The 53,564-nt window shown below is 46.3% G+C and overlaps 2 protein-coding genes and 1 long non-coding RNA gene across 4 annotated transcripts; all 3 read right to left on the bottom strand.

The window, feature by feature from the left end:
* Nucleotides 1-244: 244 nt before the first annotated feature.
* Nucleotides 245-27,964, bottom strand: trit1 (tRNA isopentenyltransferase 1). 2 transcript variants are annotated; one of them, XM_052070375.1, is made up of 11 exons: nucleotides 27,766-27,964; nucleotides 17,828-17,968; nucleotides 16,444-16,542; nucleotides 16,138-16,283; nucleotides 15,529-15,671; nucleotides 15,339-15,450; nucleotides 7,857-7,969; nucleotides 7,692-7,769; nucleotides 1,552-1,661; nucleotides 554-671; nucleotides 245-422 (listed from the first exon to the last, which is right to left on the bottom strand). In XM_052070375.1, the coding sequence occupies exons 1-11, from the start codon at nucleotides 27,922-27,924 to the stop codon at nucleotides 268-270; spliced, it is 1,374 nt and encodes a 457-aa protein (XP_051926335.1). In that variant the 5' UTR covers nucleotides 27,925-27,964; the 3' UTR covers nucleotides 245-267. The 2 variants fall into 2 exon arrangements, with proteins under 2 accessions (XP_051926335.1, XP_051926336.1); XM_052070376.1 differs by lacking the exon at nucleotides 27,766-27,964 and adding an exon at nucleotides 27,131-27,384.
* Nucleotides 27,965-28,226: 262 nt separating this feature from the next.
* LOC127603763 (protein L-Myc-1b-like) lies at nucleotides 28,227-35,249 on the bottom strand. The gene is made up of 3 exons (XM_052070359.1): nucleotides 35,003-35,249; nucleotides 33,720-34,401; nucleotides 28,227-31,178 (listed from the first exon to the last, which is right to left on the bottom strand). The coding sequence occupies exons 2-3, from the start codon at nucleotides 34,357-34,359 to the stop codon at nucleotides 30,196-30,198; spliced, it is 1,623 nt and encodes a 540-aa protein (XP_051926319.1). The 5' UTR covers nucleotides 34,360-34,401; nucleotides 35,003-35,249; the 3' UTR covers nucleotides 28,227-30,195.
* Nucleotides 35,250-43,471: 8,222 nt separating this feature from the next.
* Nucleotides 43,472-47,452, bottom strand: LOC127603808 (uncharacterized). Its single transcript, XR_007963130.1, has 2 exons — nucleotides 46,970-47,452; nucleotides 43,472-44,600 (listed from the first exon to the last, which is right to left on the bottom strand). It is a non-coding gene; the product is annotated as an uncharacterized LOC127603808 (long non-coding RNA).
* Nucleotides 47,453-53,564: the final 6,112 nt, after the last annotated feature.

The raw sequence follows: 53,564 nt of genomic DNA, 5'->3' as shown, positions 1-53,564 counted from the left end.
CACTTTTCCACAAAATCGTGAAGCAAAAAAAAAAAATAATCCGAGCTCGGACTGAATCCAAACAGTTTTCTTGATGAGCCGTGAAATACAAATGTTCCAACGGCAAGCAGCGTTGCATGGAAATGTTGGCATGAGCGGCACCAAGAAAATGTCGTGCCGTGTATTTCCATCAGAAATACAAAAAACGGGTCCATGCTTGATGGACTTCGTAGAGGACTGTCTATGGATGTTTTTTTGGGGGGGGGGGGGGGTGTCAAAGCCGCTTCCTTAGTGTGCTTCTTCTGAGGATTCCGACGGGTTTGTCCGAGTGTGCTTGTCTAACGCGGGAATCAAAACGCGACGCTGAGCGCCATTGTGACCCGCGGCATCGGACTTGAGCTTCTTCCTGACGTGGAAGTGATGCTTCTTGGACTTGAGGTGAGCTGCAGGGCAGAGAGCTACACGTGACGCCGCCTTAACGGAGCTAATTTGGCCCGGCACGATTAAAAATTCAACGCGGCCTCGAATGTGTGTAATGTAGTGTGTGTGGTTGACTGCGTCATGGGGGTCTTACCGGCCCACTCCAGGTCACCGATGATCACCTTGTCGCACGGGTCGCAGGTATGCCGGCTTCGTTTATTCCTTAGCTCTGCCCGCTGTACTCTGATTGGTTCAGTAGAAGGTTTCTCACCCTGATTAAAAATAAACGGGTCATTTCACAGATGTGGGGGATATGATTTTCAGATATTTAGTGTTACTCCCGCTATATTGCGGTTCATTGTTCTCTGAGTTTAGAGTTGCGTGCCTCCAAGGCACGTAATGTCGCAATAGGCCAGGCAGAACTAAAATCTACTGGAAGAGATGCAGTCTAATTCACTCTTTCACTGACAGCTGTTTTCAAAGCATTGCATCCCATATTCTAGAGTTGTGGCATATTGTTTACTAGCTGGTTCGCCGCCCTCCGGGCGGCTCATCAGCTAGTTCCTGCGGAAGGCTGGTAAGGTGGGCCTTTGGCCCACAAAGGTGTTGTTGCTTGGTTCAACTTTTTGTTCATCTTCATTGCTTATTGCGAAAATAAAGAGATGTTTAGCTCTACTAAATAACTAACAATTTCATTGCAATGCTTGTGGGTAGACAACATTTTTTCGCTAAGATGCCCACGCGATCGTAGTGAGCCACTGCCTGAGCGGCGCAGTGACGGCGCACAGCGGCGCGGTGAAGTAGGTACGTTTTGAAAAGGGACAGACGGAAGGACAGACCGCGTGCAGGACGACGCGCAATATATATATACATATATATAAGAAGAAGATATATATAGCATTTTCTTGGGGCGGGGGGTCTGCATTGTGGATTTTCACCTTTCTCGGTTGAGTATGGAACCTATACCGCACAATAATCCATTATACATTCAAAACAAGTTGACTGAATGGTTGGACAAGGCATGAGTGAAGGAGTTGAGAAAAATAAATCGAATAAAAGATGTGGATGTTAAAAATCAGCAGCAAATCAAAGCGCAAGACAAAAAGACCCCTAATGTGCTGCGTGTTGAGACAAGAAGAAGCGAGGCCACACCTTGCAGAGACTGTCCAGTATCTGCAGTGCAGGGTTCAGCACGGTCTCCTCCCATCTCGCCACATCCGTCACATCCAGGCCATAGACAGCTGGCACGCCTTCTCCGGGTCCTACCCACAAACAGAGACGCGCGTGGGTCAATCGAGCACACATTACGCACCCCCGCAAGGCCAACGGTGGTCAACCAGATTTATACCGCTCACATAAACATTCAGCATACTGATCGATTGTGGGCCGTAAAAATAAAAGCGCCAGTTCCATCCCCCAGAGAACACGTGTTTGATTATCAATTTGATGTGCCAGGAATATCAAACGTCGATTATTTGACACCCATTAGGTAACGAGCGAGGTGTTTCAAGGCAGCAGATACGGATTGGGCATATTATGGATAACATTTTCCGGAAGCAGCGATATTGTCGGAGCCGCGCCCTCGAGCTCCGTCAACCTGCTGACTCACACCGGCTCGATAATGTCTCCTCCTCCCACTCCCCTTCCTCCCTCTCTTCCCAACCCCATCGGGTCTTTCACTCATTCTCCAACAGTTCCACCCCTGTGTGACCATTCTGCGTCGGTCAGCAAGTCCCCCGGCTGGGTTGGGCCCGGCCCCGGAGCTAAAGAGCACCACCAAATCCCTGCACTGCTTGTCTGTCTGCATCCATAGACACTGCCCGTATTGACTTAAGACATGCAGATACACTGGGGGTGTGGGTGGGGTGGGGGAGGGGGGTGGCAGAAATCCTGCAGTGAAGGTGACCTTTAAGTCCTGAAAACAGAGCACCTCCAAGAGGGATATAGTGCGTACGATGCAAAATATAAAGGCGGAAAGAGGAGACATTTGTATTTAATAACAAGCTAATTAGATGACAGCGCGCACACTCCAGTTAAACAAATTAACTTGTAATAGCCAACTTGATTATGGCCTAATCCGTTATACACCCACACAATGAAGTGCATGTTGCAAAACCGGTTTGGTCTGGTATGTGCTGGCAAGACTGTCATTCGGGCGCAACTGTAGTGAAACGTACTGTATTGTGAACATGCATAACAGTACTGGATGGGATAGACATCTAAAGAGAAGCATCGGTAAAGCAAGAAATTCAAGTGTCAGAAAAAAATGGTGCGTATAGTGGGGCATACGTTTTAATAAGTGAAAATCCACACAATGGGGAGATCATATAGTTTTAAAAATGACTAACTTTGCCCCTAGAGTTTTAACCACACCTCAATAATTTCAGCAAATTTTAATGTATTTTTAAAATAACTCTTGAAACACCTGCTCTCGCTCCTACTTTAAGGTTCTCCGCACACCGTGGAACATGGCACAACCGACTGGAATGTTCCTTCAAGGGAAGAAAAAAAAAAGGCAGACAGGATGCGAAAGGAAACAGACACTGCATCAGAATTTGCGACTCCACATACTGTATATTACACTATTGCTTTTAGTGAACCACAAAAACATGGCGTGATTGTCAGGGAAGAGACGGGTTGGCACCAAGATAGAAAGTGGACGAGAATAAAGGCAAGCATGAGGCCATTTTGAGATGTCACACGGCACGGTTCTCGCTTCAGCTTAAAATTGGGAACACCCCCCCCCCCCCCCCCCCTCCAGCATATGAAAGCCCCTGTGCCTTTTTTTGATTAACTGTTAGATATGCAAAGCCAGGATGGTGCGCGCCAGCTTGCTTCAAAACTGTCGCCCACTCATGAAAACTAGTTGCCAAACTTCCCATCTACCAAAAACTTGAGGATTTTTGGACGGCGTGACTCTCGGCTGATATTCGCATCGCAACTAGTGAGTTGACGTGACAGTCAGCTACTTCAACATGTTGCATTTCTTTTATTTGTACAGTTGCTTGGCTGACATCGGCGTCAAAAGGCAAGAGGAGCCTCTTTATATAATGCCCCGCTGCTGCTTATACAGACACACTGAAAGCTCTGACCAGAGCAATTGTTAACCAAAGCTTCAGGTTTCTGTGTTTACTGTGTACAGGATACAAAGAGGAAGCTTTTTTTTTGTTGTTGTTGTTGATGGTACAATAGGCAGGTGGCGGCATCAACTGCCGTAGCTGCAACCAACCTCTCCCTCAGGGGCTGTATTAAATAGCGACGTGGGCAGGGTAGCAAAGCTGGTGAATAAAAGCTTGCCACCTGCTAGATAGGACTCCGGTATAGTTTGGGCTTTGAAAATGTAACTCTGAAAAGGATGGTGATAAGAAATCGACAAACATTAAAAAAAAGAAGAAAGTAACATGGGCGACGCCATGCAGCTGCTTGCCCGTGTCGAGACAGGAGTCCACCTGTTGCTACCGAGCGCACCAGCAGTCATTTGTCGAGTTGTTTGGAGAGAAAGCACCAAAAAAAAGAAAAAAAAAATCCAACAGCCAGCTGCTCCTCGCTGGCCATCATCCACACCGCAGCACAACACATGCCTCTATTCACCACCGCCTTCCTCTTTCCTTCTGTTCCTCTTCCACTTTTTGTCCCTTCTTTCTCGTACAGGCGCAAGACAGACAAGAGGCTCATAAAAAATATTTTTTTATTTTACTTCTTGGAATAATAAAGTGCCAAATGTAAATCTGTTGTAAAATGTGAACAAAAATGGAGAGCATCCTATTTTTTGAGCAGCAGCTCAAGCGTGTGTAAAACAACCGCAACTTGGCCGAAGAAAAGTCCACTTCGTTAAATGCTAACAAATAATGACATTGACATCCAAGTAGCCATGATCAGTAGTTTTGAGCACAAGCGGTGGAGCAACACATGTAGACAGACATCATATTAACCGGTATATATTCTTTATCCTCGACAAAAAATGACTATTACAGTATTTTAGTGAGTCACTTAACTAGTAGTACTGTAGGTAGAAGAACCACTATATCTTGGTCGTCTGTGTCTGCATGACTGATATACTGGCGACGGTGGGCACACCAGAGGGAGCTGCGCAGTAAAGTGGGTTGCAGCACTAAATTAAGATTCTTTACATTCTAAGGAATGTTGTTGCTTTGTTTTTATTTAAAAAAAAAAAGAAAAAAGGTTAACTGCTTCTCCAACTTTTGGCTGTTTGCGTACATGAATATGCAACACCAACTGGATACATTTACTTCCTCATCTGGTTTCCATGGCAACTTTTGAGTGTGAGCTCCACAGAAAATGGCCATGTGTGTACATAAAAGCTTCAAGGGTATACATTTGCCCCACACCTGTTGCAACCATTGGGTCATATTACCCCCCCCCCCCCCCCACACACACACACCTCCCCCAACCAACCTACACCCAATCTCTCCATCCGCACAGCTGTCCATGTGCCACCTGTCTCCCTTTATGCAACGCAGAATTTAAAAAAAACAAAAATAAATTTTTGAAACGCAAAAATGTTAATTAATGTTCACATGACGTCAGACCTCCACCCATGCCTGCCAAAATACACCTGGCTATGGTTACGGCAACATAGCGTGGGCGCGCAATTCCCTCTGGGATTGAAATAAAACAGGCGTCAAGTCACTGAGGCGCTCCTCCGAGTAATAATCCAATAAACTCAGCTCAAATTTCTCATTCATAATTAAGTAGATTATTTACACGCGCACGCATTAGGACAACCAAATAATCAGGACACCACCAAAGCGTGCCATTACACCAAAGGCCCGAACTGGAAAAATAGAGTCAACAGGCATGTTGGTGTGAGTACGCGTGGGCGCACATGCGTGTGCATGGATTTCGGTTTTCTCAACATGTGTTTTGTGGCATCTTGTGTAACCCACTTTGAGGCGTTTGGTCCTCCTAGCCTTTGACCCACTCGTTCATACATGCTCAGATTGGCCCGCCCCCCCCGGCTACTGAGCCGTTTCCCCGAGTCTGTGTGGTCAGGGGCAAATTCCCGGCAGCTTCGTAATGCTTCAAGAGATTAGCCTGCTCAGACGGCATGCGTGGGTGTGCGTGTGCTGGGCTCAAAGGGAAAAGAGGTCAGTAGTCAGTAAGAATTGGACGGTGGAGGTGAGGAAATACGAGGAGGTGACAGATTGACGAGCTCAAAAAAGTGACAGATTAACGTGAAACTGACCATTTAATTGCTTGAATTAAAAAACAGCTGGGTCTTTGGAGTACCTGGCCAGTGGAAGTGTGAAATTACAAAGCCAAGTACGGTAAATAGCGCGTATTTGTGGTTCACGGTTTAGAAATTCACAGTCTCTTTTTGAAACGTATTACAATGTCACTAAATGCGGCCAAAATCCTGTCGAAGGAGAGCAGACCATGTTGAAGTGATGGAGGAGGAGCCACGTTTGAGCCTTGCAGTGAGTCTTTGCCACATAGGCGCGTCCATTCGGCATTGAAGTCGGAAAAACCACGTTCTAAGATGAGCTCAAAATGATATTAGAATGCTTTGGGATCATCGTTTGGGGAAGATTTACAATCAAAACTATTTATACATGCAATTTTTGGGAAGGGCATCAAACAGTAAAGGTGATTCCTGTCAATCTTTCCGAGGTTGTCTTGTTTTGAAATTCAGCCAAATTGGATGATCACTCTTGTTTGAACTTAAGCAAAACCGATAATGTGGAAAAACGTGTCACCTTGGCTGGCTCCCCCATTAGTCGTCGCAGAAATATTTTACTCACGACGTCATATGTTGAGAGGTTCGGGATCACGAATGCAAAACATGCTTTCCCAAAAAAGGCAAAGGCACGAGAGCGGACTCTGCCTCCGTCGCTCCAGTGGTCACATATCACATTTGAACTTAACTCGAAACTTCCACATTGGAAGCAGAGGATGTGCTGCAGAAAGTCGATCTTATCCGTTAGCTGACCGGGTCGCGAGCGGTTCCCGCCAAGATTTGGCCGCCCCGCTGCAAAGAGCCACACGTGCAAGTAGCGAGAGCGTGGACAAGTTCAGATGGATTATGTACGTATGTCACACGCATGCGGTGGAAACCAGATGGTATATGCGGGTGCTATGAGGGAGTGCGAAAAGGGGAGGGCTATTGAGGTTGAGGTCTTGGAGTGGCTTAACCGTTTGGGTCTGACAGGATTAGGAGGCTGGGTTACTTTAGGGTAGGCGGCCAGTGGGACTCAGGAGCGCACAGGTTCCCGCCTTAGACCGCAGGAACATACACATTCTTTATGTATGCACACTTGGGGGGGGGGGGGGGGTAGAAAAAAAAGACAACAACAGTAGAAGGCTGCGAGTGAATAAGGATGGGAAATGAGCACAGACGCCAAACCGCAACTTGATTTTGGCCAAGGCGTGTTCGCTTTTCCAGTCTTTGGTGTCGCTGACTGTGGCGGCTAACCGAGCACGAAAGCCGATTTCTGTGTCTTTGATGTCACAAGGGGGGAAAAAAAAAGGTTCCAAAAGTGAAACCTGCAAGGATGGATTTGAAAACTGGAAAGACAGCCTTTGACAAACCTGCACACGTAACATTACAATGCAATCCAATAAGGTGCAGCGATGCTTCGCTTTTGGCTTCGACGGTGTTTCAGATATGAAGTCGTCAGATTGTTGCTCGACAGCGGCGGATCTTCACCCAGCCTAGCTGCCAAATCACGGACGCTATTACACGAATTTAACACTGGTATATGACAATTCGGCTGGCTCAAGACAGATTTTCTGCAATCGTTTTATACAATCAATTCCAAACACCAGTTTAGCATTTTTAGATTATTTTTTCCTGAATGTTTGTTTTGAGGTTAGAGAATATGGTCACAATTAACCTTATATTTTCTGTAGAGAAAACCTGCCAAGGTTATGATATAATTAATTTTATTTTAATCACTTCATAAATATAACTCATAAGTGAAATAGCCTCCACAAAACTAATTTCATGCTGTGTAAATATGACAATGCGTCCCAGCTACCGCTTAAACAAACATCATCAGCAAAGCAAATAGGACTACATATGTTTATCTTAATCATATCCGGAGTCCAAAAGCAAACAGGATCTAATCCATCGTCAAATACTACGAAAAACTGGTAATAAATAACCACTCACATATAGCCGCAACACTTGCAGTGCTAATATGAATGAATACACACACGCGCGCTACTTTGGATAAATGACAAGAGTACTGCGGGCTGAGAGGCTTAGTGTCTCAATCTCACCTTGCGTCTCTCCGGCACACGTACACACGACGGGGAAGAAGAGAACTCACGTTTCAGGAAGCGGTTGCGGACCCATTTATTTTGCTTGCGAGCGTAGCGCCTCGTAGCAGTCTTCAAAGCTTCTACGCCTAAAAGTGAGATTGAGAGGAAGGCGGTTTGGTACTAAAGATGGAAGAGGAGTCCGGAAGGCATTGCACTCGTCAGAAATCGTAGACCTCTGTTTCGGAGTGTCTCTCTTTCCTGCTGGCTGCTGTTTTCAGGAGCCGTCAGGTAGTCGTGGAACTCTTTGAAACCAATCGACTGGAATATCCCGTGTTGGTAGTTCTGACTGTAAGAAAAGATAGCGCACATTAAAAACCACCGCGCAGTGCCAAGATGGCTGTCAGGGAGTAGGACGCACGGCTGCAGAGCTCCTCGATCACTTCGAGCAACGCCGTACTTTATTAGTATTTTGACGAGTTTTATTTGTATTTAAAGGCGTTAACGAAATGCCTAAAGCACACAAAAAGTCGGTTTCGCGGTTTGAAATAACCCACTCGGACAGGGAGGATCGCGCCGCAAGCGACATCGACGGCCGGCCCGAAGCCGGGGAGCCACGGGCTAACGAGGCTACAGCTAACCTATTAACGATCCTGCAAGAATTAAGGGAATTCCGGCGTGAAAGCGCTAATACACTCACCGAAATCAAGGACAAAATTAAGACGACTAACAACAGAATAGATGACGTCGAAACAAGGATCTCGGAGACAGAAGAAAGAGTGCTGGGGCTGGAAGAGGCTACGAGGGAGCTGCTACAGCTACAAGCTACAATGCAAGATAAGATAACTGATCAAGACGGACGTGCAAGACGGGACAATATAAGAATTTATGGAGTTGAGGAGGGGGCTAAGACCAACTCGGCAACGATGATAGTGTTTATAGAACACCTCTTTAAAGAAAAGCTCGAGCTTTCTCCCTCCACCGATCTGAAGATTGAGCGGGCGCATCGAGCGCTAGGCCGTAAACCCCCCGCTGATTCCCCCCCCCCCCCCGAGGTCAATAATAGTAAAATTCGCCAGTAATACGATTAAGGAGGAGGTCCTGCGTAATGTTTGGCGCAAGAAGGGGTTTCTGTACAAAGAGAAGAGAGTTTTTGTCGACCACGACTATGCTCCAGAGACCCTGAGGAAACGCCGGGAATACGCAGAGGCGAAGAAGGTGCTGCGGGAGAAAGGGATACGATTTCAGACTCCGTTTCCAGCGAGGATGAGAATATTCTACGAGGGGGAAACGTGCCTTTACAACTCAGCACAGGAGGCCACTTCCGACATGCTGAAGAGGGGTTTTCCCGTGGCTGTATACAAACCTCCTACCACCTGGATTGACAAAATTAAGAACAGACTGTGGCATCGGCCTGCGAGCGGTGAGGAACAACAGCTGGAAGCTCCACGTAAGGGTTTCAAGAAAAAACTGGCCGCATACAGGAGAGTGGACAATGAAAATTGTTGAAGCCTGACAAGGTGATGAGATTTTCCACTGTGGAACAACTAAGGGTTAGTTGAATTGAACAGTATTTGGGTTTATGTGAATATGCTGGGGTATGGGTGTAAGCATGCGTGTGTTGGTGTATACGCGAACAGGCGTACGATTGAGCAGTTATGTATGATTGCACAGGGGTGTGCGTGAGTAAGTGTATTAGTAAGTACTGTAGGAACATGTGGAAAGGTATGTAGGGAAATAGGTATGCACGAGTATGTGTGTGGGTGTGCGTACGTATATGTGAAATGCAACTAGGTGGTTATGCTTTAGAGCAGGGGTGTCCAAACTTTTTGCCAAGGGGGCCAGATTTTATGTGGTAAAATGTCGGGGGGCCGACCTTGGCTGACATTCTTTACATTGAACAACAATATTGTTCAACAAATTTTAGTAAGCCAGTCTGTTTCACATTTCCATTTTTATTTTAATTTCACCAATCTTAAGAATTTCTTTTGGTTCATTTGAAACAGGAATTTGAAATATCACATATCAGTCAATATAAACACGGAGTGATGTCTTGTTAACTCGTGAGTGATGCCCTCTAGTGTCTAAATGCTATTACTCATTTAGTGAATGCTATTACTCATTTAGCCACTAGAGGGAAGCAGTACTCTATGAAACATCACTCACCAGTCTACGAGACCTCAGTCAATGCAACACGTGTTCCATTGCGCCCAACCTGCGGGCCAGACGGCACCGATTTTATGTCGGGGGCCGAGGGCCGGATGAAATTCGACCGCGGGCCGGATTTGGCCCGCGGGCCGGACTTTGGACATGGCTGCTTTAGAGTATACGTGAGTGAATGAGTATGTATGCCTGTTCGTGTGTGTATGTAGGTGTGCATGGATGTATACATAGATATGATCGGGGATGCTTGGACTCCTATGCATAAATGTGCTTGGGGGAGCGACGATTAACGGAGCGCCCTCTACAAGGGAACTGTAGTGGAGGCTACCCCTCCGAGCCAGCAGCTGATGATGGGGGAGCTCCCGACGCTATGTTGGAGTCACTCAACCTCCCAACGGTCTCAGGAGATCAAAATGAGGTTCTCATGGCTGAAGTGACTATGGGTGAATTACAGAACGCTATTTCCCGACTAAAGCTGAATAAATGCCCGGGCACAGATGGATTCCCCTCCGAGTGGTACAAGGCTTACAATGACATTTTATCGCCACTACTACTGAGAACATTCAATTGGGTCCTATCAAAAGGAGCCATCCCCCCCTCTTGGAGAGAGGCGATCATTGCTTTGATACCAAAAGAGGGGAAGGACAAAACAGACTGTGCAAATTTCCGTCCAATTAGCATCTTGAACCAAGACTATAAACTTTTTACATCAATTTTAGCAAGACGTTTGGAATCGATACTTCCAGATATTGTACACTTAGATCAGACCGGCTTTATTAGGCAGAGACAGACTATGGATAACGTCAGAAGAACCCTACACATAATTGCTCATATAAAGGCACATGACTTAGAAGCCGTTTTGGTGGGATTGGATGCGGAAAAGGCTTTTGACTCAGTCAACTGGTCATATTTATATAAGGTACTACGGAGATTTAAATTCAATGACGATTTTATAAGAACTATACAGGCTATATACGATATGCCAATAGCAAAACTAAGGATAAATGGAGGATCTACGGATTTTTTCAATCTAGAAAGGGGATGCCGACAAGGCTGCCCTATTTCCCCACTTCTATTCGCCATTTTTATAGAGCCCCTAAGTCAGTTGATAAGGCAGAAAGACGAGATCGAGGGGATAACTGTTGGACGGGATACTCACAAATTAGCCCTATTTGCGGACGATATATTAATATTTCTGGGAAAATCATCTACCTCTTTCCCGGAATTGCTTTCTACGATCAGGGAGTACGGAGCATTTTCGGGATACAAACTTAACATACATAAAACTCAGATCCTGTCATTTAAGTACTCTCCGAGCAATGTGATGAGAGACAAATTCAATTTGAACTGGGACTCAGAGTCGATCAGGTACTTAGGCGTGAATATTCCAAAAGATTTAGATACAATTAGGCTTGAAAACTATTCCCCTCTCCTTGCCCAAATTAAGGCTGACTTGAACAGATGGAACCTGGTTCCATTCCTTGGATTACTGCAAAGAGTGGAAGCGATCAAAATGAACGTGTTGCCCAGACTACTATATCTATTCCAAACTCTGGAAAATAGACTTACCCAAGGATATGTTCCAAGAGTTGGACAAAATAATATCGCGATTTATTTGGCAAGGGAAGAGGCCAAGAATTAGATTCAAGACTCTACAGTTGGCAAAGAGCAAGGGAGGCCTCTCCCTACCGAATATGTCAAACTATTATAGGGCAACCCAAGTAAAGATTTTGGCCAATATCTGTAATCCATCCTATTGTGCGAAGTGGAAAGACATTGAAAGTCAGGTATCTAGCGATATTCCACTACAAGCAATTATCGGGGACCCTGGTTTGATTGATTGTCTTAAGAGTGTTAACCCTTGGATAAGAACCTCAATTAAGGTGTGGCACGGAATATTAAAGCAAGACAAAGAAAATAGCCCATATTTGCTTCTAAGATGGATTGGATATGACTCAGATTTCTTACCAAACAGAATGGATACGGGATTTAAAAAATGGATTGGAAACGGGTTAAAGATATATAGGGACCTCCTTGAGGCGGGCAGGATGCGACAACTCCAAGATCTTAGAAACAAATTCAGATTGAGTAATCAAGATTTCTATCGATTCTTGCAGCTAAGACACTACCTAGAGAGATCTCTACGCACAGGATGGGTCCAACAAAGTGGTTTCGGCTTAATCAAGATATTCCTACTATCTTATGGGTCAGACCCTGGAAGGGGTAATATATCGAAAATTTACAAAGAGTTACAAGTACTAGAAGGTGGGGATACAATATATATAAAGAATAAATGGGCTAAGGAGGCTGGCATTTCAATTCAACTGGAAGCATGGGAAAGAACAATAGCACAGCAATGGAAATGTACATCGTCTCTCTCTTGGAGGGAATTTGGGTGGAAGAATGTCGTCAGGTTTTTGAGAGTTCCGGCCCAAGGGACTTCACAAGGAAGGAATACAGCCTGTTGGAGAGCCTGCGGTAATAGCAAAGCCTCACATTTTCATGTGTTTTGGGAATGCCCGGTCATCTCCAAATACTGGGAAGAGACAAGGCTGACTATGGGTAGGATTATGGGAACAGTGGTCCCTCCGACTTCACCATTAACTTTGCTCAGAAATACACCTACAACATCTTACTGTTAGCGAGCAAAAAGGCAATCACAAGAAGATGGCTGACGACAGATCCCCCAACAGTCAAAGACTGGACTAAGGTGGTTGGGGAAATTTTTGAAATGGAGAAACTGACATTTACTCTTCGAGGCGAACGAGAAAAATTTGAGACATTATGGGATACCTGGATAAAATTTACGGAAACCTAAGGTAGTGCTTAAACAGATAGTTGAGTTACCCTATTGGCCCCATTCCACTCAAGTTTATTTTTGCTTATTATTATTATTTTATTTTATTTCATTACTTTTCTACTCATATGGCACAGTGTTCAGGACATTGTATAGGTGGGAGGGCAGTAATTGTAACCCGTTTTACAGTCAATGTCAATGTATGTATGTATGTACTATTTTGATGCCCGGAACTGGTGTGGTTCTATGTACTTAAACAACACGTGACCATGTTTTTCTTCTTTCTAACTGTTTGAAAAAAAAATCAATAAAAAGTTCAATAACAAAAAAAAAACACCGCGCAAATCAATGAGTACACAGTTGCAAATATTGAGTGTGTAGGCAGAATCCGATTTTCAATTCCAAAAGAAACCAAGCGTAAACCGAATCTGATGAGAAGTGAAACGCATGATGCTCAATTGCTTTTTTGACGCTTATTTGAAATTTCAATCCTTCCATCGGGATGACACTTGGACTGATGTTTTGGTTTTTGACATCAATTTCCCAGAAACCGTCGAATACCAACAGGTGTCGGCCGGCTTATTTTGGAGTCTACATCAAACGATAAACAGGCAAGTGACCGTTTAAATGAGCTTGCACTTCCATCTGCACGTGACGCACAACTTCAACATTATTTGTGACGGAATCACATTTTTAGGTGAGCAAAAACATAGTGACAGCTCGAATTGAAATAAAAATATATAGACGTGTGGAAGAGGGCGGGTTACTCCTTTTAATCGTCTCTTTTGCAGGTTGCACCAAACTTGAAAAAAATATTTTCCTTCCTTACGCGTTTTGTTTGGGTTAGCGTGTGCAGCCTGGAACTTGTTAGCATGCCAACGATACACAGGCAGCGTTTATTGTGAGTGAATGCAAAGCAAGAACCTAATGCATTCATTAGTTTTGTTGCGATTTTTTGTTTTTTGTTTTTATACACTTAATTCGTGCAGTCCAGTGCACATAGGCGGTAATTTCACAGCGGCTGCAAGTAGAGGAGGCGACTTGTGTGAAAGTGTGCGCACGCGATTTTAAATTTCATTCCGCTGAGTGCGTCACCGACCAAGTGAGTCGCGACACACGGGTATACTTGAAGTGCCTAGTTTGCATAAGCAAGTACGTTCTTGCCACACTAGAATGCACCATTAGAGTGTTTTACCCGAGGTTAATTTGCAAAAGATAATTTGCAACCAGGACAAGAGTTTAGTGGTTTCAGAATGGAAGACTGACAGCCAGTCAGCCAGTCTAGAATCTCCCGTGTTCATCCATCTTCAAATATCTGACATCATTTGGGATCCTCGTGTAAGCGCACCCTTGAATATGACAATCCGTGTGTTATTTAAAACAAATTTAAAAAAAAAAGTCAAGAAGGTTGGACATAAAAGACGGCCATCGCGACCTTTCTAGACAGTCATAATTTCACCTTCCTCTCTCTTCTCCGTCTCATTTTTTTGTGCGAGGTCCTTTGGGGGACACGGTGACATTAAAACACAGACACGGCGGCGCGCTGACCGACCACCGGCAAGCAGAAACCAGCTGCTTGTCCTCGCCAGACTACACCCGGAACAATTTGGTCAAATCTTCTCCAATTTGAGCAGAACCGACGGTGTGAGCTCACGCTGGATCTTTTGTGATGAATGTCCGCAGATCCGTATTGAGTGACCTGACCTCTTTCAGAAAGTGCAAAAATAGCAGTATAATCTCATTTCTACACGGAGGAAACAGTCGCTGGAAAAATGCAGTTTGATTGACCTTGTGATACTCAGGAACGGGGAAATGGGCAGAATAAATGGGCGGCCTGTGCAGGCCCGAGACAGAAATCCAAGAATAGCGACAGAGCACAGGAAATGTCAATTCAATGGAGGGTGAAAAGCAACGACGGAGGACAGGGGAGAGAGATTTGACCTTGATGTCTGGCGGTAGAAGCCAGCCGGGGGGATGGAGTCATGAGGGTAAAGGAGTCGCAGACAGTGGGGGTGGGGGGGGGGGGGGGGAGTAAAGTGCTTGGCTGATCATATTGCTGATAGGGCGATGGTACAAGAGAAAGCGGTGGACTGAAAAGATGGGATGAGGCACGGGCAGCTTCCAGGGAAGTGCAACACCCATGCATTAACTCCTCTGAGCCACACAACACATAATGAAGGGAAAGAAAACCAACCAGCAACCACCGGAATGCCCATAACCCCGGACACATTGCGAGCAAGCCCCATTGTATCTTTTGTCCAAAACTGAGCCACATTGGACATTGTGACCTGTCACGACCGGCAAGGAGGGTCTAAATAAAGGCAGAAATGCTTGGCTGAGTTTGCAGCGCTGGTTTCAAGGAGAAGAAGAAATCCTTCCGTCGTGCCGGATCATTAATTTCCAGAGGGAGATGGGAATGTGATCTTGAACTTGATACACCGGCACTGAACCCACTTGCCGACTTGGGAAACCGTTGGTTGCCTGACAAAAACCTAACAATTTGCGTTGTAATATTATGCACCAACACGAAACCGCAAAAAAAGTAAACTTGATGTATTTTTACCACCATAAGACGCACATACGTTCTCATAACGCCTTGTGTTTGCAACGAGTTCCAAAATCTGCGAATGCCGTTGCGCGACTGCGATAAGGGGTCCACTTGACTGATGATGTTGTGCCGACACGTTGCATAAGGCGGACATAACTGTGGACGGCATGCGGACGTTAAACGAGTCTTAGCAGCAATTGATTTCCTCACCTGTCATTTTGCACTTTCTTCTGATTGAAGCGGACATGGAAGTCCCTGAGCTCCTCGATCAACCCGACCGACAACATCTCATCGACGCGAGCGTCCAGACGCTCGTCCAGAGCTAGAGAAAGAATGAGGAGGGATAAAATAAGATCTGCCTCAAGCTGTGGCAGGGATCCATTCATTCAACGCCCCTTACCGTCCATGTCGGCGTGGAGCCAAAAGATGCAAGGGTCCCGGTACCTTAGCGGGCCCCCGAGGCCGTCACCGCCCTCCTGGCCTCGCTGTTCCTCCAGCCAGGAACTGTGAGGAATGCCCGTTTCGTGGTGGATCTGCAGGCTCCTGTCGAGCAATGTCGAGAGATGCAAAAAAAAAAAACTGAGATGATGAACTCATTCGCCAAGACAAGAAATATTTGCGCGATTCTTTGGCCGGCGTGCACTCGGTCAGCAACAGAAAAGAGGATTCCCGTCACGGACAAGAGCGGGGCAACCTGACCTACATTAGTGCACAAAAGACTAGAGTGCACAAACTGCAACTCGTCAAATGAGCGTGTGTGCAAAAACTACGACTCTCACTACCTGTGACGACTGAGCATTAGTCCTGTTATCATGTACGACGTGAGACTTAACTCATTCAGTACCAGCCAATTCTGGACCAAGTCTGAAAAGACGTTGAAAAACGTCTTTGGAAGTGAATGAGTTAATATCACGGTAAATAGTGGTCAAGGGCCGTTTTTTGATGAATATAAAACAAATTTATCCAGCGCATAACAGTATGCTCCTTGGATATTAGCTGTACGGATTACCTGGCAATTTTGCGCTTGTCATTGGGGTGCAGCATGGCGGCCATTTCAGGGTCCACTTCCATCAGTCGCCTGTGCAATTCCGCTCCCCCGAGTTTCTCGAGTTCCAACTTCCTGTCTGTGTCTCCATCATCGCCGTCACCCAAATCCTGCAAGTGAAGAGACACCACGGGAAAATATTTTTAAAAATCTTTGTTACCTTAAGATACGACTTAAAAAAAAGAACAAAGGCAACTTCAAAAATGATGCGGAAGAGATTTGTCAAGCAAAAAGGCCAAAAGGAAAGCATACAAGTTGTATTGTGCTCACCCCAGCGTCTAGTAGGACTCGCCACAGCAGGGACTCAATGTAGTAGTTTGTTCCTCCAACAATGATCGGCAGTTTATTCCGGCGATGCATGTCATCTATGTCGGGTAACGTTAAGAAAACCAAACATTCAAGTCCTGTCCTGTGCCATTTTCTAGTCATCGGGTCCAGCACAAGGCTATTATAGTAGCCGGAAAAAAATATAACAAATAACTAAAATGAAAATTGAAGAAACATTCTCCTTCGCAAAATAAAATGCTTTCTAAATAAATAGAAATGACATTTTATGATCTGAAAACCAACTGAAGCAAACCATAACTACAGCAAAAATGATCTTCCATTTCGTCTTTGCCGATCAATATCAAACATCATTTTAAATGTATTGATTTCGGTATTGCTGTACATTGAACGGAAGGCAGTTCACTTCACAACACTTGATTTTTTTTTTGCATCTCGCGCTTGATAAATACTCCGTATATTTAAAAAAAACTAAAACTAAATCAAAAACTAATAAAATCTGAAGTAAAGTATTTTGAAAAAAAAACTAATAGAAAAAAATTAACTTACTTGAAAACTAAAATGAGTAATTAAGAAAAAAAAGTTAAAACAAACTATGATAACCCTGGTGCAGCACTGATTTTCCACTGCTACAACCTAGTTCCCTTCCTAGTATGGCCAAAAGATTTCTCCATCCACATCAATACAAGCCGTACTCTGCATCTCATCACACACCTTTCCTCTCCCGCCTTCTCAGATGATCTGAGAACACTCAAGAGCCGACACGGGCATCAGCCATCATCAACGCCGACTCTTCTCCACACAAACGAGCAAGGCTGCGAGCCCGAGAGCGATAATGGATCGGAACAGAAGAGAAACGGCTTGTTGAGTGACAGCTTGATCGATGTTGATGATGTGTCAGTACGCCCACCGCTCACACACGTGAGCCTTCCATCCTTTTCACCTCACTCTTCATTCCTTGCCGCATGACGGGCGCATTTGTTTGTACCTCCCCTAATCTGTATTTACACCATTTGCCATTTCCCCGTTCCTCTCAGCGGGTTAGAGTCACTCAGAGGCTATTCTCGGAGCTGCCGCATCCCCCTCGTCACCCCAGTGAGTGGGTGAGTAAGTGAAGAGTGACTGCGTGCACGCGCCCGTGCGCTTTTCTAATAATACCGTGTGTATTACAGCCTCCTCCCTTCACATCTGTGCGGCAAGGGGCTCCTTGCGGATTGCGCACACGACTCGGGACACTTTCCCCGTTTTGGTACAAGCGTCGAGTGTCCATCCAATTAGCGAGAGACGAATCGCTGATTAATCAAAGAGGTGACAGAGTTGGGAGCGGCGATGGCGCAACGGGGGAGGGTAAAGCGGTAGGGAAGGATATTAGAGAAACGGCTTTGTTCCTGAAGTCCACCACCGTGTAGTTGCTAACCAACGGGTCCACAAAGCTGATCATGTGATGCCGACATTGGGCGCGCTCCTTGGCGGTCACCTTGTTTGTGATGATGTCCAGACCCTGGTACACCTAGAGGGGGCACATAAGAGAGAGGGGGGGGGGGGTGTTAAATAAAAAAATTATATATATATATATATATATGTATATATATATTAGTCCAGTGGTTAGCACGTCGGCTTCACAGTGCAGAGGTACCGGGTTCGATTCCAGCTCCGGCCTCCCTGTGTGGAGTTTGCATGTTCTCCCCGGGCCTGCGTGGGTTTTCTCCGGGTGCTCCGGTTTCCTCCCACATTCCAAAAACATGCGTGGCAGGCTGATTGAACACTCTAAATTGTCCCTAGGTGTGAGTGTGAGTGCGAATGGTTGTTCGTCTCTGTGTGCCCTGCGATTGGCTGGCAACTGATTCAGGGTGTCCCCCGCCTACTGCCCGAAGACAGCTGAGATAGGCTCCAGCACCCCCCGCGACCCTAGTGAGGATCAAGCGGCTCGGAAGATGAATGAATGAATGAATCCTATTGTGCAAACACACACACACACGACTCCTTTCATAGTGAAATAAATGAAGACAAATAGTGTAAAATCCCGCTCCCAATTACCAGTTCAACTGTTGATCTGGATCAGAATTCTGTTTGACCAAGTTTTGTGACTTTGCATACACAAATACACAAAAAGCCTATTTCAACGATTTGACAGGGAAAACACGTTTAATTGCTTTCATGAGACACATTAAAAGAATACAAGCGGCTGAGGAAATGCACGCCGTTTCATTGCTCGTCTTCTATTTTTTTTTTTTTTTTAAAAGATAAATACATCATATAAAGCGGCCAGGGTGCAGCAGGGCAAGGTGCGAGCGGCATGGGTGTTGTGTTACGCGAGCCCATGTGAAACCGCTCAACATGTGACACAACACACCACCTCTGTCCACTTGACATCACCCAGTCGGGTGGTTGGTGGGAGGGCCGCCGGGGGAGGTGAGGGGGGAGTCTCCCTACATGTATGCGACACCCGGGTGTCAAAGTCCGTCTGGGCTTTTTCGCAAATCGGTGCGTTTTCTTGCCATATGGACCTTGATTGAACAGCTCTGACATTCTTCTTTCATGCTTCTACCATTTCCTAGAACGCAGTGATGAAATAAAAGAGTTGATACGGATGAAGCTCGGAAGGCACGCTTAACTCTACGCGCTTGAGCTTTTGTTCCAGCTGTGAAGTAACCCAAGCTCTGTTGTGGTAGCGTGCCGCACGGTGAAATCATCGGTACCCCCCCCCCCCCTTACCCCCAACGGAGCATTTACGTCCCCCGCGAACACACAGGAAAAGAAGACGAGTCGCGACGAGCAAATCTGACTGCAGTTGTAGCTCGTGCATAATGCACAAGCGGCTGCGGTTTGGACTTCTGTTTCCTCACCAAGGTGTCGGGGCTGCGACGTAGACATTTTGATGAGTGTTTCTTAAACCACTTAACCCAAGGAATGGCCCGCTGCAACTCCCCAGTCGGGATTTGCACGACACATCCATTTGCCCGATTTTGATTTGTTGCTTATATCGGATTTGCGCGCCCCTGGCCATTGCCAACAACCAATTCCATTTCAGAACTAACTTTTAAAACCCTTTTCCAATGGTTGGTGAGTTGTGATGCTCACAGGTCGCATTCATTCATGGAAAAAGATTTGAAATGATATAGTTTCAATGCCACCCCCCCCACACAAATCATAAAAAAACTGGGTGTGTAGATTCTATATGCAATCTATGTCCGTGCGTGTGCGTGTATTCTTCAGTGAGTGTGCAGCATGATGGGGCAGAGCAATCCGACATGGTCAATTATTCACCGATTCACTGCACGACACCACCGTCGGCCGCAGGAGTGGATGGATGCACGGATGAATGCATGGATGGATGGATGAAGGGATGTCTGATGCGTGATTCACTTTTTCCAAAAGGCTAAGAAAGTTGGCCGGGAGAAGACGAAAAAAAATGGCAACTACAAAAAAAATTAAAAAGCCACAAGAGCGGCTCGAGGAACGGCGTGTTCTTGTGACCGAGAACAAGATGCCTCCCATCCATTTTTACACGTTATCCATCAGCACCCCTCCTATGCCTTTTTTCCCCTTCACTCACCATCTTTTCTGACAGACACACACACGGCAAGATTTCTGCATCTTTTTGCAAGCCAATCTTAAAAATGAGAATTCCCGGCGCGACTTTTAAAGGTGGACATCTCGACACTTGTGGTTTGCGTCTTGGAGCAAGCCATTCTAAAGCAAAGTGAAAATGATTTAACTAATTTACAAAACAGCGCCCCACACACTGAGCTTCTCTCCTCGTGACTTGAACGCTACGCTGTCCAAAGAGCCACAATTTCATTTTCAAGTGAAATAAAGGACGAGTCGAGCCACTGCGATAGCGCAGGATTAGCTTTACCTTTCTCCTTCATACTCTCGGCTGGCGTTTGCCACAAAGGTCGTTCAAACCCATTAGCTCTAGCCCTGGTCGTCACGACGACAAAACCGGAACTCCGCATCGGCCCTGGGGAAGGATTGGGCAAGGTGAGCAGTGGCTCATTTGCTTGAGACGGGACGACCCCCTGCAAACAGGTTGACTTCAGCGAGGCTAAAACAAAAGCTGTAAATTGTTGTTTTTTGTTTTTTTTTCCTTATGAAGACTTAAAACATTTTGAAGTGATTTTGAAGATTGAGGAAGAAGCCATACAAGCTTCTTAAATGTCACTCAAATGGAGGACCGGCTGACCTCCTTCGCCGCTCTACGTACGCGAAAGCCTGGATGAGATGAGACAATTAGCCGAGTGTCTGGAGTCCGGGAGGGTCTGCGGTGGGCCGGCATCGGCCAGCCGTACGCGCCGCACGAAACAGCTGTTGCTTTGGCACATGGAGGAGGAGGAGGAGAGCGTGGCGAGAAGGCGGAGGAGGAAGAGTGAGAGAGCGGCGAGGACAAACATCCATTGAGAAAATGAAAACAGGGTTCAGGATGAAACCGCAAGAGGGTGGTGGTGGAGGAGGAGGAGGAGGAGCCGGGGGGGGGGGGGGGGGGGGGGGGGGCACTACAGTTGGTTGCATAGGGCGAGCTAATGATGATGCCAAAGATATTATCTCCCTTCCTGCGCTTTATAATAAGAGTGCTGGGGGAAGACGCCACTTAAATGTCCGCAGACATCCTTTTGTGCCAGACTTTGCTTTTTTTTTTTCCCCCCCTCATCAAAAATCACCTCCAAAGATTTTATCATTTATTACTTAAAGGCATGTTTAATCGGCTGTACGGTTTAATCTTTTTAAAACGGCACCGAAAAGCACGTGAAATTCAGTTCAGTTCCTCCGGTGGACGTAAGCCACATTTGCGTGAAAGTCAGACAAATTCTGTGTTCTGGTCTTTTCCTTTCATTTCATTTTCAACCACTCTGCAAAATTTGGAAGAAAACGCGAGCGGTGATTGGAAAATTTTCGGTTTATTTTACATGCAATGACCTTTAAGCGGTCCTTTAAACAAAAGCTAGTGGACGCTCTGGTTCTAATGTTTGCATTACACCTCAAGTACATGATTATCGCGCCCCCCCTCCTCCCCCCCTTTCATCTTTTCCCTCAAAGCACCACCCTTCAACAATATAATCCTTCCATCTCCTCTCTCTTACTCTCTGTGGGGAATGGCCCAGTAATGCCAGACTAATAAATCATTCATACCGTCCTGCCTCCTCCTCCATCCGTCCAGCCACACATCCACTTCTTCCTCACTGCGCTACTGTAGCATGAGCCGCCGCGCCCCGGCGCGCTGCCTTTGCCGCTCGATGAAAGCGCACGAGCGTGGCCGACGGAAATGGGGAGTTAATCGGCCCTGTGTTTTCGCTCCGTTCGCACGCGGGCTCCGATAATTCATCAGAAAATGTGATGTCGGCGGAGGCGACGTCTGAATTTCAATTTCACGGCTGCGTCACGAGCCCAGACAGGTCGTGGTCACAGCAGACGTGATGGTGGGAGTGGAAAAGTGAGCGTGAACTGGAGGATGCGTTTCATACGTCCATAAGGAGCCGGGCTACGTGTGAGCGCGGGCTCCACAGTGGAAGGACATTCGACGCAACCGGTTGCTCCTCCATTTGTGTAATTTTCGTTTTTGCTATCGTTACAACTCGCTGTTGAACCAGACACACAAAGAAAAAGCAATCGTTAATATTGAACAAGTTTAATATTTACGACTGTCAGCCCAGACCGTGCCACACCTCCGCTTCGGGGTGTCAGAAATTTTACAGCCTATGTTTACGAACGGCAACAACCGCAGCTGTCAAGAGATTTCTTTGTCACGAGGTGCCACGTTGAACTTATCCGTGATCAGTATGAGCGAGTGTTCGAGAGATAAGACCAAAATGAACACACCTGGCCCCCCATTCGCAATGTGTAACTCACCTTTCCCCTCCCCCTCTCTGCTCACCGAAAAGGGATTTACAAAAAGAGCTCATTATCGGTGACGGTGAATATTAGCCGTTACTGAAAATGTGACTTTTTTAAAACCACAGTAAACCGGCAATGCCGAGATCTGTTGCTACGCAAAGCAGCTGGTGTAAATGTGTGTGTGTGTGTGTGTCCGCGCCTCCGGATCGTAACTAAAAACATGGCCAGCCATTCCGCGTGCTAATTTAAAGCTCTGCAAGCCAACCGATTACATGAGGCGGCTGTGCTGCTGCATGTTTCTCACACATTCAACACACGGTGACAAATGGACCTCTTTTGTCACTAAGCTCACATAGAAAGCAACACGGGCGCTCTTATGACCAAGCATGCGTAAAGTGAATGCTCAGCGCCCACCAGTACATCCCCCGCCCTAAAGGCCCTTGGAAAACACGCATGACCTGTTCGGTTGACCTGTTGGACCCTCGAGAGGACGGCCCCCTGCTCACACATACAGAAATACTGCCCCCTGCCAAGAAGAGACATTTATTTTTGGATGACAATATGTTGTTAGTTAACAAATCACACACATCACCGCATGCTATGAATGACAATTCACTTTTTTTTTTTTTTAATTTTAGGCAGGCTTGAGTTATCCCACCAGCTGCTTTGTGTGCGGTTGACCAGTGTCTGGTGTGGATAATTACGATTGTCCTGGGCATATTCTCTCTCTTGCCCAAAAGTCAGCTGGGATGGTCTTCAACTCACATGTGACCTTAACAAGGACAAGGCGATAAAAAAATGGACAACTGAATAGGCCCACACTAAAAAATGCACGGGAAAAAAATGGTGTGTGTCCACCAAACCCGCGTTGTAGTACCAATATTGACCTGTGAGGGGGCAGTATGGTGCTACCAGGCATGCGGACTGCAGGAAAAACTAAAGAATAAATGCTCGAGGTTAGAAATGGAGAAATATTTTTTAAAAAGCTAAGCGTTAGCATATCTGGTACCGACTACATTGAGGTGGCCAAATCGGTTCACAAACTCTTTGGATATGTTTCGGTAGCATATCATAAAGTCCAAATCTCAGTATCGTCGATACTGATCAGATTTAACATTTACGATGGTCGGGCTACACTGTGTTACGGAGAACACAAGGGAACAAAAGAAAATCACTGTTGACGCACCACAGAATAATCACTCAGGATAATCTTACACAGAGATCCAATGATTGGGCCTTTGCAGTGTTTGATCAAGACGGGGGGAAAATTGCACAAATCAGGCTAGATTCTGGGAATGCGTGAGCCTGCATAACCATATTTTATCTAAGAAGGGCCAGACGTGAGAAACGCCTCTCAATATGATGCAGTGCAGTTGTGAAACACCGATATCTTAAAATAAGCAATCCAACTTTGCATTCCAGACATGATGATCCAGCATTAGATCGGTGTAGACAGTGCCTGTTTTTGCAGCTGTGATGTTTACTTGGGCTGGCTTTACACTGCATGGTGCAACGCAAGTGACCCAATTCTGATGTTTTACCTCTCCTGTGTGTCAGTTGTGTTATGTGTCACTGCAGTGTCAAAAGAATGTATTACATTTGAAAAAAAAAATCCTGCAATCTGATATCTTTTGATCTGAATCAAGCCTCTGCCAATTGTGGACCGATACATGAGTGAAGGGTGAACGTGGAAGTGAACGTGGTTTCAAATTACCGAAACATCACAAACACGCGAAGAAAAGCACATCGGCTGTAAATCTTAACTAGAGTGAAAGCATCGTAGTATCTGTGAGTGTGCAGGGATCCAAGAGGCGGAGCCTGCTATGGCGAGTGACATGGATGTCAGCAAAAGAGTACAGCTGGCTAGCGTCTGCATTTTGAGTGACTGAATTGTGGTGATCAGGAACTGGTGTATAAATGTGTTTATTATACATTTGTCTTCTTGCCATTTGTGTAAAAAAAAGTGCTCTGTCAACTGCGTCAGTACTTGACTGCTTGCGGGGGTTATCACAATTATGTTCCAACAAACGACAGTCGGCTTCTGCCGTATTAAATTCACTAACAAGAAGTTTTTCTCCGGTTTCTGGGAATCCACACCAACTTCAAAGATGATCCTTTAACAAGAGCACAAACAAACAGACTCTTGGAAGAACTTGTGCACGGAGTGAGCTACACAAAAATGGGCCTCATTTAGCGGCACAGTTCATGTACTGCACTAGTAACCCAGTTCCATTCTGAGGGCTGCATGCAGTTTGATGAATGACCGGCTAATTTAGGCCTCCTCCATATCAGCTGATGGGTGTCGATTGCGTTGCCCAATTTCTGACTCGAAAACACCCCCGCTAGAGCTCCCACTTGAGGAATCGCTTGATTTATTGATCATACAGCGAAATATTGAGCACGTAATGAGTGCCATGGATAGCATGTTCATTTAATGAGGGAATAATATCTCCCTGCGTGTTCAATGAAGTGTGAGTAGAGGGGGCATGAAGAGGGGCGTGATTGGAGCACAATAGGAGCGTTAGGGACTGTGGGAACCGATTCTATCCAGGACAATGGGCACTTCCCAGCGGCCATTCACCATCAGCCGCCGGGTCGGCGTAGCGCGGCGCTGAATATGCACCAGCTCAGCACAATGCCGCTTTCTCCCAAACAAGACTAGACTGTTTCCTATCCCAAAGACAACACGGGCTAGCTCGAACCCGCACACAGTCCTCATTCTCACATTAACAGTCTCGGTCTCTCCCGTCACGTCCGCCTGGTGATTTTTTTTCTCCGCCTTCTCTCGGGCCGCTGCGCATCCTAACGGGAGGGTGGCAACAGGGCCGGGGATTGTGGAGCGAGGCGCACCAACTAACTAGGCCACTGCTTTTTCTATCTTGCAAGAGCCGCTGGTCTTCGGAGATATTCCGGGCAGCAGAGATGTAATTGGTGTAACCCAGTTAACTCAATAGCAGGTGACTCTTACTGTCAAGGACAACACAAAAACAGCAAGAGTGCAGGGTTAAAAATAAGTCTAATGATAATTATGGGTGTCGGAGCACGTGCGACGGAGACGCGAGCGGAGCCCGTCATGTTGCTGCATTTGTGCCGGCCCGGTGTTGCCATGGCGATGGGAGCCTGACAACCAAACAGAGAGGACGAGCTAAAGAGAATGGAGAATAGCACTCGGGAACTCGCCGGGGATGTTATCTCCAAAAACACACGCAGAAACAAACAAAGACGCGCACACAGACACACACCACGCGTAGCACCATTTTGATCATCCACACAGGTATTTTGTCACACTCGTTGCCACTTTGCTTTCAAATATACTTTGACTATTTTACTTTACATTTCCGAAAAACAAAGAACAAATGGCATAGTGCTGCCCCCCCACTTTTTTTTTTGGGGCAAAATAAGACATGCGTGTTACAAGAGAAATGTTCACCCGTTTGAAAAACGAACCACAGTCCAACACTTTGGCAGTCATAATGTGTTTTTAAAAAAAAAGTTGAAATCAACAATTTTAGCAATGGCTTTGATGTGGGGAAAAAAATAACCCAATGACTTCACTGCTGGCAAACAAGAACACCAAGTCAGGTTACCATGGTAGCGTTATATATGCAATCAAAAGTCAATTAGCCATAATGCGTCAACTTTAAAATAAATGGAAAATTTGTGTCATCATGAAGTCAAGTCAACTTTATTGTCAAATTAAAATGCATTTGAACAAATTCTAGGCCTCTACTCAGATAAATAATTACCTCTGAAAGCAACTCTACACTCTACAGTTGAGCAACTAAACAGACCCAGGCCACTAAATGAGTAAATAACGAACAGAAACTGACTGATGATTAAATACTATAAAAAACAAGCTTCCCTTTAAACAACCGGGCCCATACCTGCCCTTCTCTGGCTCTTGTCGCCATAAATGTCAATATACAGGTGCACACCAAATGTCAGGAGCTGCTGGTTGGAGATGTAAATTAGAAGTCAAAAAGTTCACAGTTAAGAGGGACATGGGCTTCATTTTCATAGACCATATCCATGATGCTCCGGTTACCACGGTAACATTGCCGTCTCCACTAAAAGAGCAAGCACCACTCTATTTTGCCCTTGCCTAACGGACAGTTAGGACGGCAGAAAAAATCGTTGGCATCGCCCTACCCACTCTTGAGGACTTGCACACTGCAAGAATCAAGACAAGGGCACGGAAAATCCTCCTGGATCCCCCGCACCCTGCCCACCACCTTTTTCAGCCACTCCCCTCAGGCAGACGCTACAGATCTATGCGTACCAAATCCAGTAGACACTTAAACAGCTTCTTCCCTCTAGCCATTAACTCCTTAAACAGTCACTGACATAGTCACTCTTCTTGCACCACAAAATGGTATTACAAAACTACTGGTATACTCTAAAATGGTTCAATGATTTTGTTGTTTACGATGATACTAGTGCAGCGTGTTATACCGGAGACAAATTCCTTGTGTGTTCTACATACTTGGCCAATAAAGATGATTCTGATTCTGATTCTGATAAAACATAAACATAACACACGTCTACTGTGTACCGATACATATGTTGCTGTTGAAAATACAACCTGACCTTAACTCCCACCACTGCCAATATCGGTCCACACCACCCTGCTTTCTCCTAAAAATGTTTCTGCTTTGCAGGGCAAGGTATTACGGTAATTCAATTGTGAAATTGCAAGCTCACGAGTATATAAGATACTATAGCAGCAGCTTCAAACTGCATTTTTTTAAAAGGTGGTGTCAATCAATATTGTTAAATGGAACAGTCCACCACGCCAATGACTTATGCGCAGATGAATGGACCAACAATGACATTTACTCACCTCCGTGAGAAGTGAAGCCATCAGCAGCCATCTTGCGTTGCCATTGATAACCAGGCTGCACTTGAATGAAACGAATTTCCCGCCCTATTTTCTGTCTCTACACCGAAAATGACACTTTATCTGTAAGAATGGAATTATAAATTATTCTCTTATTATGGTATCTTCGAGTGCTACTCAAAGATTTGTCTCCATCATTTTAGGCACCGTCCGTATATTCGTCACGTTTGACGTCACCCAGTAAGTAGCCCACACTTGAGGGGCCTGCCACAAAAAAAAGCGTCTCGATCCCCCCCCCCCCCCACACACACACACACACACATCCGTTAATCTTTGTGGTATAAGTCAATTGAATAGCGTACCTAACGCTTTGGGTGTAGTTATTTTAAAATTAATTTCGAGGCGCATTCAGGACAAGCGTTGACGTTGGATCGTTTTTTTTTTGTTTTGCTGTGAATGACCCAGCAGCATTAAACATTTTACCATCACCAGGAGCGTAAATTCAAACAAAAGTCCGAGATACATTTATATAGTGCAAGTAAAAGTCATTTTCTGAGCCTCGTTATCTTTTTTTTAATAGCTTGACTTCAGCCTCTCACTCCAAATGCCGTCCTCTCCCGCGTTGTCACGCTTCATACCTGCATGGAATCGGCGCTGATTATCTCTCCCTGGAGTCGTTTTCCGATCTCAATGGCCAACTTTGATTTCCCGGTGCCGGTGGCTCCTAGAATGACCACCAAAGACGGCGACAACGCTCTCCTTAAGCCACACTTAATGCTAAGCGTGGACGCCGCCATGATGCCTTTCTCAAACCAGGCTGGCGCCCTTTAACGCGCATGCGTGGCTTGTATCGGCGAGAAGGCGGGGTTCCGTTGCCGCGTAACTGGCAGCCGTTGACATGGTAACGGTTCATTTGAAGTAGTGAGCGTTTCAAATTGGTCTCACAATGGGAAATCTGCGAACAATTATCGAAAGATCAGCCAAGTGTAATTTCATTAAATAGTTTGGTCTTATTTAATAAGTGATCAATTTATTGTGAATAAATTACAAAACCTGTATAAAACATTTACACATGAAATAAGACAAAAAGTTCCGAACATGATGTCAAACAAATTTATTGATTTTCTGACTCTTCATACATATAGGCTTATGAGGTACAGAAAAAAAAGTGCTGAAACAAGGCTCCATAAATCGCCAACGGCAAATGTATTAGAACTGGCAACAGATACAAATCGAACATTTAAATATGCGACGAGGCCTCAGACAAGAAAACGAGGAGCAACTGGTGGTTTGCACTGAACTGATGAGCGGAACACTGTGGAAAAGCTGTGAATCATTGTTTCGGGGGAGTGGGGGCTCCTGAGGTTGTTACATACAGTGGGATAAAGCTATTCCTGAGTGCTGGCGGGAACACAACATGCTACTCGGAGATATTTTAAGTTGCTTCTTTAGTGCGGGGGAGCAGCGAGCATGCAAAAAGCAATAGCATTAGGATCATTAAGAGGCTTCTTTTCCCACCAAGATGGTGCTACAGCTCCGGGGGCTTTTAATCACACAAATACCTGTCCACAGTCAGCACACAACCAACCACCAGGAAGGCCCCTGTCAGCTACGTTAACAAAAAACAGCTCACACTGAACACCGCACTGTAGGAAAATATAGTATCAAACTTTGGTGTTTAGTGACCGTTTTTTTTTTAGCTCAAGACACAAAACGCAAACAAGGAGGCATTGCTGTGTGACAAAGTGATCCATATTCAATGCTCTGTTTTATTATTTCCTTTTACTAACAAACAGCAAACATAGAAACTTTGAGTTATCGTTGGAAAAAAAAACGCCAGTAAGTTTTAAGATGCAAATTGATGGAGATGAAAGAAAACAAAAAAATAGAATGAGTGGAGTACACAGCTCTGGTTTGGTTCGGAAGGGACTGTACAGAAATGGGTTACTATGTACACATAACGGGATGGCATGCAAATTTCAAAAGGCTTCTTCTGGAGGCAACCACGGCTGACAAAAGAAACATTTACAAATAGAATTAGACAGCGAGAAAAAAAAAAAGAAAATCGAGATATACAGTGGGTTTCAATTCCCCAAAATGAATGACGATCCGACTAAGCGAAGCCATTCTCATAGGAATTTCTTTTGGTTGATATACTGAAGCCGACATTCACCTTTTGGCCTGCTTCCCATGGTACAATCATTATATATAGTTGAAATTATTCTCGTTGGGAATGGGGGGAGGGGTTAGATGGCACAAAAAGGTGCAGAAAGAAGTTAACTTATCAAGGGGGTGTCCTTCAGTCTGTCTGGATCAGACATCACATGGAGCCCCCCTCTACAATACTTCAGTGTCAATTAGCATGGGGGGGGGGGGGGATAACACACACCCCAAAAACAGGGATATTGGCTTTTTGAATCAACCGAAAATGTTAATTTGAAATCCCCAAAACCATCCACTGGTAAATTACTTTCTGCACAACGTGTCCCTCTCGAACAAGCCAAAATGGCGACATTACCGACAGGATGAGAATTTCCAAGGATGCCCACTTCTGCCTTTCTTTGAATCCTCCCACCTCCACTATCCCCCTGACAGCCAGTTTGAAGGATCATAACGGCAACTTTTCATCAATTTAGGCGTTTTTGTGCACTGATGAAAATGACTGTTGAGATACTAGTTCCAACTGAACCAGGAAATTCATCAGTGGATGCCGTTCAGCTTCTTTGAGACAGAGACTGGAAAAGTCACAGAAGGGCAGAGGTGGACGTTCTTGGAAACATATAGAACAAAACCCATTTGGGAGAATCGCCAATCGGCCGATTACGCTAAACAGTTGGACATATGGGTTTAAAAGTTCAAATGAATTTCGGCTCATCCTGAAATTTCACTCCAAAGGCTGATATCCCGAACTTTTTGTTAGCAGTGTATGGAGATCACCAAAGACTTGTGTAGTCCTTGCCTTGCTTGTCTATCAAGCTAAATGTGCAAATAACTACCTTCCAAAAAAAAAAGAAAAAAAAAAAGAAAATCCACCCGCACAATTCCAACATTTTCAGTTCCGGGAGCGTTCAGGATCGCCTGAGCTGCGCCAGCCGCTGCAGCAGCTGCGCTTGCTTGGCTTTGAGCTGCTTCCGCTCATGAGCCTGCTGCCGTTCACATGCGTGCAGCTGCCGCAGGTACTCAGTGGCCCGCGTCAAGATGGTCGCCTTAGACGTCTTGGCGCAGTCGGCCAAGCCGGGGATCTCGTCCCGCAGCAACAGAAAGCGCGAGCGCAAGTCGTTGCGGCGCTTGCGCTCCAGGTAGTTGTGGGTCTTGCGTCGGTCCGTGTCCTCGCAGTCCGACGACTGGGGGCTGGAGAGCGGCGGCGGCGGGGAGGAGGAGGAGGAGGAGGACGACGACGACGAGCAGTGGGGCGACGACGGCGACGCGGGGGAAGTGGGGGACAAGGCGCCGAGCTCGGGAGACTCCGAACGGGCCCCGGCCACGATCGCATGAGACCGCTTGCAATCAAACTTGGAGGGGGCGTGGCCTAGCCGGGGTTGGTGGTAATGCTGACTCGGCTGATGGTGCGCCGGAGCGGAGGCTTCATGTCGGATCCTTTTACGGGGCGGCAGCTCCGCGGACGATGGCGACGCGGGGGAAGAGGGGGATAAGGCGCCGAGGTCGGGAGACTCCGAACGGGCCCCGGCCACGATCGCATGAGACCGCCTGCAATCGAACTTGGAGGGGGCGTGGCCTAGTCGGGGTTGGTGGTAATGCTGACTCGGCTGATGGTGCGCCGGGGCCGAGGCTTCGTGTCGGATCCTTTTACGGGGCTGCAGCTCCGCGGACGATGGCGGCAGCGTGTCCGGTGACGGGGCGGCGTAGTTGTGCTGCTGTTGATGGATGGAGATGTGGAACCGCTTCATGCCGGGGTCCAGCGGGTCCACTGGCACCGTTATGGTCGCGGGTTTGCGGCCGTTGACCAGCCGGCGGGGTTTGCGTTGTTGCTTGTGCTCCACGGTCACCACGTCGATCTCTTCTTCGTCCTCGTCTTGGTCGTCCTCATCATCTAGGATGCCAGACAACAAAATTTACGCGGTGAACCCCCACCTGGTTGCGGTTCTCCATCAACAAATTCATGTCCAAAGAAACGACATAAAAACAACCAAGATTTAGTTCCAGTGATTATTGCTTTTTTTTTTTTTTCCTCGTCCATCCCTTCTTCTTGCCCAGAATTGGCCTCAAACAGAATTGTGTAAACTCCATAGACCAACTCCCAGCCCGGGGCCGGCGCTGTTCAGTCCGAGGCCACCCCAATGACACAATTGGCGCCACGGCGTGTTGAATGGAGGAATGCAGCAACAAGTCCCCTTTGTGACATTCCACGCACCATTATGCACGGTCTAATTTCAACATCACATGCTCGCCTACATACCGAGGCTCAGTCTGATGGGTTCAGCGAGTGGAAATAGGGGGGTGGGGGGGGTTCTCCACTTAGAGGAGCATTGCTCGACTTCATTATGTGAAGATGACTTTTTAATTTCTTGTTTGCAAATAGGCCATAATTCATCCAACTCAAATGTGAAATTAACCATGAAAAATCTTTTTTTTTAAATCCTTTTTATGAAAATGTGTCTGTGAGCGAGTATTTCTAAATGTCCTCCCTACTGTTATGCAACAAATTAAAATACACTTTGGCCTTGACTTGATATCTCCGCTGGCCTAAAATCCAGAGCCCCTTTCAAGCTGTCTGCAGTGTCAAAACACTATCACAGGGGTGGCCAACCCGCGGCTCCCGGGCTCTCACACGACAAGCGTCGAAAACGCCTCGGCAGCGGAACGTACTCCATCAACCTATCCTCAATCCCGTTACTTGATTGACATCGAGAGCAACCAATCAGATGACTGCATCACCGCTCATGCGCAAACAACGGCGCTAAGTGCTAAGCTAGTCAGCGAATTACCTCTGATTTTAAGGCAGGGGTGCCCAATACGTCGATCAGAATCGACCGGGAGCCAGTGAACTGGTCCCAAGTCGACCACAAGGGGTGGGAGGAGGAAATGCATGGGGGAAAAAAAAAGATTTGTTTGTTTGTATCTTGAGCTTTCATTCATTTTTCGGCCCGTTTCGACTGTTGCTCATCGTGGTGTGCGTGCATATGTGCGCGAGTGTACTGGTGGGCACCCTCTTTTGTGTGTGTGTGTGTGCGCGATCGGGGCGTTCGTGAGAAGTTGGTCGCACACACAAAAAAGTGTGTGTGTGTGTGTGTGTGTGTGCGCGCACTATGTTGAGGTGAGTTGAAGAGCTAAACGTAGTGCTTTGATGCCATCTATAGGCAGTTAAAACTTCTTGAGGATGCGTCAAATACTGCTTTTTGCTGCAGTATTTGGTGCAGGTCTTGATCCATTTTAGACATTTATTATTTTTATTTATTCAATTATTATTTTCTAATGTAAAAATGGCGTTTCCACCCTCCCTGCTGCATTTAGGACCTATCGAGTTGGCGTCAAGCGCAAGACGGCACCGCAGAGGTGCGCTGCCGTAGTCATAAGTCAGTCAGGAATGGGGGGGAGGGGGGGGGGCAGCAGCTGGTCCGCTGGCGCTGGGCCAGGCGGCAGATGTTCAAATGGGCGTGTCACTCCTTGGAGCATGTGTTGCATGCACCAAGGTAACGCATTGCAGTCATGTGCCGGGCATTCATTTTTCTTTCTAGCGCGAGCAGAGCAGCAAAGCCAAATATTGACTCCAGGCACAGACTCATCATAAACGTTCCATACACATACAAAAATCAAGCTTCCATGTTGAGAGATGCTGTCAAAGGCAACATAAACCTAACAATGTTTAGTGTAAAAGATGTGCTCCACTCATAGTTTGGTTACCTTATTTAGCTCGAGGAGTTAAAAATTAAACATGCATGGAGCACAGTTCCACATCAATACAAAGTACAACTTAGATGAAAAGCTTACATTTGCTGGATGGAGCACCTTTCAAGGGACATTTACAAAAAGTGGCTCTCGTTGGATTTTATGGAGGAGGTGCACCTAATGATGTAAAAACCTTTCTTGTGGTACAAAATCAGTGTTATATAATTTTTTCCCCCCTATTGAAACCACATGAATGTGTCTCAGCTCCATCATATTTTTAGAGTCACGTAAAATAGCACTGTAGTGTCAAATATAAATGCTAAACTGAAAAAAAAAAAAGACGGAAAGAAAAATGGGACCACAAAAAGTCTAAGCCGAACATCACACACACATTGTACAGTACTACTACAATGTGTTGTTGTGTGCCTTTCAGGGGCGGGGCCTAGGAAGGAGTTGCTGCAGACACCCGCCCCTAGGCGGCGGCAGCACATTTCACAACATCAGGCCAGCATCCATTCACATTGGCTTCCTTGCAATGGAAGGACAATGTCAGTTGCTGTCAGTAACGCGCCGTTGACTTTGTAGCTGGTTCGCCAGTTGCCAATAAACTCCAAGAAATGACGATGCATGAGGTGCGGTCTCGTTTTCCTACATTAGACTGAGCTAATTGCATTTTCGTTGACTGCGATTCAAATGTGGAAAAAGGCGCAGTGTATTGGTGCAGGGTGTTGCTCGAAACACGAACCTGATGAGTTGGTGCGGGACTCCGACCCAGAAGAGATTTGCTTCTTGCAACCTCCGAAGGGGAAGGTGAGCACAGCGGCCGGGTCCACGCAATCCGCCACCAAACAACCCAGAGGCAGCGCGTCGGTGTGTACACCCTGCGCCCTCCCCGGTGACGTGCCGTTGACCACCTTGGTGGTGGCGGGGCCCCCCTTGGCCTGGCAGGGGTGGCAGCGCTCTCCCACCATCCTCTCCAGCTGCCAGCCTGTCGAGAAGCCGCTCCACATGCAGTCCTGGATAATGATGGAGCTCAGGTTCCCAACGGAGTCTGTGGCCGGGGTCACTTTGCAGGGGGGGTCCTGCTGCTGCTGTTGCTGTTCGTCCTCCTGACCCAGAAACTGCGACACCCACTCCAGCTTGTCCCCAAGTGTGGGGCACACCAGCCCGAACCTGCCCAACCCCTCCACAGTCCGGATGGGGGACATAGGTGGGGTGGGCACCAGCTCAAATTTCTTCCATATGTCCTCGCTGGGCGCCGTGGCCTTGAAGAAATCCTCCTCCGGGTTGTGATGGTCGTCATAGAAGTAGTGCTGGTAGTAGTCCAGGTGGTCCATGTCCCAGCTGTCATAACGGGGCGCAGTGGAGGAGCTGATGCCAAGCATAGAGGCAGTGACGGAGGGGGGGTCACTCCTTGTTCCCTCGGTCTGCAGAGAGAGAGGAGCACACTTTGATTGAATCCCATTCTTGTGAGTATAGGAAAAGAACTGAACCAAATTCTCACCCAATCAAAAATTGAACAATTGAACCCCATACTTGTACATCATATGCAATATAATCAAGACCTGGACCCCTTTCTCCAACATGCAATGCCGCCTCCGTCTGGCTTTCTCTTAAATTAAGTCATGCCAGAGAGTTAAGAGTTTTAAAAAAACACGCCTACCATGATTAGTCACAAGCCAATCACCGATAAGGCAAAAAGTTTTTTTCCCTAGCTGAGAACTTTCAAGTTTCGCAATGGAGTTTCATTGCATAACAATGTTTTATCGTAGTAGACGGTGGCAAAACAGAGAGTGGATGCTAAGAGGGAGGGGGCGGGTGGGGGCTGGTTGTTCAGCTAATCGGCAGAGATGATTAAATTAGATGGATCAATTAGCGCGCAAACTTGATACCCATTACGCTCATTTGATCAATTAATCAAATAAGAGCCCGATGTGCTCAGGCGCTGCCACTGGGGGCCTTCAATATCCGTCAGAATTATGACCATAATTGTGTTGTTGCCGAAATTGGTTTGTTTGTTTTTTTTACCTGCTATGCGCGTTGAAAATTCTGCGTGCTCCTTCATAGATCCCCCCGTAAGGCAAACGACCTCAGCAATGAGCATCAAACGGCGCATGCACACGGGTCGCTTCTTCTTCCAGTTCTTTTCTCTTCCGCCTGCGTTGTAAACAGTCTTCAAACAAATGCGCTGTGAAACTTGCCGCGGTTTCCGCGCGAGCTCCGCCCGCATTCACTTTCTTTTGCAGAATGGCGCGCAGTGTCATTTCCCGGGAAGGAACGCTTTCCTATTACGCATATAGGGCGGATCGTAGTAGAGAGGCCACGCCTACAATTTAAAGCGCCAGCACACCCCTCAAAACAAACGGAGAACTCATCCAGAAGCTTTTCGAAATTAGAGAAAGTTATTATAATTTAAGTGGTGCTAACCTATATAAAAAATCCAAAAACAAGCACAAACATCAAGCAAAGGAGTGTACCTAGTAGAGAAGGGCCTCACGTGAACTAGTAGAATTTTCTAATAATCACTCGTAGTACAAATAACATACAGATATCGATGTCCATCTTGAAAATACCTATAGTTCAACGTTATAGGGGTTGTTACTTAAATCAATTACGAGATATTTTATACACATTTTAATTGTTTTTTAACCTCATTCACAGTGACCTGGCCAGTTGATCCAAAAATGAAATTGTGGGATTTCATCCATCCATCCATCCATCTTCTACCGCTTATCCGGGGCCGGGTCGCGGGGGCAACAGCTTTAGCAGGGAAGCCCAGACTTCCCTCTCCCTAGCTACTTCTTCCAGCTCTCCCCGGGGGATCCCGAGGCGTTCCCAGGCCAGCTGGGTGACATAGTCTCTCCAGCGTGTCCTGGGTCTTCCTCGGGGTCTCCTCCCGGTGGGACATGCCCGGAACACCTCACCAGGGAGGCGTTCAGGAGGCATCCGAATCAGATGCCCAAGCCACCTCATCTGGCTCCTCTCGATGTGGAGGAGAAGCGGCTCGACTCCGAGCCCCTCCCGGATGACCGAGCTTCTCACCTTATCTCTAAGGGAGACCCCGGACACCCTGCGGAGAAAACTCATTTCGGCCGCTTGTATCCGGGATCTCGTTCTTTCGGTCACGACCCATAGCTCGTGACCATAGATGAGGGTTGGAACGTAGATCGACCGGTAAATTGAGAGCTTCGCCCTTTGGCTCAGCTCCTTCTTCACCACGACAGACCGATACAACGTCCGCATCACAGCAGACGCTGCACCGATCCGCCTGTCGATCTCTCGCTCCCTCCTGCCCTCACTCGTGAACAAGACCCCAAGATACTTAAACTCCTCCACTTGGGGCAAGATCTCCCCCCCGACCTGGAGGGGGCACTCCACCCTTTTCCGACTGAGGACCATGGTTTCAGATTTGGAGGTGCTGATTTTCATCCCAACCGCTTCACACTCGGCTGCGAAACGCTCCAGTGAGAGTTGGAGAGCCCTGTTTGAAGGAGCCAACAGCACCACATCATCTGCAAAAAGCAGGGATGCAATACTGAGGCCACCAAAACGGACCCCCTCAACGCTTCGGCTGCGCCTAGAGATTCTGTCCATGAAGGTTATGAACAGAATCGGTGACAAAGGGCAGCCTTGGCGGAGTCCTACCCTCACTGGAAACGATTCCGACTTACTGCCGGCAATGCGGACCAAACTCTGACATCGGTGGTATAGTGACCGAACAGCCCGTATCAGGGGGTTCGGTACTCCATACCCACGAAGCACCCCCCACAGAACTCCCCGAGGGACACGGTCAAACGCCTTCTCCAAGTCCACAAAACACATGTAGACTGGTTGGGCGAATTCCCACATACCCTCGAGAACCCTGCTAAGGGTGTAGAGCTGGTCCACTGTTCCACGGCCGGGACGAAAACCACACTGCTCCTCCTCAATCTGAGGCTCGACTTCCTGACGGACCCTCCTCTCCAGCACCCCTGAATAGACCTTACCAGGGAGGCTGAGGAGTGTGATCCCTCTGTAGTTGGAACACACCCTCCGGTCCCCCTTTTTAAAAAGAGGGACTACCACCCCGGTCTGCCAATCCAGAGGCACTCTCCCCGTTGACCACGCGATGTTGCAGAGGCGTGTCAACCAGGACAGCCCCACAACATCCAGAACCTTGAGGAACTCCGGGCGGATCTCATCCACCCCTGGGGCCTTGCCACCGAGGAGCTTTTTAACCACATCGGTGACTTCAACCACAGAGATAGGAGAGCCCACCTCAGAGTCCCCAGGCTCTGCTTCCTCCAAGGAAGGCATGTTGGTGGAGTTGAGGAGGTCTTCGAAGTACTCTGCCCACCGGTTCACAACGTCCCGAGTCGAAGTCAGCAGCGTCCCATCCCCACTGTACACAGTGTTCGTGGTGCACTGCTTCCCCTTCCTGAGACGTCGGATGGTGGACCAGAATTTCCTCGAAGCCGTCCGGAAGTCGGCTTCCATGGCCTCACCGAACTCTTCCCATGCTCGGGTTTTTGCCTCGGCGACCACCGAAGCTGCGTTCCGCTTGGCCAGTCGGTACCCGTCAGCTGCCTCTGGGGTCCCACAGGCCATAAAGGCTCGATAGGACTCCTTCTTCAGCTTGACGGCATCCCTTACTGCTGGTGTCCACCAGTGAGTACGAGGGTTGCCGCCACGACAGGCACCAACCACCTTACGGCCACAACTCAGATTGGCCGCCTCAACAATAGAGGCACGGAACATGGTCCACTCGGACTCAATGTCCCCCGTCTCCCCCGGAACATGGGAAAAGCTCTGTCGGAGGTGGGAGTTGAAACTCCTTCTGACAGGGGATTCCGCCAGACGCTCCCAACAAACCCTCACAATACGTTTGGGTCTGCCAGGACGGACCGGCATCTTCCCCCACCATCGGAGCCTACTCACCACCAGGTGATGATCAGTTGACAGCTCCGCCCCTCTCTTCACCCGAGTGTCCAGAACATGCGGCCGCAAATCCGATGACACGACCACAAGGTCGATCATCGAACTACGGCCTAGGGTGTCCTGGTGCCAAGTGCACACGTGGACACCCTTATGCTTGAACAAGGTGTTCGTTATGGACAGTCCGTGACGAGCACAGAAGTCCAATAACAAAACACCACTCGAGTTCTGATCGGGGGGGCCGTTCCTCCCAATCACGCCCCTCCAGGTCTCACTGTCATTGCCCACGTGAGCATTGAAGTCCCCCAGTAGAACAAGGGAGTCCCCAGCAGGAGTACTCTCCAGCACACCCTCCAAGGACTCCAAAAAGTGTGGGTATGCTGAGCTGCTGTTTGGTGCATATGCACAAACAACAGTCAGGACCCGTCCCCCCACCCGCAGGCGGAGGGATGCAACCCTCTCGTCCACCGGTGTGAACCCCAATGTACAGGCACTGAGCCGGGGGGCAATAAGTATGCCCACACCTGCTCTGCGCCTCTCACCGTGAGCAACTCCAGAGTGAAAGAGAGTCCAACCCCTCTCGAGAGGACTGGTACCAGAACCTAGGCTGTGTGTGGAGGCAAGTCCGACTATATCCAGTCGGAACTTCTCTGCCTCACACACCAGTTCGGGCTCCTTCCCCGCCAGAGAGGTGACATTCCATGTCCCAAGAGCAAGCTTCTGCAGCCGAGGATCGGACCGCCAGGGTCCCCGCCTTTGGCTGCCGCCCAGCTCGCATTGCACCCGACCCCTTTGACTCCTCCCACGGGTGGTGAGACCATGAGAAGGGGGACCCACGTTGCCTCTTCGGGCTGAGCCCGGCCGGGCCCCATGGGTGTAGGCCCGGCCACCAGGCGCTCGCCAACGAGCCCCACCTCCAGGCCTGGCTCCAGAGGGGGGCCCCGGTGACCCGCGTCCGGGCAAGGGAAACTGGATACCATCGATTTTATCTGTCATTAAGGGGCTTTGTGAGCCATGCTTTGTCTGGTCCCTCACCTAGGACCTGTTTGCCATGGGTGACCCTGCCAGGGGCATAAAGCCCCAGACAACTTAGCTCCTAGGATCATTGGGACACACAAACCCCTCCACCACGGTAAGGTGACGGCTCACGGAGAGGATTGTGGGATTTGAGCACACAAATTTGCCCAGCCCTGGTTCTATACTGAATAAGAAAGCCAATCCTATTGTGTTTTGAGTAGTTTCACAACCACATGTGGTTGCATGTCACAGTATGGAATCAATATTTAGTGGAAGCTGCATCGCCTTTCCCTTCAAATGGTGGCATGCATTCACAAAGCGCGTGTGTGAGTGTGTGTGTGTGTGTGTCCTCAACAGCTGTATGTAACAACTGCTGACATTTGTTTTTATTGCCACACGAAACCCTCAAAGTGAGTCACGGAACTTTGGCGCGCACCAACGTCTCCAGAAGGATGATTGGGAAATATCCCGTATATAACTTCTCCGACGAAGTTCATCAACAAGCAGACAGTAGGGAAATCCCGTCCTATGCATGTCTGCACATTTAAGCACCCCGGATCTCTTGTCATTGGTTCTCTGTTCCTCTTCTCGCCCTTCTTCTTTCTATCCACCCTGAGCTTTAATCCCGCCGTGACCCCTGATCAAAATGATCTCAACCCGACATGAAACCCTGAGACATTTGAGGTTGAGATACTTTGCTCTCAGGGGAGATATTGAACTAACCGAATGGAGAAACGCGCCCGCCAGCTCTCGCTTTCCCAGTCGGCAGCTCTTTTTTTTCCTGCTCAGACTCGCTTCTTTTTCTCCCTTTTATCTTGTGTGAAGCGCTTAATCGTCTCCCCCTTGATTATAGTTATCAGGACTAAATGGTGGTAATGTAAAGAGAAGTGTCTTCCAAATAGCTCATCTAAAAATAACTGTTGAGATGAATCAAGCAGGCAAGATTTTATGCGTTTACTTCTTTTTGACATTTTTGGTTCTTGCGCTTTGACTATGAAAACAACTCTGTTGCGAGACGATCTTGGTTTTTCGATTTATGTCATTTTTGTCCGATTTTCAATCTCGCGTCATGTGGCATCACCGCGGTAGGCCTATTTGGGGGCTTTATAAATTTCAAACGGCACGGCGTATCAAAAAGGTACTGATGCCTTCTATCCTCAATTAGTGGCCTCCGCTCTATTAGAAGCCCCACTTCAATGAGTCATAATATATATATATATATATATATATATATATATATATATATATGTTTTTTTATTACAGATGAATTTGTGGCGAGAAAGCAAAATAAATCACGGAGCATTCTTTCTTGACAATCGCTCCATGTTTTTCAGGTTTAAAAAAAAATAATAAACAAACACTGTATATCAAAAGCGGATAAAGGGTTACAGTGTGCTCTTCAATCTCTGGTTGTTGTGCGGCCAAGAGTTGCCAATCATTCATTCATTCATTCATCTTCCGTACCGCTGGATCCTCACTAGGGTCGCGGGGGGTGCTGGAGCCTATCCCAGCTGTCTCCGGGCAGTAGGCGGGGGACACCCTGAATCGGTTGCCAGCCAATCGCAGGGCACACAGAAACGAACAACCATTCGCACTCACACTCACACCTAGGGACAATTTAGAGTGTTCAATCAGCCTGCCACACATGTTTTTGGAATGTGGGAGGAAACCGGAGCACCCGGAGAAAACCCACGCAGGCCCGGGGAGAACATGCAAACTCCACACAGGGAGGCCGGAGCTGGAATCGAACCCGGTACCTCTGCACTGTGAAGCCGACGTGCTAACCACTGGACTACCGGGCCGCCACAATGGTATCAGAAGCTGTCTAATCAATCCCCCCACAATTTGGAAACGACTTGCAATTTTTTTTTTCCGCAGAAAAATAGTCACTGAAAAACATTTTTTCTCTTGATCATCGGGTTGTATTGTAAACATTTTTTTTCATGTCTCTTTTCTTAAAATATGCCCCTGTTGGAAAGACAAAACATCATCTAAATATTTGAGCAGCAGAATGATTGCGGTGATTCAAACTGAGCAATTACAGTTGCACAATGGGCCGTCAGTAATTTGTTGTGTGATGTTTTCGATTCCGAGCAGAAAAATCCAAATGAACCGATTTGCATGAATAAGAGAACAACAGCCGCATGTAATTAAACGGCGTATTGATTTTAATCAGTGGTGCAGCAAATTGACGGGAGGCTACCACCGGAATAATGATGGTGGGAAAAAAAAAGTTAATAAGAAGGCTAGCGTGTTTACCTGCAGCGCCTTGTTGAGGACGCTACGTCTCTACGGAGCAATCGACAGGTCACACCTCTCCATCCCGATCGTGAGTGACAGCCCATCCCGAATCACTGCCTGCTGTTGCTCAGTTCTTCTTGCCTTCCCTCTGCGTGACTTTCATCGCATTTTGGATAAAAATCAATCCGGGATTAAGGCGCTGTCAGCGGAGACCGGAGAAAGAAACAAGAGTGTGCATGGGAGAAAAGGGCAAAAAGTGTATTGGCGTGGATGAGAAAGTTGGTGAAGATTTATGCCGAATAATCAAACACCGAGAAGTTCAGAAGAACGCGGAGACGAGCGCAGAGGTGAACGAAAGGCTCCCTTGACGTGAGGGGGTGGGGGTAACCTAGCGACGGATCAGGGAGGTGAAGCGATAACGGTTCATGGGAGCAAACTTGAAGGAAACTATGCAATGACATCACTGATACTCGGCAGGGCAATGATATTGAGCATTCTTGAAGCACTGCACATGAAAAAAAAAACGCAATGCAAACATCCAGAAAAAAAAACCCCTCTGTGCTGCGTAAGAAGAACATGCAATTAAAACCTACACCACGACCATTACCCAATCAAAACTATCCATCAAGAAGTATAATCCAAAAATACGTACATGCTATATACAGCTCAAAAGTACCCAATTTTTGTCGCAGGCCACTTTGTAGTTACGTTTTACCTTGGCGGGCCGTTACGACATTGAAACCGAATAAATGTTTAACTATCTCTTTGCATAACTTGTACACAACCATTTGATGGATGGATAGTTTGGGAATCACTCAAGTCAGCTATTTGCTTAAATTAGGTTTAAAATGTCTTTTTTTTGGTGGAGAGTGGGGGGTGAAGATTCTCTTCAACTCTTACCAGTCACTTCAGCCTTCATTGGAGCTGTCACTGCTTCCTAAAACAGACAGTTGTTGTTTGTTCCATTATTGTTGAAGTGAGTGTAAAGAGGATTACTGCAAAAATTGCAACGTCATTTATGACGCATGACACTTTGATATTGCAGTCCAGATTTTAGCAAGGAGCACGCAATTTGACACACTAGACTTTCTTTCGCTGGCCAAATCAAATCATGTGGTGGGCCAGATCTGGCCCCCAGGCTTTTGACTTTGACACCTGTGCCATGTACAGTATGACATATACAATAAATACGTATAGCAGAGTACGGTACGGTACTGTGAAACGTCTACATACCCTTGCGGACTATAGCCTGGGTGTAAGATGTCCACATAAAATAGCCAGAGAAAGCCTACTAGAATATCCGAACTTTATTTGATCTTCATCAGCAGCAGTTCAAATGATTGCATGCATTTTTTTTTCACACAGCTACATCCAATTATAAGAGAACGTGTTGCCGAATTATTCTCGCCCACCCCTCTCCGCCCCCACACCGAGAAGTGCGAAAATCACTTGACTTCACCATGCCTTGAAGCTGAAAGTCTAAAATGAGATAGCGATTCAGTTTTGTCTGATTTTTATTTTTATTTTGAAATTAATCTTCTTAAATGTCATTTCCTGATTCAGACCCTCATGTCCTGACTCACTCCAAATGTACTCCTCAGTCGCTCTCTCTCGGTACACGATGTACCCCAATTTAACCAGAGGCAAATTGCGTTATAAAATGAAATATTGGATGCATAATCACCAGCTTCACCTGGAGACGTCTTCAGTCTTGGAGTCGACTGTTCTCACTTGCCTTTTGAACACAGTGCAATGTAGCCTTGACGCGCTGATAGAGAATCGTGAAGCAGTCGTTTATTATTATTTTTTTTTAAAACAACATTCCGACAAACACTTACTTGAGGGGACATCAATAAAATTGGCGTCGCATATCTACTCTGACTGAATGCTATGTCCTTTGGAGACATCACAATACACAAACACTTTTGATAATGTGATGCTTTTAACTACGTATCTTTGTTCCTAACATTTCTGACTGAATACAAACTCTTTAATGTGAAGTCAGTTGGAGGCCGGACTTTGGGATCCACCCCCAAACTCATTATCTGAAAATCAATCACTCCCCCCCCCCCCCCCCCACTGTGAGTTGAGCATGCTAATTTGCCGAGAGTCAAATGTAGCTTTGAGGGGCTGACGGAAATCCTATGATTTTGGCCTCTCGGTTTAAGACCGTCCTAAGTGGGGAAATAGCTCAAATAAAATCCGATATTTGGACAAATTGATTGATGGGGGTCGACAACTAACGTCAGGAGCCAGTCACCACAGGCTGTGGCGCAACCTCAGCAGCATAGATCGATACTTTCATTGAAAGAGGAGTTCAGAACATTCAGAGGATCACGCAGTTTATCGCTATATGTCAAACTCAACATAAAACAAAGAGAATTATATGAACAAACCACTGCTTAGCCCTGTGTTGAAAAAGACTGTTCCGCTTCATGCAAACAAACAATGCCAAACACCATAGACGGGATAGCTGGCATGTGATGCATGCTATAACCCTTTAAGTCACGGATGGACAATCGGTGGAGCAACACATGCAGACAGATAATAAAACAAGACTTGCAGGGATGTATTTTTTATCCTCTAAGAACGATAACTGCGGCTTCCTGAGGCCCACCACCACATCATCACCCCTCATTACAATTACTTTCACAACCGCGCACCCTGACATAATCGCACGGCCCGCCTAGACGGTTGGCAGCGGGCAGATGTGATAAGCGATTTGCCGCCGCTCCGTCAATTAGACGTTAACCGACTCGCCTCGTCTCGACTTTGCCGCGTCTAATTTGGACGCTGACGCTTTGTGATTCATATGGACTCTGCGACCGCGGATGAGACTGCGTGTGGTTTTCGCGGGCGCGAGTCAGGAGCTACGAATGAGAGCACATCGGACAGGAAGCTGGAGAGACCACAATCATCAGCTCATTTACATTTTATGACTGCTAATCATCCCCCGATGAGTCTCAGTTGTTTTCACAGCAAGACGTCACTTCGTGTCATCTAGAGTCCACAGTTTTTATAGTCTAGGCTTCCTCTTGTAATCAAACACAGCTGATAAAAACTGCAGACTCGTGCGACTTCTTTTCAAACAGCCTTCACTGCATCGCGACCTTCTGAGAGTGTCGAGCTCCCACCCACACAGACAATATTCCCCTTGCCATTTTGGGGGTCCTCACCTCGCGACAAAGCCTTTCTGATCCCTGTCACCTACTTCACAACACCCCCCCCCCCCCCCCCCCGCCATCTCTCCTTCTACGCAAACAGCCCACAATTGTTTCTCTCACACCGCCCAGCTGAAGAAGACACAATGCTGAGTGGAACAATAGCAACTCCTCCTCAAATGTGCTGGATTGTTGATGTGTCTTCTCCCGTTGTGTTTGAGGCGAATGTCCTTATGACGCTGCGGGCAGAAGGCCACTGTGTGAAGGAATTCGAGCCATTCCGGGAATCTTTCCTTCAAGACAAACAAAAACAGAGTCACGAAAATACATTCATTGCATCACATGTAACACGTTCCTGACACCACTTACGCTTCAGGCATGGCGTTGGAATAAATATGTTATATTACAATATAATACCAGCTACTATCCTATGATGTAGCCAATTTACAACAAGGCATATGCAGTTGTCCTCGATAGGGAAATTGGGTGAGAGACAAAGTGGAGGGCCAGAGAGGAGACAGGATGGAGGTGTTGAGCGACAAGGGAACAATGGGCACAACAACAGTTGTTTCAACAACAGCAATGGCCGCATGATGATTCGCAGTCACTTGAAATGTCATCCAAGCAGAAAAGTCAGAGTTGAGATTCAAACCCAGAAAATGTCTTGACCGTAATCCGAAATACATTCTCATCTCCTTCTTTCTTTTTTTCAGGCATTTTCACAGACTATTCGTTTTGAATTATTCTATATTTTGTTGTTATTGCTTTTGTTTGCGTTTTTTTTCTGTGAGATGTAAAAAAGTGTACGTAGTTGTTTTTTATAGTGGCAAAAGTGTATTCTATACGGGTCATTTGGTGCCGGGCCGTACAGAAAGAATAAATACCTTCTATTCCTTCAGTTTTATTCATTTCGGAATCAGAAAAATGTTTTATTTTGAAAAATTACAGAATTCTCTGTTATATCAGTCTACAATATGTCACTCTTGACGTAGGTGAATGCGCGCTTCTGGGTCACGTGACAGGAAATGAAATCCAGGAGCTTGCAAATTGAATTTTAAAAAAAACGTCTTAGAAAAGTTTTTTTCGGGAAGGGGAAAAGGCGCAGCCAGGAGTCAGAAGAGGAGCCTACGACTTTCAAGAAAGAGAAGGTATTTTTTTCTTTTTTGCCTTCGGGTCTCTGTTGTTTACTGGCGGCGATGCTGATGACTAAAAGAGTGACAGGTCGTAAGGACAACATCATGTATAGATTACGATCAGAAATAGTGGTGAATAAGGAGTGCAGTGAGATCCTCGGGTTACAATCTATAGAGTTAATTATTGGACTTCACTTTTAGTGGAAGTGTACTTCAAGCCCTCGGATACTGTATGCATGTTTGGTGCATGTCCGTTCTATTGCTGGGACGCCAGGAGTAGAGAGGAAAGCTCACATTTCCTCTGTTGTAACCGTCCCATCTTGGGGCAAGAAGGAAGCCAAAGTCATATCAAAGCAATAAAGGAGGTCTGAGGCAAATTATTGATTGACAAAATAACCGGCAGATGCGATCGTTGGCAAGCAAGTGAGCAGGCCTTGAGGGGAAGGGCTTTTTTGGTGGACTGTTATCTTTTGGCCTCAGGGGCTCTCTGTTGGGATGGGGTTGGGGGGGGGGGGGGACTTCAATTCCTTGGCCCTGTAGTGACAGATGTCACTCCCTTGTTTAAAAAAAAAAACATCACAAATTCAGCACTAATCGGCAGATGATACTGTAAGTGAGCAGGATCACCCCTCTTCAAAAAAAAAATGCAAGTGTTTATCTTGACAGCCTTTGAATATGTTCGGAATGTGCCCACAGCATGTCTTGGGCATTTTTTTCGGAAATTGTATCAAAAAAAAATCGATCTAAAATATATTATTCTGGGTTCCCTAACCTCGTCCAACTATCCACTTTCTGATCCGCTAATCCCTCCTAGCATCTGACTTTGGGCGAGAGGTGGGGACGGGATGCACCCTAAAATGGTCACTATCATAAAATCACTCATGAATCTGACGATACTTCCTTCATGCAGGCATCCTGGCTGAAAAAAATGTCTGTGTTAGCATTTTTTATGCACTGGTGCCTTACTCCTTTACGACTGCCCCCCCCTCCACACACGTGTGGGTTTCTACATGCATGTACACATGTTGCACACGTATGATTCTGTGTTGAGCGTGAGGCAGGTGATGAAGCATAACCCCCAGGGACATCTCGCATCAAGGGTGGCAAATCACGGTGATTGATCAGTCCTCTGCCCCGCCCGTCCTCATTCCAATCCAATCCTCCCCTTTGCCCTCGCCTCCCACGAAGCCCCCCACGCCCTTGGTGATCAATCACGCCGTCAATCACACAGGCAGCAATGACATTATTCAATACTTAACCCCCCCCCCCCCCCCCCCCATCCCCATGCCAAGGTTTATGATGACATAGACAAACTCTTCTTGGTCCCTGAAGTAATCATGCCGCACATGCTGATGCAGAACAGGGTGGAGGGGGTGTGAGGGGGCACACTGGACACACCTAATCACCTAATGAGCCTCATTAGTGAAGCATTTGTGAGTTACATGAATCATTCAAGTTGTCCTGTATGCCAACACGAGTGAATATGCAAGTGAACAAAACAAAGAGCAATATTATTTAAAAAGCGTCACCTTCTCATCTGTAGTTGCCATGGTTACCAGGTTCCGCGCCTTGGGAATTTTGGTGAGATGTAAATGACCGTACTGAAGGAGAAATATGCACAATGAATGCACTTGTCGAGATTGCACTTCAGGGGGCACTTACAGCAAACGCTAATCTGTGCAACTGTCAAATCTAACTGCAGCTCTACTTACCTTTTTGGATTTGATGATCGTCTTTCCTTGTCTGTATGGGGGTTCTGAATACATTAAGGAAATGCTAATTAAACAGAAACCCAGAAGGGCTCTGAGGTATGCAAAGTAAACATGGTGATAGCGGCATCTAGCGGTGATGCTGCACGCAAAATGGAATAAATTGCCAACAGATGAGAAGGCAGCCCCGAGTATAGGTCGCTGCGCTGTGGTCGAGAGAAATACAATCTAAACATATATTTTAAAAACGTGCTAGTTTTGGAATTAAAGCTAAAATGAAGATTTTTTGTGTGTGTGTCTATTTTTTTCCTTACAACTCAACTTTTCACACAACTTAAAACTCACTTCCAAAGATGTAATGTTCAAGATATTACAGTAGAGGGCAGCAGAATTGCGAGAAAGAAATGCATCAAGAAACCCGATTTCACAATTTTGGTTGCTCCCCATGACCTTTTCATTGACAAATAGTACAGTGCACATAAAGTAATCGATATATATAATAAAGATCACGACAAAGATGATAGCAATATACGTGAAACGTGCTAAAACTGTTCGACTATTTAATAAATTTGGCATCATTGATTGTTTGATTTTTTTTGTTTATCTGGAATGTGAATTTAAACTGACGACGCCATTTTAGATTATTCCACTGCCAGATTCGTTCTGATCACACAGATAACATCCATCCTTCCCTCCATTTTCCATCCCAGCTGACAACCTTCTGACGTAAACACTATTCAGTCTGCAATGAAGATAATGTGTGGAGAACTGTCCCCAGAAAAAAAAAACAAGCACAGGGAGAAAATGCAAGCTCCACACAGGAAGACCTGATCTGAAAAGCAGAAATTCTCAATTGTGAGGCAATCACCCGAACTACTAAACCACTGTGCTGCCTAACTGATCACAAGGCCTACATTACTTGAGTCTGTGTATCGAGGTCGGAAGGAACAGGAAGCAATAAACTAGCGTATCCTTCCATACAGATAAGGAGATGATTGCTAACGGTTTTAGATAACGCTTTATGACTAAAGATAAATAACGCTCTTGGATGGAAAATAACCAGAGATGGAGAAATGCCACTTTTTCTTAATTTTTAGTTATTTATTTGTGTGGTATGATGCTGTGAAAAAATTTGCTTGCACGTCAACTGGCATTGAACCTGTCAACTTTAAGTTTGTTGACTGTGGTCTCCATTGCACCGCCGGCTTTAAACATTGCACACACACACACACACACACACACACACACACACACACACACACACACACAGTGCACATGGTCATAGACTCATGTGCGTCACTGTTTCCATTCTGAGGATAAATAAATCCCGAGCACAACTGTACACAGTCAATGAGGGCAGGCCCAGCTGCTCTCGTCCCGCATTGAGTCACGTGACGAGTCGTTTAACACAATTTAGCAAGCTATCCGACACGAGACCACGACCTCATGAACATTTTTACACGTTACAAGACCATCAAGGAGCTCAAAGTCAGACCCATCTTCAAATGCCGGAGGTGACCTCCAGCTGAATCATTACCCAGGTGTACCGCGTGACCCTGGTGCTGAGCACAAGAGCCATTAAAAAAAAAAAAGGGAAAGGCATCTGAGTGTTATTACAGTTCAAGCACTGGCGTTTTCATGTTTTAAAAACCTACTTACCTCTAGCATTTTGGCTTTTAGGGTTGGCACTTTTTAAAATTGTGCATTAACTAATCTGTAATGTCCTTTCTGATACTGTTCTTTCCTGTGTTACACTAAGTTTCATTTGTGGTTCCATGTCTCAGTCCCCCCCAAAAAAGATTCCTTCGTAGTTGCACACTTGAGGTAACTCTTCAAACGCTCACCAAAGCATCGTCTGTTGCATAATGGGATGCACCTGTTGCGTTTCCCTTTGCAAGATTATTTCTCACCATTCTCCTGTTCCGATTCTTTTCCCACAGAGCGATCTTGGAAGTCAAGATCTCTGCAACCTCCCATCAAGACGTGAACCACGGACACCTACAGCACTATTGACAGTGAAAACACAGTTGAGGATATCATCTCAATAGGATGTGTTTGCTCTGCTCCAGACCGGGATCACGATCACCTTTTTTTATTGTGGTAGATGCTTTGCACACCTGCAGTGAAGAGGAACATCTTGCCCTGAGAGCGAGCTTGCCTTGTTTCAATCTTTTTTTTTTTGTTTTTATGTACCTGCACATTTCTCACTTTGCATACCAAAACAGCACAAAAGCCCCCCCCCCCGAGGCTCCATTTTCATTTGCGGACAGCCATTCAACTGTTCAGTAAATATAACACGGGCGATCTGACCGCAGTGAATTTCCGCGAGAGCCGAATGTTTGAAAATACCAACTTTGAAAGTGGTCACGGCAGCTTGGACCTTGGGTTTCTTTGTGTGCGTAGCGGTGTCGAGTTGTTGGCGGCGCGGCGGAAGGGGGTCATGACAGAGATGCGGCACACATACAGTGTCAACTGGTATCAGTACAAATAATTCGGGGTCAACCTGTGTGTTAATGTTTAACCCTTTCATATAATAAGCTGTCCACTGGAATAACCGCCATCCATAGAAGGGTTCAAGGAGGCATATCGGGCATTTTTAAGCAATTCCCTGGTTGCTAAATGACATATCTATGGCATGACTTGATCAGGCATCAAGAATTAAAACACATTTGACAGGTTGTATTTTTGTACCTGATATGATTGCAAAGCAGTTGAAAGTAAATCAACAGTGCTGCCGCTGGTTGCGGTCATGCCGTGCATTCCCTTCCGTTTCAGCTGCTTCAAGACCCGATGAATCAAAAAAAATAAAAAAATAAAATTGCATCGGATTATGATGTCATTTCATTGTTACTACTCTGCACTCAAAAAAAAAAAATCAAAAAGATTAGACAAAATGTAGATATCTCACCATTTTTTTTTGCCAGCCTGCAAAATGTTAACAACAGAAGGGGACATTCGGTACATTTGAAAATGTTCCATTGCCAAAGCCTCACAATAGCAAACCCGTGCGCTTCATGTTGCAACACATAAGTACAGTCCGACATGTGGAAGAATGTAAGTAAGTAGTTTTTTTTTTTTTCCTAAGGGAGTGGCCTTTGTCCCAACAGGCATAGCCATCACTGCAAAGCAACCAGTCCTTGTGCGCTGAATTTTGCATCAAGGTTGCCCAAAAATGTTCAGTGATACAATTTCCTTCCCGGGCTCAGATCCAGTACGAATTTCTGGAGGGCATATTTCACAAGTGCATTTCTATTTTTTTTTTCAGCTTATGTGACTGGTTTGTCAGTTGATGCTTTGTTTTCTCAACTCAGGTAAACGCGTCGACATATAACAAGCGAGTCCTTCTTTCCCCTTCAAATGCCCTCATGCAGTTTCTCCCATTGACTCTTTGTGTATGTCGCACTCCTCCCCTTTCCATCCCACCTATCGCTATGTATATCATGCAGCTGGGTCGACATGACGCATGCAGCCCATCAGGCGGCCCTCCGCCCCATCGCTTTTGCACGCGCCCTCGGACTGTGTTTGGCAACAAATACATGTGGACGTTACAGTTCACTCGCGCATAGAACAACACAGCATTGGTCATGAGGACTTTAAACAAGTGATGTCACAAGCCACTGGTGCTAAATGGTGTCCCTCAGTTTCCTTGAGGCAAAGGCCAAATCCACGGTTGTCACATTTGCGAGGTGGTGGTGGACCCCAAAAAGCAGGCAGGAGGGAGGAGTACTTGATGAATTATATTAAAACACAGAAAGTAAATTCAGAACAAAGTCCCAAGAATAAAACGAATCCAAAGTAACAAACAAAACCATGGCAGAAACTAAAAACTCTCAATAACAAAAACATGACTAAAGCTAAAGTCCTTTTCAAGCACTAATTACCTAATGACCAACAGGTGTGCAGCTGCAGGGGGAGCCCTTCGGTGCCACCTGTTGGTCCCAAACCGAATTATGACAACGGTATTAGCCACCGTTGTATCATCAAATTCAGCACCTTCCTTTTGGAATGAATGCGACGAGTAAAGAGATCCACGTGAAAGGACTTAGTTGGATAAATAAAGGGTCCCGATGGCCTTCATCATACAGTAGAGTGCAGTGGACTTGTCCTAGTATGGAATAAGAAGTTGATCGGGAGTATTGCAGTGGAAAAAGGAAGACCGAGAGCCAGAATCTAGTCAAGCAGGAGAGAAGCAGAACCAATCTGAAGGGTTACGCAACACTGGGGAGCAGTTGGGTGCTCCAGTCTTGGTGAGCAACTAGAAGCGGAATAACACCGAGCTCAGGACAGGTGAGCCTACCCACATGCCTTTCTAAACAAACACAGTGTAGCTAAGCCTCTGGTTAGCGGCCGTCATGGCTAGCAAGATAGTTTTTTGGCCGCACATCAATCAGGTGAGCTCATTCAAAGCGGCATCACACGGACATAAATATCAGTGAAGCAGGAAAATCAAATAGGGTGGTGCCAAGACAACTTCCACGGGGATTTAAACAGTCTCTACCAAGACTCAACTCATGAAGTCCAAGAAATAACAAGTGTTGTGGCGATTTTATAGCATTCATAAGTCAGGCAGATCAAACTGTCACTGTTGCATTTGAACTGTTGACACACTGCACTTGCCTTAAAAGATGAAAGATTGAAGCTGAAATTCAGAAGGGAGACCATTACAATGAAAGGTGCATGAGAATTGCAACGATAAGCTCTTATGTTCCTTTTTGGGGCATAGTGACTCGGCGACAGCATCTCCAATGGGATTCAGTTGTCTGCGGTGGTTGCAGTCTGTAGTTTGGCAAAATGTCTCGCAGACGGTGGAGTAATTTGTCTGAGCAAGTACGTGCGTTAATAAATCCAGTCGAAATATTGCGCAAGGAGCGCTGTGGCCTTATTTCCACTTTGCTTCAGAGGAGCAATGAGTTGATTATCTTGCCGCAATATTGGAATGATAACATGTAACATGTCGGGGCATTGCAAAGGCGCGCAATAGCCCGGAGCCGAAGAGGAGGAGAGCATCCACTCATTATCACCACTTCACTTATGCATCTGTCTGTTAAATGCAGCACGAATGAAAAACGTACGAATGTGACTTTAATTCAAGAAAGGCGTACCGCAATGAAGTACAGGTTCCCTGCGTTCATGGATCAGCAATGCCAGGTTGGTTTTCAACACAATCCGCTGCAGGCGATCAAACTTTATCTAAACCTGCAGCTTGTTGACGCGTTGAATGGCAGAACTCAGTCGAGGCTGAAAGCTTTCTTAAGTATTGCTTGCGTGTCAACCAACAAACAGACGCATCTTTCCAGTCGATAAAGCCAACATACAGTATGTTTGCGTAAAAGGAAGTGGCCTAGGAGTGTCAACATTGCACATTCATGTCTTCCCTATCTGCACACATACAGTAGCGGCTTGTGTGAACTGTAGTTAGACGCCGTCAAGTTCAAGGCATGTGTGCGCAGGCTAAATTGAGAACTTTGACGTGCTCTGCTTCTTGGCCAGAGCCAAGGAGGCTTTGCAAATAAATAGCCAAAAAAGAAACCACATGAGAAAAGCTGCTAATTTTTTTTTGACCAAGAATGTGGAATTTTTGAGGTTTCTGTTCAGCATTAAAGTCTTCTTTCTTTGACGAGTCACTTTGAACTGCGATAGTTGAAAAGAAACATGAGCGACCTTGTTTTTCTGGGACGTCTCTGCCACGTTGCAGGCAAATGCGCTTGCATACGCAGTTGAAGTTCAACCACCAAGTTTGCTTTTGCCTTTAAAGTGGACGAATGATTGGGAAATTGACTTTTTTAATTACTTGTGTAGAAATAGTTTGGGTTGTGGCTACTTTGCATGACTGAAGTGCTGCCGCCACAAATGAAAATTTGAACAATCAATGCTTGCTGATTGTTGCAAACGAGGCATTTCCAGAGAGGCAATGCTATGCGAGAAGCCATATCCTCTGCAAAAATGACACGTACTGTTGAATTTCATCTTTTTTTTCCATGGAAAATAAAGCTCACAGCAGTATTCTAAAACGAAGGGGGAAAGAAATTCACTGTTTCAACTTGCCTAGAGATGAAACGTGATGTTGCAGGGCACTATTTTCTCCATTGTAGGATTTTTGAGGTAGCAACAAAAAATAACACGATAAGCATTAAATGTTTCAAATATCAATTGTGCCCAAGAAACAAATATGTTGGCCAGTCAACTTATCATCTATACATTTATTTTCTTATCGATCATGAGCCATTCATCCCTTTGTGTTGATTACGGTCACCGGTGAGCTCCGGAGTCTACTCAGCGCTAACTTTGATTATCGGATCAGAAGGGAAATCGACTACTCATCCGTTCTGATAGATTGGATCCCGCACCCACAGCGTCTGCACAAATGCAAGATCACGGGCAGAGAAGCAACCGCCCGGCAGTTCCAACATGGCAC

The sequence above is a fragment of the Hippocampus zosterae genome, chromosome 7 (assembly GCF_025434085.1).
Source record: "Hippocampus zosterae strain Florida chromosome 7, ASM2543408v3, whole genome shotgun sequence".
In the NCBI taxonomy this organism is placed as follows: Eukaryota; Metazoa; Chordata; class Actinopteri; order Syngnathiformes; family Syngnathidae; genus Hippocampus; species Hippocampus zosterae.
The sequence above is the reverse complement of the archived record's forward strand: the minus strand, read 5'-3'. Positions and strand labels throughout refer to the sequence as shown.

Excerpts from the sequence above, each read along its gene's own strand:
- LOC127603763 (XM_052070359.1), bottom strand. The coding sequence starts at position 34,359 with ATGCTTGGCATCAGCTCCTCCACTGCGCCCCGTTATGACAGCTGGGAC. Across the intron at positions 31,179-33,719 it reads GTCCCGCACCAACTCATCAG|ATGATGAGGACGACCAAGAC; the intron begins GTTCGTGTTTCG and ends CTGGCATCCTAG.
- trit1 (XM_052070375.1), bottom strand. The coding sequence starts at position 27,924 with ATGGCGGCGTCCACGCTTAGCATTAAGTGTGGCTTAAGGAGAGCGTTG. Across the intron at positions 15,672-16,137 it reads GACAAGCGCAAAATTGCCAG|GAGCCTGCAGATCCACCACG; the intron begins GTAATCCGTACA and ends ATTGCTCGACAG. Across the intron at positions 15,451-15,528 it reads GCTCCACGCCGACATGGACG|CTCTGGACGAGCGTCTGGAC; the intron begins GTAAGGGGCGTT and ends TTCTTTCTCTAG.